Raw genomic sequence first — 72,089 nt, forward strand, 5'->3', positions numbered from 1 at the left:
AGGCACAGATTATTTGCAACACTATGAACATTTTTTTGTTTGAAGAATAATAATTTGGCTTTATTTTAAAATTTGAATTTGGGATGGGTTTGCATCAAAGTGAAGTTTATCAAAATTAATTGTGATGACATGGCACCATTAGCATGAGCTTACTATGGCATGACACTAGGGTTGTTACACACAGGAGGCTGGGAGAAAAGATTCTTGCAAGTTCTTATCGCATGTACGTATGACTATATACAAAATACATGTCTACATATGATTAATGAGTGGTAGTTACTATGTATCGCTCTAGGTTTGTGATAGTTACATATTGAATTTCATGTGAATATCCATCTCTACTCCATGTCTATACTTTATTGTTATTGTCCACGCTACAATCAACTACTCTACCTTCGAGAAACTTGTTACTATTGCTATTGCTACCGTTCTGTATCACAACTGCTGTCATATTATTGTGCTACTAATAAATCGTTGTCAGAAATGTTATCCCATATGTATGGTTAAATTGACAATTCAACTTTTAAGACTTATAAATATTCTTTGGCTTCCTTTATGTCGAATCAATAAATTTGAGTGAAATACTATCCTCGAAGACCGTTGCGATCCCCTCTATTGTAGGTCATCATGTGGTCTCATGGTCAGTACAACACACACGACGGAGTTTGTGGTGCTTTTTTCCCTTAGAATGTCAGATCTAGAACTGCGGATTATAGTCCCGTGCTTTGATCTGTCAAAGGCGGTGGTGGCGTGTCACAACCTGTTTTTCACCACAAGTGTTTTATGTTGCAAAAATCAGAGCTTGTTAAAACTTTTTCAAATAATGTTGTGAGTACAATGTGAACCCTTGTATGAGTGAATGCTTGCTTGTTTGATGACTTAAACCCATGAAAACTTATTATTTTGCTCTCTTCAAAAACCTTTTTTCCTTTATATCAAGACCACCTTCACCATGTTGGGATACACTACTAGCTCAGGAAGCCAAGTGGCACTTCCAACCAAAGTTGGTGGTCTGATACAAATATTATTTTCATTCATTAAAAACATTAATTGGTGATTTAAAATATTATTTTCCTATTTTATATCTATGTCTGTTTCTAAGGCCAGTAATGATATTCCCACAAGGAAAATTGCTTTCCTGCCTTAGAAATTTCTGAGAAATTCATGGAAGCTCAGAAGGACATATATTTTCCATATATTAGATTTTCAACCCTGTTTTATATTAATATTATTTGAGTAAAACCCTGAAAACCATTTCTGTCTGTTTTAGCTTTTTGAGATGTTTCCAAAGTAAATTATCTCAGTAAATTCCCATAAACTTACAGGAGCCCTCCCAAGCCATATTAGGTGCTCACCTAAAATCTCACCTTGATCCAAGGTGGGGAAGTGCACCTAATGAGCCCAAAACCCTCTTTGTCCAGAGTAGAATTGGAACAACTCTACATTGCAAAGTTTCTCCAATGGAGCTGAAACTTTGCAGAGGTGTTTGACACCCCAAATGAGGACTCCACACCAAAGATGGGATTTGTGAAACTCTGTTTGGCCACACTTCCTTTGTAAAGGACAGTACTGGTCATTTTGAGGCATTTTCAAGTTTACAAAGCCAAACTGGTTCAATGGAGCTCAAATTTGGTGAAACCCCATGTTTTTACCCCAAGACAAAACCTGTTAAGTTTCATTTCCAGTGGTGGAGTGGAAGCACCCCAAGTCACCGTCAAACACCTATTGACAGGAAGGTAAAACCCCTCCTAGCCACTGTTTTACCCAATGGCAAGGCCTCAAACTTGGTGGCTTAGAGCCCCAGAACACCCTGAGCACCCAGTCAATCAGCCCCTCCCCAACTCCAAGCACAAGTGACAAGAACTCCAATTTGAGCCGCAGGGCAGTACTGGCAACACCAGTGTTCCTTGCTCCCTTGACCAACTCGAGCTCCCACTAAACCACAACGGCTAGGCACACTCCCAGCAACACTCAGGACATGGAGGACACGTCCCAAGTGCCCCAGAGCACGCCAGCATGCCGTGGCATGCCAAAACTGCGCTCTGGGCGCGCTGCAGAGAGCCTCCCGCAAGGGGACGACGCCCCGGCCGGTCCCAACCTCCCCAGTGATGTCCAAACACTCCACCGACATCTATTCAGTGCAAAGCTACCCCCAGGGACCCTCTCCCCTCGCGCAAGAGCTCAGGGGACGCGTGCCCGTGCGCGCCCGACGCGGCCGAGCATGCACGGTCGCTGCGGCTCGACCCCACTCGCTTTCCCTCTGCGGCCGATGCACCAGGAAGTCCTAAACCACGTCCCGAACCCGTGGTTTCGCGGCCAGTACCTCACTGTGCTCGCACGCGCGCCACGGTGAGTCACCGGCGCGCCCGAGTCGGGTCACCGTCGCTGGCCTATAAATAGGTCCCCCCGGCACCCCAGCACCCTCCAAAGAGCTTCAGAACAACCAGTAGACACCCCCTAGCCACCCAATCGAGCTCGCAGAGCCCCGGTGCTCGAGATCGACCGAGGCCCCTCCGCCTCGGAGCTCCGGTCGATCTCCGGCTACACGTCGGCTCCTGCGCTGCCCGACCTCCCATTACACTCCCCTTGACACCAGGAACATTTCCCCCAACTTTCCCGAGTGAATCTGTGCCCCTAGCCACTAGTTCAACACCAACCCGAAACCCTTCCGCCACGGTCACCTCGTCACCGGCGACCCAGACCACCTCCGGTGACGTCCCGACCACGGGCAGGTAGGCGGAGGCACGAGGGACCCGTTCCCGCTCCTAGATTGGCCTGAGGACAACGACAGACTCGCCGGCGTCCGTCTCCACCTCTCTGGCTGGAGGTAGGAGAAGGACCCGACAGGTGGAGCCCACCTGTCGGTGTCCTGGGGCAGCCAGCGCGCACAGCCGCTGACGCTGACCCCAGGGGCCCGCAGGTCAGGTTTGAACCTGGCCCGCGCGTGCCTGGTGGCTAGGCCTGCTGGCTGGGCCGGCTGGATTTGTTCCCCTGGCCTTTTCCTTTTATTTTAATCCAGTAACTTCAATGATTTTTATAAAAATATTTAGCCAGTAGAAAAATGTGTACTATTTGATTCTGTAGTGTTTGACATTTATCAAAAACAGAAACTATTTTGGTATAATAAATTGATATTAAAAGCACTGATTTGCTTCTGTTTGCTTTTAAATAAATATGCTTAGCTAATAAAAACTATAGGAAACATTTTCCTAAATGATAAACTGAATTTATTCAAACTTTGCAACATTTTTAAAAGCACTTTGTGATCTGTTTTAGTGAGAGCTATTATTTATTTATTCCTTTCTCGACGGTAGAGTTATCGAGTGACGGAGGATCCGGAGCGGAAGACCTCAAAGACCCCGGATACCTAGCTGACCAAGGCAAGCAGCCTTTGACCATGAGTTGAGCATATGAAATGATGCATGCTAGAATAGCACGTACTTTTCCCGTTGCATGTGATCACAGTGCCGGTTCATCATTGATGTGATGGTACCGAAGGCTTCTTCTTCGAAGCACTTGCATGGTAGTTATGTTATTCACATGGCTCCTCGGAGCACAAACATGATGAGCTGACCCTACTATCTATGAGGATCATGCTACTGTCATGTTGATTAGTAAAGTTATAAGATCATTGCATTGAGCTTGACCCTACCCCGTGAGGGTCATGTTATTACCATGTTGACAAGTAAAGATAGAAGCATTTTATCATGAGCATGATGATGAGTTAAATGAAGAATTTATGAAAACCCCGTCGGGTGCCACTAATGCCCGAGGGTGATGATGAGTTGGTGATCACTTTTGGTGAAGTGATGCACCGGTGTTTTTGTGTGAGTATGGTTTCGGAAATGGGATTAGATTTATGATGTGTCGACCGTCCCAACCTTACCAGTACGACCACGATACCCCTTTATGGGACGGGGCTTTATTGATTACTCTGGTCGGTGCTAGCAAAGAGCCACATTACTAGTGGCGGGAGTGATCGGTGTCACTCTCGTGATGGGGTCGTGCCAGGTAGGACGACTATGCCATTATTATGAGTTCCAGGCACACCGTTGGTCCCCGCATGGTTGATATTGTCCAGAGTCGGTGCTCGTAAGACGTACAACATGTGGGCTGGGTACGAATCGAGTGGACCTCTTTGTCTAGTATCGTCAGGGGAAAGATGATGATCGGGTACTTACCTCGGGTATATGTGATATACCGCGAGTCGTGGATGACACGGAAGTTTCCCGTTTCTCGTGGGTCCAGCGTACTACCTCTGCAGAGTGTAAACTATTCGAATAGTCGTGTCCACGGTCAAGGACAGTTGGGTGGTGCTGCTTAAACTACGTCCAGTGTTTCCGCATAAACCAAAAGTGTGTGTGAGTGCTGTTAAAAAGGTGTTGTTATAATCATGATAGAATATGACCAAGTTCGGTGACTTGGCATATAGGGTAAACCCGGATGGTTTAGCCCTCATTAATACATTGAGGTTATGACAAGTGCGATGACTTGGCATATAGGGTGAACCCGGATGGTTCAACCCTTAGCAGATATGATGATATCTGTAACCTGTTATTCAAGAGTAATTCTTTAACCCGTTGCATAAACCTGATCATTCCACCAAATTGCATTCCACTAAAGATGCATGTTACTGTTATTTTTCACTATAAATGTTCATATCATGGGCTGTTTGCGAGTACATTCAAAGTACTCATTGGCTTGCCACTGGTTATATTATTGACCAGACATGGAAGGACCGGAGTTTGGCGATGAGTACGCCGTCACAGCCGAACCTGCGATCTAGGACGCTTCCAAGTCAGAATGCCTGTTGGTGTAGGCTTGATGGCATGGGCACCGCTTAGCCCTTACGAGTTTCCGCTACTCGATGTATCTGTTTAATTTGGCCTTAGGCCTCGCTCTTGAACCCGACCTTCTGGTCGTTTGATGTAATAATTTCGGTACTTGGATGTAAGACTCTATTATTCAGTATCTGTGTTCAGTGAACATTGATCCTTGGGGTCACTGGGCACGGCGAACTCGACTTGCTAGTCGGGGTCCCCACAGAACTGGTATCAGAGCCATCCTGACTATAGGACGCCTTAGATAGCATGGACGTTAGCCGAGAACGTTAGAACGCCAGCCTTGCACAAGACTTTGCACATACAACCTTCTGACTTCTCTCCTATGCCTTGTAGATGGCTGCCGTACCTGAGACGCTTCTGGAGACCGGCTTTCCACTCCTTCTGGTGGATTGTCTCGAGAAGTGCCACGTACGTCGCACGCCCATCTTCCTCTACCACGAGCATTGGGTCAACGCCGACACTAAGGAATATCACGTGGACGTGATAGTGAAGGCTAATGACTCCCCGTCTAGTTGGTTCTTCGAAGGACCACAGATGGGAGAGCTGATGTTGGCAGTGGAGACGGCTGCATGAGAGGCGCTCGTGCAACTCCGCAGCATCCTCCCTGAGATGGCTAATGAGCGTGTCACTCGTCACCTACCTTTCATTAAGGAAGGAATGGATGGGAGTTGGACACTCACCCCAGCCACGGAGGATGGGATGCCATTAAGGTTTCACACCTACTTCAGTCTCTCGTCGGACACCCTGACGCACTTCCTGGTTAAGGAATCAGTCAAGCTTCGCCAAGAGCTGCACCTAGTCAAGGACCTGCTCCACGCTGAGAAGATGCAGAACCGCAAGCTAAAGAAGGCAGGCGCACCTGAAGGGAGGACAGCTGTTTCCATTAGGGGTGGTGTGTTACCCATCCAGGCAGTCCCTCTTCGGAGTCGCCGCCTGACAGCGGAAGAGTACACTGAGATCTTCGCCGCCTCGCCTAAGAGACGCCGTGACGTGCGGATTCTTTCTTCCACTCCTATAAAGGAAGAAGATGTTGATGAAGATGAGGATCCTGTTGAGTCCGCCTTTGAGACCGAGCAGTCCGCCGCGTAGGATTTAGCGTAGGCAATTAGGAGTACCCCCGAGCATAGGGTATCCATGTATCCGTTTCTAATTTGCGTATGTCTGCGTGATGTAAGTCACATATTGCCTTAGGCAGCCTGTAAGTGACTACATCACCTAGTTTTTATGAATGCAATTTCCAGTTTGTCAAAAACTTTGGTTTTGAAAACTTGGTACATGCACGTATTGGACCCCCTCTTACTAGGAGCGAATCCTTGTATTCCCGAGCAAGGTGGCATTTTGACCTGTCTGTTTCTATGACAGGATGGTGAACGCAACCCGCAACAGCACCTTCGGCAACCCCGGCGCCGGCTCCTCAGGGACGCCGCAGGGAACCGAAGGAGAAGCTCACGCTGGAGGTCACCACGAGCAGCCTAGAGACCTTCCGCCACCACCTCCTCCTGAGAACTTGACAATGGCTCAGTTCCTTCAAGGTCTTCGGGAGGAGCGTCAAGCCAGCAATGCCGCTATTCAGCAGCTGACTCAAGTCCTGGTGGACAACCCGCCGCGGAATGGGAATGGCGGTGGTCGCTCTACTCTATCTGAGTTCATGCGGACTACGCCTCCCATATTCACGGAGTCGACTGAACCACTTGACGCCGATGACTGGATTCGCACCATTGAAGACCTCCTTGCGCTGGTCAAGTGCACCGACGATCATGGGAAGGTCCTTTATGCTTCTCACTGTCTCGGAGGCACCGCCAGAGCATGGTGGGATGGATTCCAGATCATGCGGATAGGGCAAGTCATCACTTGGGTGATGTTCAAGGAAGGATTTCGCGCGGCTCACATTCCACCTGGACTGATGACCATTAAGAAGCAGGAATTCCGAGCCTTGAGGCAGGGCAGTGGAACTGTTAAGGAGTGCCTGCAGAAGTTTAACCTCTTGTCGAGGTATGCGCCCGAAGATGTTAACACTGAGGCCGCTAAGGTGGAACGCTTCATGGAAGGGTTACAACAGTCCCTGCAATACCAGCTGGTGGTTTGCGACTGCCAGACTTTCAGCGAGCTGGTTAACAAGGCGCTTATGCTGGAAGACAAGCGTCGTGCGATGGACGACACCCGCAAGCGCAAACTGATAGGCAGTGGAGGGCCCAGTAACGCAAGACCAAGACCATGGCAGTCAGCACCTGCAAGACCCAACTTTCACCAGCAGCAGTACAAGTATCCGGTGTTCCGCCAGAATTATCAGCCTCAACAGCAAGCCAAGCCAGCAGTCAACCCGCCGAACAACGGTGGAGTCAAGACCAACCCTCCGGGGCAAGTCACCTGCTTTGGGTGTGGTCAGACTGGGCACTATTCCAGGCAGTGTCCCAACAAGAAGCCCGACGCACCGCATCCCAATGCACCCAACCCCGGTCAAGGTGCACCAGGAAGGAACCAGGCCCCCCCGCAACCAGCAGTTCAATGGCAGGGGTCGGATCAATCACATCACTCCAGAAGAGGCGCAGGAAGACCCGGACTACATTCTGGGTACGTTCCTCGTCAACTCAACTCCAGCAACAGTGTTGTTTGATTGTGGTGCCTCGCATTCTTTTGTTACTCAAGGGTTTACGGAGAAGTGTGGTTTAAGACCCACTCTACTCCGTGGGAAGATGGCAATTCAAACCCCGGGAGCAGTATTGCGGACCAACCTAGGGTGTACAAGGGTCGAGATAGTTATCAATGGGACGAGTTTCTTGGCAGACCTCATTGTGCTTAAATGAAAATGTGTAGAAGTAATCCTCGGCATGGATTGGTTGGCCAAGCACCAGAGTCTTTTGGACTGTGCCAACAGGGCCATTACCATGACAAGCAACCAAGGGGTCAAGGTCAAGTTTGTCTCTGAGCCAGTATCGGCTCAAGTGCCTCGAGTCAACAGTCTATCCGAGGTAGAGCTTGATCAAGTGCCTATAGTCTGTGAATACCCGGACGTCTTTCCTGACGAGCTACCCGGAATGCCTCCTGACCGAGACATCGAGTTCATCATTGAGCTCATGCCCGGATCAAGGCCTATATATAAAAAGCCTTACAGGATGGGTTCCGAAGAGTTGGCAGAGCTGAAGAAGCAGCTGGATGAGCAGCTCAGGAAAGGGTTCATCCGTCCGAGTGCATCACCTTGGGGATCACCTGTTCTATTTGTTTCAAAGAAGGATGGTACCATTCGACTCTGCGTCGACTACCGTTCTCTTAATGAAGTCACAATTAAGAACAAGTACCCGCTCCCCAAGATCGAAGACCTGTTTGACCAGTTAAACGAGGCCGAGGTATTTTCCAAGATCGATCTTCGACCGAGATACTACCAGTTGAAGATCCGACCTGAAGATATACCCAAGACTGCATTCGTGACCCGGTACGGTCTATATGAATGCACGGTCATGCCCTTCGGTTTGACAAATGCCCCAGCCTACTTCATGTACCTCATGAACAAGGTCTTCATGGAGTATTTGGACAAGTTTGTCGTCGTGTTCATCAATGACATATTAATCTTCTCCAAGTCTGAAGAGGAGCATGAGCAACACCTGAGGATAGTTCTGGGAAAGCTTCGAGAGCACCAACTTTATGCCAAATTCAGCAAGTGTCAGTTATGGCTGAACGAAGTTGGATTTCTGGGTCATACCCTGACGGCACGCGGTTTGTCCGTAGATCAGTCCAAGATTACTACAGTGACCAACTGGGAATCACCAAAGGACGTGAAGGATGACAGGAGTTTCCTCGGGCTCGCGGGATACTACCGCAAGTTTGTTGAAGGATTCTCCAGCATCGCTCAACCTATGACTCAGATCTTGAAGAAAGGCCGGAAGTTTGAGTGGACACTGGCGTGTGAAGCAAGCTTCCAGGAGTTGAAGAAGAGGCTAACTACCGCCCCGGTATTGGCTACCCAAGACATCAACAAGGAATTCGTGATATATTGTGATGCCTCTGGAACCGGGCTCGGTGGAGTCCTGATGCAAGATGGTAGGGTCGTGGCGTACTTGTCACGGCAACTACGACCGCATGAGGAGAACTACGCCACCCATGATCTCGAGCTAGCAGCTGTAGTGCATGCTCTCAATGTTGGGGAACGTCGCAAGGGAAACAAAAATTTTCCTACGCGCACGAAGACCTATCATGGTGATGTCCATCTACGAGAGGGGATGAGTGATCTACGTACCCTTGTAGATCGTACAGCAGAAGCGTTAGTGAACGCGGTTGATGTAGTGGAACGTCCTCACGTCCCTCGATCCGCCCCGCGAACAATCCCGCGATCAGTCCCACGATCTAGTACCGAACGGACGGCACCTCCGCGTTCAGCACACGTACAGCTCGACGATGATCTCGGCCTTCTTGATCCAGCAAGAGAGACGGAGAGGTAGAAGAGTTCTCCGGCAGCGTGACGGCGCTCCGGAGGTTGGTGATGATCTTGTCTCAGCAGGGCTCCGCCCGAGCTCCGCAGAAACGCGATCTAGAGGAAAAACTATGGAGGTATGTGGTCGGGCAGCCGTGAGAAAGTCGTCTCAAATCAGCCCTAAAACCTCCGTATATATAGGTGGGAGGGAGGGGAGGAGGCAGCCTCAAAACCTAAAGGTTTGGCCGAAATTGGAGGTGGAGGAGTCCTACTCCAATCCTACTTGGAGTAGGATTCCACCTTCCCACTTGGAAACTCTTTCCACCTTGTGTTTTTTCCTTCTCAAACCTTATGGGCCTTAGTGGGAACTTATTCCAGCCCACTAGGGGCTGGTTTATCTATTCCCATAGCCCATGAGACCCCTTGGGGCGTGACACCCCTCCCGATGGTCCCCGGCACCCCTCCCGGCACTCCCGGTACACTACCGATGAGCCCGAAACTTTTCCGGTAATGCACGAAAACCTTCCGGTAACCAAATGAGGTCATCCTATATATCAATCTTCGTTTCCGGACCATTCCGGAAACCCTCGTGACGTCCGTGATCTCATCCGGGACTCCGAACAACATTCGGTAACCAACCATATAACTCAAATACGCATAAAACAACGTCGAACCTTAAGTGTGCAGACCCTGCGGGTTCGAGAACTATGTAGACATGACCCGAGAGACTCCTCGGTCAATATCCAATAGCGGGACCTGGATGCCCATATTGGATCCTACATATTCTACGAAGATCTTATCGTTTGAACCTCAGTGCCAAGGATTCATATAATCCCGTATGTCATTCCCTTTGTCCTTCGGTATGTTACTTGCCCGAGATTCGATCGTCAGTATCCGCATACCTATTTCAATCTCGTTTACCGGCAAGTCTCTTTACTCGTTCCGTAATACAAGATCCCGCAACTTACGCTAAGTCACATTGCTTGCAAGGCTTGTGTGTGATGTTGTATTACCGAGTGGGCCCCGAGATACCTCTCCGTCACACGGAGTGACAAATCCCAGTCTTGATCCATACTAACTCAACTAACACCTTCGGAGATACCTGTAGAGCATCTTTATAGTCACCCAGTTACGTTGCGACGTTTGATACACACAAAGCATTCCTCCGGTGTTAGTGATTTATATGATCTCATGGTCATAGGAATAAATACTTGACACGCAGAAAACAGTAGCAACAAAATGACACGATCAACATGCTACGTCTATTAGTTTGGGTCTAGTCCATCACATGATTCTCCTAATGATGTGATCCCGTTATCAAGTGACAACACTTGCCTATGGCCAGGAAACCTTGACCATCTTTGATCAACGAGCTAGTCAACTAGAGGCTTACTAGGGACAGTGTTTTGTCTATGTATCCACACAAGTATTGTGTTTCCAATCAATACAATTATAGCATGGATAATAAACGATTATCATGAACTAAGAAATATAATAATAACTAATTTATTATTGCCTCTAGGGCATATTTCCAACAGTCTCCCACTTGCACTAGAGTCAATAATCTAGTTCACATCACCATGTGATTCCAACGAATCCAACACCCATATAGTTATGGGGTCTGATCATGTCTTGCTTGTGAGAGAGGTTTTAGTCAACGGTTCTGAAACTTTCAGATCCGTGTGTTCTTTACAAATTTTTATGTCATCTTATAGATGCTGCTACTACGTGCTATTCGGAAATGCTCCAAATATCTACTCTACTATACGAATCCGTTTCACTACTCATAGTTATTCGGATTAGTGTCAAAGCTTGCATCAACGTAACCCTTTACGACGAACTCTTTAACCACCTCCATAATCGAGAAAAATTCCTTAGTCCATTAGCTACTAAGGATAAATTTCGACCGCTGCTAGTGATTCAATCATGGATCACTCTCTGTACCTCTCAACATACTTTGAGTCAAGGCACACTTCAGGTGCGGTACACAGCATGGCATACTCTAGATTCTACGGCTAAGGCATAGAAGACGACCTTCGTCTATTCTCTTTATTCTGCCGTGGTCGGGTTTTGAGTCTTACTCAAATTCACACCTCACAACGCAACCAAGAACTCCTTCTTTGCTGGTCTATTTTGAACTCTTTCAAAAACTTGTCAAGGCATGCATCTTGTTGAAACTTCTATTAAGCGCTTTCGATCTATCTCCATAGATCTTTGATGCTCAACGTTCAAGTAGCGTAATCCAGGTACTCCTTTGAAAACTTCTTTCAAGCAACCTTGTATGCTTTACAGAAATTCTACATTACTTCTGATCCACAATATGTCAACCACATATACCTATCAGAAATTCTATAGTGCTCCCACTCACTTCTTTGGAAATACAAGTTTCTCATAAACCTTGTACAAACCCAAAATCTTTGATCATCTCATCAAAGTGTATATTCCAACTCCGAGATGCTTGCACCAGTCCATTGAAGGATCACTGGAGCTTGCATACTTGCTAGTATCTTTAGGATCGACAAAACCTTCTGGTTGTATCACATACAATGTTTGCTCAAGGAAACCGTCGAGAAAACAATGTTTTGACATCCTACATGCAATATTTCATAAATAATGCATCAACAACTAACATAATTCTAACAGACCTTTAGCATCGCTATGAGTGAGAAAGTTTCATCATAGTCAACTGTATGATCTTGTCGAAAACATCTTTGCGACAAGTCGAGCTTTTCTTAATAGTGACTTGTCACCATCATTGCCTGTCTTCCTTTCAAAGATCCATCTCTACTCAATAGTCTTATGACCATCAAGTAGTTCTTCCAAAGTCTACACTTTGTTTTCATACATGGATCCTCTCTCGGATTTCATGGCTTCCAGCCATTTGTCGGAATCCGAGCCCACCATCGCTTTCTCCATAATTCGTAGGTTCACTGTTGCTCAACAACATGACCTCCAAGACAGGGTTACCGTACCACTCTGCAGTAGTACGCGACCTTGTCGACCTACGAGGCTTGTAGTAACTTGATCCGATGCTTGATGATCACCATCATCAGCTTCCACTTGAATTGGTGTAGGCGCCACAAGAACAACTTCCTGCACCCTGCTACACACTGGTTGAAGTGATGGTTCAGTAACCTCATCAAGTTCTACTACCCTCCCACTCAATTCTTTCGAGAGAAACCTTTCCTCGAGAAAGGATCCGTTTCTAGAAACAAACACTTTGCTTTCGGATCTGAGATAGGAGATGTACCCAACTGTTTTGGATATCCTATGAAGATGCATTTATCCGCTTTGGGTTCGAGCTTATCAAACTGAAACCTTTTCACATAAGTGTCGAAGCCCCAAACTTTCAAGAAACGACAATTTAGATTTCTCTAAACCTCAGTCTATGCTGTGTCATCTCAACGGAAATACGCGGTGCCCTATTTAAAGTGAATGCGGTTGTCTCTAATGCATAACCCATAAACGATAGTGGTAATTCGATAAGAGACATCACAGTATGCACCATACTAAATAGTGCGTGGCTATGACGTTCAGACACATCATCACACTATGATGTTCCAGGTGGCATGAACTGCGAAACAATTTCCACATTGTCTTAAGTGCGTACCAAAAACTCGTAACTCAGATATTCATTTCTATGATCATATCGTAGACAGTTCATCCTCTTGTTACGATGAACTTCACTCTGAAACGGAATTGAACTTTTCAATATTTCAGACTTGTGATTCATTAAGTAAATACTCCTGTATCTACTCAAATCGTCAGTGAAGTAAGAACATAATGATATCCACTGCGTGCCTCAGCACCCATTGGACTTCATACATCAAAATGTATTACTTCCAACAAGTTACTATCTTACTTCATCTCAATGAAAACAAGGCCTTGCTCATGTGGTATGATTTGCATGTCACCAGTGATTCGAAATCAGGTGAGTACAAAGATCCATCAGCATGGAGCCTCTTCATGCAATTTATACTAACATGACTCAAGCGGCAGTGCCACAAGTAAGTGGTACTATCATCATCAACTCGTATCTTTTGGCACCAATATCATGAACATGTGTAACACTACGATCGAGATTCAATAAACCATTGAAGGTGATTATTCAAGAAAATAGAGTAACCATTATTCTCTTTAAATGAATAATCGTATTGCAATAAACACGATCCAATCATGTTCATGCTTAACGCAAGCACCAAATAACAATTATTTAGGTTTAACACCAATACCGATGGTAGAGGGAGCGTGCGGCGTTTGATCATATCAATCTTGGAAACACTTCCAACACGTATCGTCACCTCGCCTTTAGCTAGTCTCCGTTTATGCCGTAGCTTTCATTTCGCGTCACTAATCACTTAGCAACCGAACCGGTATCCAATACCCTCGTGCTACTAGGAGTACTAGTAAAGTACACATCAACATCATGTATATCAAATACACTTCTTTCGACTTTTGCCAGCCTTCTTATCTACCAAGTATCTTGAGTTGCTCCGCCTCAGTGATTGTTCCCCTCATTACAGAAGCACTTAGTCTCGGGTTTGGGTTTAATCTTGGGTCTCTTCATTAGTGCAGCAACTGTTTTGCCGTTTCACGAAGTATCCCTTCTAGCCCTTGCCTTTCTTGAAACTTAGTGGTTTTACAAACCATCAACCATTGATGCTCCTTCTTGATTTCTACTTTCGCAGTGTCAAACATCGCGAATCGCTCAAGGATCATTGCATGTATCCTTGATATGTTATAGTTCATCACGAAGCTCTCACAGCTTGGTGGCAGTGACTTTGGAGAACTATCACTATCTCATCTGGAAAATTAACTCCCACTTGATTCAAGCGATTGTCGTACTCAGACAATCTGAGCACATGCTCAACGATTGAGCCTTTTCTCCTGTGCTTTGTGGACAAAGAATCTTGTCGGGGGTCTCGTACCTCTTAACAAGGGCACAAGCATGAAATCACAATTTCATCTCTTTAGAACATCACTTATGTTCCATGACGTTTTACAACGTTTTCGGCGCCTTGCTTCTAAGCCATTAAGTATTTTTGTACTGAACTATCGTGTAGTCATCAGAAACGTGTATGTCGGATGTTCACAGCATCCACAGACGACGCTCGAGGTGCAGCACACCGAGTGGTGCATTAAGGACATAAGCCTTCTGTGCAGCAACGAGGACAATCCTCGGTTTTACAGACTCAGTCTGCAAAGTTTGCTACTATCAACTTTCAACTAAATTTTCTCTAGGAACATATAAAACAGTAGAGCTATAGCGCAAGCTACATCGTAATTCGCAAAGACCATTAGACTATGTTCATGACAATTAGTTCAATTAATCATATTACTTAAGAACTCCCACTCAAAAAGTACATCTCTCTAGTCATTTGAGTGGTGCATGATCCAAATCCACTATCTCAAGTCCGATCATCACGTGAGTCGAGAATAGTTTCAGTGGTAAGCATCTCTATGCTAATCATATCAACTATACGATTCATGCTCGACCTTTCGGTCTCATGTGTTCCGAGGCCATGTCTGCACATGCTAGGCTCATCAAGCATAACCCGAGTGTTCCGCGTGCGCAACTGTTTTGCACCCGTTGTATGTGAACGTTGAGTCTATCACACCCGATCATCACGTGGTGTCTCGAAACGATGAACTGTAGCAACGGTGCACAGTCGGGGAGAACACAATTTCGTCTTGAAATTTTAGTGAGAGATCACCTCATAATGCTACCGTCGTTCTAAGCAAAATAAGGTGCATAAAAGGATTAACATCACATGCAATTTATAAGTGACATGATATGGCCATCATCACGTGCTTCTTGATCTCCATCACCAAAGCACCGGCACGATCTTCTTGTCACCAGCGTCACACCATGATCTCCATCATCATGATCTCCATCAACGTGTCGCCATCGGGGTTGTCGTGCTACTCATGCTATTACTACTAAAGCTACGTCCTAGCAAAATAGTAAACGCATCTGCAAGCACAAACGTTAGTTATAAAGACAACCCTATGGCTCCTGCCGGTTGCCGTACCATCGACGTGCAAGTCGATATTATCTATTACAACATGATCATCTCATACATCCAATATATCACATCTCATCATTGGCCATATCACATCACAACCATACCCTGCAAAAACAAGTTAGACGTCCTCTAATTTTGTTGTTGCATGTTTTACGTGGTGACCATCGGTATCTAGTAGGATCGCATCTTACTTACGCAAACACCACAACGGAGATATATGAGTTGCTATTTAACCTCATCCAAGGACCTCCTCGGTCAAATCCGATTCAACTAAAGTTGGAGAAACCGACACTTGCCAGTCATCTTTGAGCAAAGGGGGTTACTCGTAACGATGAAACCAGTCTCTCGTAAGCGTACGAGTAATGTCGGTCCAAGCCGCTTCAATCCAACAATACCGCGGAATCAAGAAAAGACTAAGGAGGGCAGCAAAACGCACATCACCGCCCACAAAAACTTTTGTGTTCTACTCGAGAAGACATCTACGCATGAACCTAGCTCTGATACCACTGTTGGGGAACGTCGCAAGGGAAACAAAAATTTTCCTACGCGCACGAAGACCTATCATGGTGATGTCCATCTACGAGAGGGGATGAGTGATCTACGTACCCTTGTAGATCGTACAGCAGAAGCGTTAGTGAACGCGGTTGATGTAGTGGAACGTCCTCACGTCCCTCGATCCGCCCCGCGAACAATCCCGCGATCAGTCCCACGATCTAGTACCGAACGGACGGCACCTCCGCGTTCAGCACACGTACAGCTCGACGATGATCTCGGCCTTCTTGATCCAGCAAGAGAGACGGAGAGGTAGAAGAGTTCTCCGGCAGCGTGACGGCGCTCCGGAGGTTGGTGATGATCTTGTCTCAGCAGGGCTCCGCCCGAGCTCCGCAGAAACGCGATCTAGAGGAAAAACTATGGAGGTATGTGGTCGGGCAGCCGTGAGAAAGTCGTCTCAAATCAGCCCTAAAACCTCCGTATATATAGGTGGGAGGGAGGGGAGGAGGCAGCCTCAAAACCTAAAGGTTTGGCCGAAATTGGAGGTGGAGGAGTCCTACTCCAATCCTACTTGGAGTAGGATTCCACCTTCCCACTTGGAAACTCTTTCCACCTTGTGTTTTTTCCTTCTCAAACCTTATGGGCCTTAGTGGGAACTTATTCCAGCCCACTAGGGGCTGGTTTATCTCTTCCCATAGCCCATGAGACCCCTTGGGGCGTGACACCCCTCCCGATGGTCCCCGGCACCCCTCCCGGCACTCCCGGTACACTACCGATGAGCCCGAAACTTTTCCGGTAATGCACGAAAACCTTCCGGTAACCAAATGAGGTCATCCTATATATCAATCTTCGTTTCCGGACCATTCCGGAAACCCTCGTGACGTCCGTGATCTCATCCGGGACTCCGAACAACATTCGGTAACCAACCATATAACTCAAATACGCATAAAACAACGTCGAACCTTAAGTGTGCAGACCCTGCGGGTTCGAGAACTATGTAGACATGACCCGAGAGACTCCTCGGTCAATATCCAATAGCGGGACCTGGATGCCCATATTGGATCCTACATATTCTACGAAGATCTTATCGTTTGAACCTCAGTGCCAAGGATTCATATAATCACGTATGTCATTCCCTTTGTCCTTCGGTATGTTACTTGCCCGAGATTCGATCGTCAGTATCCGCATACCTATTTCAATCTCGTTTACCGGCAAGTCTCTTTACTCGTTCCGTAATACAAGATCCCGCAACTTACGCTAAGTCACATTGCTTGCAAGGCTTGTGTGTGATGTTGTATTACCGAGTGGGCCCCGAGATACCTCTCCGTCACACGGAGTGACAAATCCCAGTCTTGATCCATACTAACTCAACTAACACCTTCGGAGATACCTGTAGAGCATCTTTATAGTCACCCAGTTACGTTGCGACGTTTGATACACAGAAAGCATTCCTCCGGTGTTAGTGATTTATATGATCTCATGGTCATAGGAATAAATACTTGACACGCAGAAAACAGTAGCAACAAAATGACACGATCAACATGCTACGTCTATTAGTTTGGGTCTAGTCCATCACATGATTCTCCTAATGATGTGATCCCGTTATCAAGTGACAACACTTGCCTATGGCCAGGAAACCTTGACCATCTTTGATCAACGAGCTAGTCAACTAGAGGCTTACTAGGGACAGTGTTTTGTCTATGTATCCACACAAGTATTGTGTTTCCAATCAATACAATTATAGCATGGATAATAAACGATTATCATGAACTAAGAAATATAATAATAACTAATTTATTATTGCCTCTAGGGCATATTTCCAACACTCAAGACGTGGCGACATTACCTTCTAGGGAAGCGATGTGAGATATATATAGACCACAAAAGTCTGAAATATATCTTCACTCAGAGGGAGCTGAATATGAGGCAGCGGAGATGGCTTGAGTTAATCAAGGATTACGACCTCAGCATTTAGTATCATCCCGGCAAGGCGAACGTGCTAGCCGATGCCTTAAGCCGGAAGGCAGGCTCCTTGAACGTCACGCTCAAGGAAAGGTTACCCGTCTTGTATGAAGAGATGGAGGACTTCGGGCTTGAGATAGTCGAACCAGGGTACCTGGCCAACCTCGAGGTCAAACCTACTCTGGCAGACGATATCAAGGAAGCCCAAAAGGGGCACAAGAGTATCGAAGGCCTCAAGAGGAAGGTGCGAGAAGGCAAAGCCCCAGGATTCTCGATTGATGAGCAAGGAGTACCGTGGTACGGGAAGCGCTTGTGCGTACCTAACAAGGCCGAACTTAAGGACATGATCCTGCAAGAGGCTCATGACACACCGTACTCTATCCATCCAGGTGGTACCAAGATGTACCAAGACATCCGAGAACGATTCTGGTGGCATAGCATGAAGAGAAAAATTGGCTCCTATGTCGCTAAATGCGATGTATGCCAGCGAGTCAAGGCTGAACACCAGCGACCTGCTGGATTGCTGCAACCTCTTCAAGTGCCGGCATGGAAGTGGGATAAAATCGGCATGGACTTCATCACCGGGTTGCCCCGTCGAATAAGGGTCATAACTCCATTTGGGTCATAGTCAATCATTTGACCAAGGTGGCCCATTTCATCCCCGTTAACACCACCTACGATGGCAGCCAGCTGGCCAGTCTATACATTCATCGAGTGGTGAGTCTCCATGGAGTTCCCAAGGAGATCGTGTCCGACCGCGGCACGCAATTCACCTCAAGATTTTGGAAGAAGTTTCAAGAAGCTCTCGGAACCAAACTCTCCTTCAGTACGGCTTTCCACCCGCAGACGGGCGGACAGACCGAGAGGGTAAACCAGATACTTGAGGACATGCTCCACGCCTGTGTTTTGGCTCATGGTGCCAAGTGGGAAGATTGCCTGCCATTTGCTGAGTTTTCTTACAACAACAGCTACCAGTCCAGCCTTCAGATGGCCCCATTTGAAGCGTTATATGGGCGGAAGTGCCGCACCCCGCTCAATTGGTCCGAAACCGGTGAAGGACTAGTTTTCGGACCAGAAGCACTGCAGGAAGCAGGGGACAAGGTTCACCTTGTCCAAGAAAACTTGGAGGCAGCTAAGTCAAGGCAGAAGAGCTATGCGGACCCTCGCCGCAGAAACGTGGAGTTTGTTCCCGGAAACCAGGTGTAGTTGCGAGTCACGCCTCTCAAGGGGACCAAGCGTTTCCACGTCAAGGGGAAGCTAGCTCCAAGGTTCATTGGACCCTTCAAGGTCACGACAAGGCGCGGGGAAGTAGCTTATCAGTTGGAGCTACCTCCTGAGCTTTCGGGTGTGCACAACGTGTTCCACGTGTCACAGCTCCGAAAGTGTTTGCAAGTGCCGAACCGTCCCGATCTTTACAAGGACATTGATCATCAAGCTATTGACCTTCAACCAGATCTTACCTACCGCGAGAGACCGATCCACATTTTGGATGAAGCCGAGCGTTGCACCAGAAGCCGCACCATCAAGTTTTTCAAGGTTCAGTGGAGTAACCATACCGAAGCAGAAGCCACGTGGGAACGTGAAGACTATCTCCGATCAGAATTTCCCGAGCTATTTAACGCTTAGCTTAGGAATCTCGGGGACGAGATTCTTGTAAGAGGGATAAGTCTGTCACACCCTGTTTTTCACCACAAGTGTTTTATGTTGCAAAAATCAGAGCTTGTTAAAACTTGTTCAAATAATGTTGTGAGTACAATGTGAACCCTTGTATGAGTGAATGCTTGCTTGTTTGATGACTCAAACCCATGAAAACTTATTATTTTGCTCTCTTCAAAAACCTTTTTTCCTTTATATCAAGATCACCTTCACCATGTTGGGATACACTACTAGCTCAGGAAGCCAAGTGGCACTTCCAACCAAAGTTTGTGGTCTGATCCAAATATTATTTTCATTCATTAAAAACATTAATTGGTGATTTAAAATATCATTTTCCTATTTTATATCTATGTCTGTTTCTAAGGCCAGTAATGATATTCCCACAAGGAAAATTGCTTTCCTGCCTTAGAAAATTCTAAGTAAATTCATGGAAGCTCAGAAGGACATATATTTTCCATATATTAGATTTTCAACCATGTTTTATATTAATATTATTTGAGTAAAACCCTGAAAACCATTTTTGTCTGTTTTAGCTTTTTGAGATGTTTCCAAAGGAAATTATCTCAGTAAATTCCCATAAAATTACAGGAGCCCTCCCAAGACATATTAGGTGCTCACCTAAAATCTCACCTTGATCCAAGGTGGGGAAGTGCACCTAATGAGCCCAAAACCCTCTCTGTCCAGAGTAGAGTTGGAACAACTCTACATTGCAAAGTTTCTCCAATGAAGCTGAAACTTTGCAGAGGTGTTTGACACCCCAAATGAGGACTCCACACTAAAGATGGGATTTGTGAGACTCTGTTTGGACACACTTCCTTTGTAGAGGACATTACTGGTCATTTTGAGGCATTTTCAAGTTTACAAAGCCAAACTGGTTCAATGGAGCTCAAATTTGGTGAAACCCCATGTTTTTACCCCAAGACCAAACCTGTTAAGTTTCATTTCCAGTGGTGGAGTGGAAGCACCCCAAGTCACTGTCGAACACCTATTGACAGGAAGGTAAAACCCCTCCTAGCCACTGTTTTACCCAATGGCAAGGCCTCAAACTTGGTGGGTTAGAGCCCCAGAACACCCTGAGCACCCAGTCAATCAGCCCCTCCCCAACTCCAAGCACAAGTGACAAGAACTCCAATTTGAGCCGCAGGGCAGTACTGGCAACACCAGTGTTCCTTGCTCCCTTGACCAGCTCAAGCTCCCACTAAACCACAACGGCTAGGCACACTCCCAGCAACACTCAGGACATGGAGGACACGTCCCAAGTGCCCCAGAGCGCGCCAGCATGTCGTGGCATGCCAAAACTGCGCTCTGGGCGCGCTGCAGAGAGCCTCCCGCAAGGGGACGACGCCCCGGCCGGTCCCAACCTCCCCAGTTATGTCCAAGCACTCCCCCGACATCTATTCAGTGCAAAGCTACCCCCAGGGACCCTCTCCCCTCGCGCAAGAGCTCAGGCGACGCGTGCCCGTGCACGCCCGACGCGGCCGAGCATGCACGGTCGCTGCGGCTCGACCCCACTCGCTTTCCCTCTGCGGCCGATGCACCAGGAGGTCCTAAACCACGTCCCGAACCCGTGGTTTCGCGGCCAACACCTCATTGTGCTCGCACGCGCGCCACGGTGAGTCACCGGCGCGCCCGAGTCGGGTCACCATCGCTGGCCTATAAATAGGTCCCCGCGGCACCCCAGCACCCTCCAAGCAGCTTCAGCACAACCGGTAGACACCCCCTAGCCACCCAATCGAGCTCGCAGAGCCCCGGTGCTCGAGATCGACTGAGGCCCCTCCGCCTCGGAGCTCCGGTCGATCTCCGGCTACACGTCGACTCCTGCGCTGCCCGACCTCCCATTACACTCCCCTTGACACCACGAACATTTCCCCCAACTTTCCCGAGCGAATCCGTGCCCCTAGCCACTAGTTCAACACCAACCCGAAACCCTTCCGCCACAGTCACCTCGTCGCCGGCGACCCAGACCACCTCCGGTGACGTCCCGACCACGAGCAGGTAGGCGGAGGCACGAGGGACCCGTTCCCGCTCCTAGATTGGCCTGAGGACAACGACAGCCTCGTCGGCGTCCGTCTCCACCTCTCTGGCTGGAGGTAGGAGAAGGACCCGACAGGTGGAGCCCACCTGTCGGTGTCCTGGGGCAGCCAGCGCGCGCAGCCGCTGACGCTGACCCCAGGGGCCCGCAGGTCAGGTTTGAACCAGGCCCGCGCGCGCCTGGTGGCCAGGCCTGCTGGCTGGGCCGGCTGGATTTGTTCCCCTGGCCTTTTCCTTTTATTTTAATCCAATAACTTAAATGATTTTTATAAAAATATTTAGCCAGTAGAAAAATATGATTCTTCCACCAGTAATTTTCTAAAAATGTGTACTATTTGATTCTGTAGTGTTTGACATTTATCAAAAACAGAAACTATTTTGGTATAATAAAATGATATTAAAAGCACTGATTTGCTTCTGTTTGCTTTTAAATAAATATGCTTAGCTAATAAAAACTATAGCAAACATTTTCCTAAATGATAAACTGAATTTATTCAAACTTTGCAACATTTTTAAAAGCACTTTGTGATCTGTTTTAGTGAGAGCTATTATTTATTTATTCCTTTCTTGACGGTAGAGTTACCGAGTGACGGAGGATCCGGAGCGGAAGACCTCGAAGACCCCGGATACCTAGCTGACCAAGGCAAGCAGCCTTTGACCATGACTTGAGCATATGAAATGATGCATTCTAGAATAGCACGTACTTTTCCCGTTGCATGTGATCACAGTGCTGGTTCATCATTGATGTGATGGTACCGAAGGCTTCTTCTTCGAAGTACTTGCATGGTAGTTATGTTATTCACATGGCTCCTCGGAGCACAAACATGATGAGCTGACCCTACTATCTATGAGGATCATGCTACTGTCATGTTGATTAGTAAAGTTATAAAATCATTGCATTGAGCTTGACCCTACCCCGTGAGGGTCATGTTATTACCATATTGACAAGTAAAGATAGAAGCATTTTATCATGAGCATGATGATGAGTTAAATGAAGAATTTATGAAAACCCCGTCGGGTGCCACTAATGCCCGAGGGTGATGATGAGTTGGTGATCACTTTTGTGAAGTGATGCACCGGTGTTTTTGTGTGAGTATGGTTTCGGAAATGGGATTAGATTTATGATGTGTCGACCGTCCCAACCTTACCAGTACGACCACGATACCCCTTTATGGGACGGGGCTTTGTTGATTACTCTGGTCGGTGCTAGCAAAGAGCCACATTACTAGTGGGGGGAGTGATCAGTGTCACTCTCGTGATGGGGTCGTGCCAGGTAGGATGACTATGCCATTATTATGAGTTCCACGCACACCGTTGGTTCCCGCATGGTTGATACTGTCCAGAGTCGGTGCTCGTAAGACGTACAACATGTGGGCTGGGTACCAATCGAGTGGACCTCTTTGTCTAGTATCGTCAGGGGAAAGATGATGATCGGGTACTTACCTCGGGTATATGTGATATACCGCTAGTGGTGGATGACACAGAAGTTTCCCGTTTCTCGTGGGTCTAGCGTACTACCTCTGCAGAGTGTAAACTATTCGAATAGCCGTGTCCACGGTCAAGGACAGTTGGGTGATGCTGCTTAAACTACGTCCAGCGTTTCCGCATAAACCAAAAGTGTGTGTGAGTAGTGTTAAAAAGGTGTTGTTATAATCATGATAGAATATGACCAAGTTCGGTGACTTGGCATATAGGGTAAACCCGGATGGTTTAACCCTCATTAATACATTGAGGTTATGACAAGTCCGATGACTTGGCATATAGGGTGAACCCGGATGGTTCAACCCTTAGCAGATATGATGATATCTGTAACCTGTTCTTCAAGAGTAATTCTTTAATCTGTTGCATAAACCTGATCATTCCACCAAATTGCATTCCACTAAAGATGCATGTTACTGTTATTTTTCACTATAAATATTCATATCATGGGCTGTTTGCGAGTACATTCAAAGTACTCATTGGCTTGCCAGTGGTTATATTATTGACCAGACATGGAAGGACCGGAGTTTGGCGATGAGTACGTCGTCGGAGATGAACCTGCGATCTAGGACGCTTTCAAGTCAGAATGCTTGTCGGTGTAGGCTTGAAGGCATGGGCACCGCTTAGCCCTTACGAGTTTCCGCTACTCGATGTATCTGTTTAATTTGGCCTTAGGCCTCGCTCTTGAACCCAACCTTCTGGTCGTTTGACGTAATAATTTCGGTACTTGGATGTAAGACTCTATTATTCAGTATCTGTGTTCAGTGAACATTGATCCTTGGGGTCACTCGGCACGGCGAACTTGACTTGCTAGTCGGGGTCCCCACATGGCGACAAGTGCGAGGTTGAGTTTGGTTTGGTCAATGGTTATTCACTCAATCATCTTCCTCCGCAATACAACAACGGGCAAAGATCGACAATCTAACTTGCAAGGGGGGTGTCTTTGATCATAATGCTTCAACGATCTTACGTTCTTACTTAGTAGGGCAATGGTTCATGCAGTTTATAAAACCTTTGAGATTAATCTAGCTTATGTAGGTCTAGTCTTCTGTAATTTTTTCATTGGAGGCTCCAAAAAAAATAAAAAAGGCAAAAGATGAATCTAGAGGCAACCACGTGAAAGAACTTTGAGGCAACTTTCAGTCATATAATAAAACTTTGTTGTCTGTGTATATTTTGGTTTATTCGTTCGCATGTACTACCTCCGTCCATAAATACTTGTTCAAGAAATAGATACAATCGATGTCACTATAACTAAAATAAGCCTAGATACATCCGTTTTAGGACAAGTATTTTCGAACGAAGAGACTAATTTTTATGTGTTTTATGAATAAAATTGTTTTTCTAAGATATCGAATTGTGGGCAATTTCTAAGGTAAAACATCCTTAGTTTTTCTATAATTTTCTTAGTGAACACTGCTATCTTTATTACTCCCTCAGTTTCTAAATATATGTCTTTTAAGAGATTGCACTACAATCTACATACGGATGAATATAGAAAGATTTTAAAATATAGAGCACTCATTTTGCTTTGTATGTAGACCATAATAGAATATTAAAAAGACTTATACTCCATGTGTTCCTAAATATAAGTCTTTTCACAGGTTTCATCAGTGGACTATATACAAATATATATAGATATACTTTAAAGTATATATTTACTTATTTTATTTCGTATGTAATCCCTTAGTTAAATCTTTAAAAAACTTATATTTAAGAACGGATGAAGTATTTTGCAACAAAGCGAGTAGGTTATAGTACTATATGGACCCAACATCCAAAGCCATGTCCAAACCACCCTAGAGCTCGCATAAAACCGGATCTCCTACTTGCCGCATTCTGCGGCAGGGAGCCGCTCACACGTACAGGGAGGGTCGCCCGACTAGGCCGGTCTATTTTTTTTGCCTAAAATATATCAGATAATTTTCTTTTCTGTTTCTTTTTGTTCCTTTTATGCTTATTTCCTTTTTTTCCTTTTTCGTTTTTTCTTTCCCTTTTCCTTTTTATTTTCAAATTTGAAGCAAAAACATATTTTGAATTTGAAGATCAATTTTCCAAAATTCAGAATATTTTCAGAATTTATGAAAAAAGTCTGAAAATGATAAATTTTTAAAATTTGGAACATTTTTTAAAAGCAAGAACATTTTTTAAACGAACATAGTTTAAAAACTGGGAACTTTTGATATTTCAAACATTTTTTGAAAATACCAAACATTTTCTTAAAATACGGAACATTTTATTATAAAACCAATTTTTTTAAAAATCCCTTTTTTCAAGTTATGAATGTTTTTGAAAATGTCAACTATTTGAAATTTAGAACATTTTCTAGAAAAGCAAAAAACATTTTTCGAATTTTATGTACAATTTTTAAAAATCCAGAACATATTTTAAAAGTCCAGAATAGTTTTTGAATGTAAAAAATTATAATGTTTGAGAAATGACAATTCTTTGATATTTGGAACATTTTTTAAAAGCAAGAACATTTTTGAAAATTTAAGAACAATTTTCAAACCCAAACTTTATTAAAAAAATGTACAATATTTTTATATTTCAAATATTTTCTGTAAATACCAAACATTCTCTTGAAATACCAAACATTTTTTTAAAATAGCGAACATTTTTTAAAAATTCCTAACATTTTGTGAAGGTACGAATGTTTTTAAAAAGGGGAAAACTTGTGTTCAAGTGACCGATTTTTTCTGGTACGTCCGCCGAATGCTACGCTCGCCACACATCTTGAAATGACCCACACACATCACATCTCTCCTTAATCCTTATCTCTTTGGAACTCTCGTCACTAATGCGTTCTCTACCTACTCATATTCCTGCAACTGGCCACCTGTTTCAGAAAACAAAGCGTAGCACATCGTATGCTACAGACCGAACTAGAAGGTAACTCCATTGGTGGTGGCCTCTACGATCATGGCGAAGCGACCAGAATGGTCGGGTCCGAGCGGCGTACATCGATGCCGACCAGGTACTCGTAGGGAAGAGCCTTCAACATGTCTCGTCCACGCACGGTGCGTCCACCTAGTTGGAGCGAAGGAGCAACGAGGTGACCTGGTCGGAGGTCCAGTGCTCGTCGCCGACGGGGATGGGCGGCGCCTCTCCTCCCTCTGCGCCGTTCGACGGAGCTCTCAGTGAACGACAATTGTTATTTTCTCGCAACATCCTCCTTGTTGCAAGAAAATTTTCTGCAACATTAGTTATGTTTGAAAACTATTCTGTTGAAACAAAACTGCAACATTAGCTTTGTTGCAAAAAAAATGTACAATAATATCTAGGACCGATCGATAGATGTTTCCGCAACGCGATTTTTGTTGCCGAAAATATTATATAACAAACTTCGTTGTGAATAAATTTTTATAGATATTCCCCCAACACGATCTTTGTTTCTGAAACATAGACCTTGTTTTAGAAAAAACAACGATTCAGAAGGAGCGCAACAAAGGTCGTGTTGCAAAAACCCGAGCGCAATACATGCCTTGTTGCGAAAGTTGATGTACGCTCACTAAAAAAAGATCAGACGGTTGACGAGCTAACGATCCTACGACTATTAATACGATGGATGTTTTCTAAACATCACCATACAGAAGCCTAGCAGCCCCCTTTTCAAAAATGATAACTGTTTTAAATTTAGAACATTTTATAGAAGCAAATACATTTTTCTAAATTGAAGAACAATTTCAAACATGAACTTATTTGATAAAATAACCTTGGGAAAAAAGAAATAAAGAAACTGAAAATAAAAATCAAAAATGAAAAAAAGTAACAGAAACATAAAAATGAAAAATGAAAAAAAGTAAACAACGAGAAAAGGGGTTCCGGAAACCTCCTATAGGTTCCCAAAACCAATGGATAAGAGTAACGGGCTGGCCCAAATATTGTTTGGGGGGTTGCCGAGCATTGACTCCCTGCAGCACTATGCGGTGAGTAGCATATTTCCATAAAACCTACGACCTCTCGATTTAGTTTTCCAAACTAATCTGCACCCGGGCCTGAATTCAACTGGATGGGCTCTCTTCCCTAATTTCCTCGAACGAAAAAATCCCACCTAAACTATTATGTTTGCCTCAAAAAAAAAAAACCTAAACAATTTTGTTAATCACGTAACAAACAACACGCAGGTGTAGCATCTCTCGTACAACTATAGTATTTCTCCATTTCAAGAGCCTCACATGGTTAACTAGTCATTTCACATAGGGAATTCCCTATTTAATGCTATCGTGTCAAATTGCTCGACAAACACACATGGCCGAGTATAGCGAGCTAGACCAACTCAGACCCGGGAGCAGCTTCATTTCGTTCGAATTGTTTTGGCTCGACTTTACCTTATCTGGTTTTTATGATTTATTTCTTTTTTCTTTTGCTTTGGTTTGTCCTTTTTACGCTTTCGTTTTCTTTTCTTTTTGTGATTTATTCTTTCTTGACAAGATTTTGTTACATTTTTTTACTCTACTGACTTCCTTCAGGATTTTCTTAATTTCTTCAGATTTCTTTTGTCCTTTTTACCCTTTCTCTTTTCCGACCTTGTTTTTTTTATAAGGGGATTGAGATTTTGTTTTAAATTTTATGAACATTCTATAACTTTGTGAATTTTATAGGATTATCAATAAATTTCAAAACACACTGAGCATTTTAAACGAATGCAATGATTTATTTTCTATGTAGTTCAAATATGCTTTCACGGTGAATTTTTCTTAATCCGCTAGAACTTTTTAATATGGGGAACGCTACTAATCCATCGGTAGATATCTAATAAAACATACATCACCACGATAACCGTCAGAACTCTGCCTGCGCAGTCGCCAACAACCATCTATTCTAACTCCCGGCACACAGTTCGGTCGCCTTCTTCGATACATTAATTCCCGAAACAACAAACAAGTTGCGGAAACAACCGCTTTGTTTCGGCCCCGACAGAGCTGCAGATGGCTATAGACTTTTTTCTGTCACAAAGATTTAATACGGGGTGATCGATAGATTGAGCTGACAGTTTTTACAACAAGCATAATGTCGCGTTCGGATGTTTGCAACGGGGACCGTGTTGTGAAACTTTTGCAACATAGACATTATTACAGAAATTTTTCTGCAACAAAGCTAATGTTGCAGATTTTTTTAACTTTACGTTGGTTTTACGAAAAATGTTCTGCAACATAACTGATGTTGCAAAAAAAATTCTTGCAACAATGAAAATGTTGCAGAAAAAAACCCAAATCCGTCTTCCTAGCCAGACGAGCCCCGAAACACCCCTACTATTATCCAGTATTAGGAATGTTTGTCCTGAAACAACAGGTGAGTTGTAGAAAAATGTAAACGACTACGGCAGACGCGAGGACGCTGTCACCGTCTGATCAACACACAATCAAACGGCCACGGAACTGGCGGACGGCCGCGCGCGATCAGCCGGTAGAAGTTAATCTTTTCCCTTTTAATATGCAGTGAATATTCCTAAAAAAATGCAGAAATATCTATTTTGTAAACCAGCGTGTTATATTTTTTACAATTTTATATCTTACAATTTATTTTAAATATGTAAAAAAGATGCAAAATAATTTGTGGTTGCATGGTTAGAGGAACGTGGTATCCCCATCCCATTAGGGTTCAAGTCCTAGTATTTGCATTATTTATGAATTTATTTGAGAAATTTCAACGATACTTTTTCAGTTGAAGGAGACGTTTTCGTGAACGACGAGACGCCTATGTTGATTTTGCAAAATCTCAAGATGATATGTCGGCTCAGTCTTTCGAAGGTGCTCATAAGGTAAGGTATGCATGTGTGCATTTATAAAGGCAAGTGTATGCACGTATATATGTGCGTTTGTGTTTGTAATGTGTACTCTCCCGTTCCTAAATATAAGTCTTTTTAGATGTTTCACTAGGAGACTACATACGGATATATATAGACATAACTTTAGAGTATAGACATAACTTTAGAGTGTAGATTCATCCATTTTGCTTCGTATGTACTCATTTAATGAATTTTTTAAAAGACTTATATTTAGGAGCGGAGGGAGTATTAAAAAAACTATGTAAAAAAGATGCGACAGTTTTTTTTGACAGCTTGTTTATATATATCGGTTTAAAACAGGAAAGCCGAAGAACGAAAACGGCTGAAGGAGCGCCCCGCGAATCGGCAGAGTGGGCCGGCCCACTACACCCGTGGTGTCTCGCCTCACACCAACCCTAGCCGGCAGGACGCCGCTGAGCCCACCCACCACCCGAGTCGCTGCCCGCCGCCCTCCCAATCGACACCTCGCCGTCCACCACCGCTTTCGCCCTCCTCCGCCGCCAGTCCAAGCCAACGCCTCCTCCTCGACCACCTCATCCCCTCCATCTAGCCCTAGCGCCGCCAGCCAGCCAGCCATCCCGCCCGCCTGCCGCCTACCGTCAGCAGCTGCGAGGAGGAGACCATGAAGCTCGACGTGAACGCCCTCCGCTACCTCTCCAAGGACGACTTCCGCGTCCTCACCGCCTGCGAGATGGGCATGCGCAACGTAAGCCCTTAAGCCCTACTCCTCGGCCAGCCTTGACCCGGCGCCATGTGAGACTGTTCGCCCTGACGCTTTGCGTTTTGGTTTTGGATTCGCAGCACGAGATCGTGCCCGCGGAGCTCGTCGACCGCATCGCCGGATTGAAGTGAGTTGTGCCGCGTGCTCTTTCGTGAATTTTTCTGTATGTGGTCTGGGAAATATAGGCCTCTGCTAGGTGTATTTAGCTGCAAGTGTGGTGATGGTGATTAGCGTTCTTAGACGAGTTGATATGATGGCTCGTGGGCTGTCATTTAAGGTTAATCGTTCGGTCTGAACTTCACATAGTGTTTCGGTTAAGCTTTGCACCTTTTTGTAAGCTTTGATGCACAATATCAATAGTTGTGTATATATTGGTTAAAACGAAGTTGGAATTCACTGTTAGAACTTTTGGCTGCAGTATGTAATGTCCACTATGTGCTGAAAAAGCCGAGGTCCGAGACCACGGCTTAAAACAACTTGGGTTCTCTGTGTGCTAGGGCTCTGTAATATTTGGAAACCAGTTTCAAGTGTATTACAATTCTTTCTGTATTTAGGCATGGAGGCACATATAAAGTGCTGCGGAATTTGTTGAAGAACAAACTGGTGCACCATGATTGTAAAAAGTGTGAGTCATTGATGTCGAAACCTTCTTCGTTTTATGCTAGATGGATATCTGGATTATCATAGCTGCTTTTTTTTTTTTTTGGTTATAGATGATGGGTTTCGGCTCACATATCTTGGGTATGACTTCCTCGCCATAAAAACTTTGGTTAATCGTGGAGTCTTTGCTTCGGTTGGTCGCCAAATCGGTGTTGGAAAAGAGTCAGGTACATGGATGACGGATGTCCTGCTCATTTTATAATTTTATCCCCAGTTTATGGTTGTTATCCTGCTCATTTTAAAGTTGCACAAGACAGATATTGTGAAACATGTGAGTCACTGCTTGTTCTTGCATGTTCTGTTATATACGATCTGTGATGACATCAATTTGCAACTTGATTAAGAAAAAAAACAGCTATCTAAAGTTCTATACACCCAATCATGTAAACACAGCCCAACCAAACTGGATTGTTACAATCCATGGCAATGCCATATGGAACCCTAGATTGTACCTACCAAATATTAAGTGCTTTATGTGGAATGTTTCATTTTTCTTATAGATATATTTGAGGTTGCCACGGAGGATGGAACAGTGTTGGCCATGAAGCTTCATAGGTTGGGTAGGACATCTTTTAGGGCTGTCAAATCAAAGCGTGACTATTTAGCCCACCGGAGGAGCTTTAACTGGCTGTACTTATCACGGCTTGCGGCCCTCAAGGAATTTGCTTTTATGAAGGTTTTTGCACGGCTCTACTTTTCATTCATTTATAATCTATCTAACTGTTTAATTGTTTAACAATCTTATACTGTTTTCTCATTCCACTTGAAGGCTTTAGGAGATCATGGATTCCCTGTTCCCACAGCGGTGGATTGCAATCGGCACTGTGTGATTATGTCACTTGTGCCGGGATATCCACTGTAAGTTGGCATTCTTGTAAATGAATTTTAATTTTATTCACGAGTCTTTTTTTCCTTTACGCAGACACTGACATAGGTGTTGCATGCTGCTATGCAGTGTTCAGATAAGAGAATTGCAAAATCCAGATGATGTTTTTGACAAAATTCTTGGTCTTGTAATTCGTTTGGCGGAGCATGGGCTGATACATTGTGATTTTAACGAATTCAATATCATGGTATAGCTACTTTTGCCCTCTCTTGTCATTATTACACTCTAATAAATCAGCTTGCCTGTTCTTTGTTTCTCTTTTTCTCGTATTGCCTTTGCAATGTTTTGAGATTATGTAGTTTCCGCATCATGTTTATGAACCAAATATGTTTTTTTGGGTGCTGCTTCTTTGAAGTATGCCCTGATGTCAGTGGTTTTGGCTGTTTCAGAGAGAAATATAGTGATTTTCGATCATAACATTTATCAAGATTTGCCATGTGTACGGAAGAAAACACATGCCTTCAAACTGTCATTTCGAGTTGAACAGAATGGTGTTCTCAGTATTTAATTCTTCACCAAGCATAACTGAAGTTTTTTTGTTATGCGATTTGTCAGTATGTATCTTAGTATCTGGCCCTATATTTTATCTTTCATGCGTATTGATATTCTGCAGATTGACGATGATGAGACTGTTACGATGATCGACTTCCCACAGATGGTATCTGTTTCGCACCGGAATGCCCAGATGTATGTAGCATATTCTAATAGCTAACGCCTAATGGAGGACTGCTTTCTGTTCAGTATTCACGAGGTTTGTTTTTGCAGGTATTTTGATCGAGATATTGGGTGTATCTACAAGTTCTTTAACAAAAGGTTTCACCTTACCGAGTGTAATCTCAAAAATATCATCTTATCCATTACAACTGTTTTTATTAAGCTTTGTCTTCCTTTTGTGTTAGGTTCAATCTTACAGAGAAAGGTGGACAAGATGGTTCGGAAACTGATGATGATGACAGTGGCAGGCCGTCCTTTCTGTCCATTCAAAAGTCTTCTGGTGCCTTGGACAAAGAACTAGCTGCCAGTGGCTTCACCAAAAAAGAGCAAGTTGAGATAGAAAAGGTGGGTCGGATGTCAGTACAGAACTCATATTGATGAGTTTCTCATTTTGAAGATCTATAAGATTTTGCTATAAAGGCAGAAGTATGTTATTTGGTTAATGCTGGTAATGGGGGCGTGACCATACGAGGATCCTGTGACAACACACTTTTTGGAGACAATAACATTATTAGGTCACAAAATTAGGTTCAAGTTTTAGATAAAAATGGAATGTTCCTTCTCATGTGCTGTCGTATTATTTTTACATTGAATGTCGGATAATTAGATCCTGGTGAGTGCTGACTTTCTCTTCCTTTCACCTGATTATAGTTCATTGATGAGAATGCTGAAGAACACGAATCCGGCTCCGATGATGATGATTCAACGCCAGAACAGGAAAGTGATGATGGCGATGCTGTGTCTGCTGAAATCAGTTCCTTGAAAATAGTAGACCAGGTATTGATCTGTTTCTAAATACTTTTCTAACCTATAAATGTGTCGCCAAGCTTTGACTACTGCCAAGCTATCCAGCAGTTTCAGTTTTCTCAGCTTACTAGTTTTTGAAACATGTTTTGGTGGATATTGTTCAGGGCCCTGCAGGTGTGCCTGATCTTGTTGTGATGGATTCAGATAAACATGAAACTTTATCTAAAGAGGTTAGTAATATATTCATCTGACTGACTAGACAAACTTGTCCATGGATATTGCTTACGTTGGTGCTCCGCCTTGCAGCATGCAACAAGCACAAGCCCCAGTGGCGAGAACAAACCGACAGATCCAACCGCCGATGGCGTCGAGGACCCTAAGGGATCCGAATCAGGAGGCGAAGATGACGATGACTCGTCGGAGGATACTGAGGATGAAGATGATGCATTGCTGACAAAGCAGCTGAACAAGCAAAGGAAAAGGGCGATGGCAGCTGCCCTCGGGCGGAGAAGGCCCCTCAACTCGAGGAACGCTTACAAGGACAAGGGCAAGGGCACCATGAACTCCAAGATCCAGAGGCAAGCCTGCCAATGGTGAATGGGTTAGTCCGCTTCGTTTCTCGCTGGAAACCGTAAGACGGTTGTCATAGTCGGACAAGTGTACTTCCGTTGCCAGTCTTGGTTGTTGTGCTGGTTCTTCTCGAGGGTTTTACCTGTTGAGCTGTAGTAAAAAACAAATGTAATACTGGTATCTTATACTGCTATTATCAGCTGCCTATACATTTCTTGCTCTCTGGCAGTTTACTAAAGCAAACCAGGTCTTAAAAAATGTAATAGTATCATTCTCCTGAGGTAAAACTAGTTGCTGTTGTCGCTAGGTTGTGTCTCGACTGATTGATTCATGGCACTTCATCTCGGGGGCGCGCCACGGCACTGCATCAAGGCGGCGGCGCGTCGCAGCATCTCCAGCCGGGATGACGGGCCATGCCTGGTGGGTCCGGCCGCGGCTGCAGCAGCATCCTTGAATAACTCAGTCCTCATCCTTGCCTTCTGCGCCCACCCCAGCAGCCCCTGCTGGACGTGCTCGTCGAAGATCTCCTTCTTGTAGAAGGTCCCCATCTGCGTGACGATCGCGTACAGAGGCAGGGTGCTGTAGCTGCACAGCAGCTGGATGACGACCCTGCGAGCAAATGCAAAACAATTATCGTCTTTTGAGCCTGAACTTAAAAAAAAAAACATGGCCGCTTGCTTCTTCTTCTTCTTCATAATGCAAAGGGTGAAAAATCGATGGAGGCGATGCGACCGAACCCGATGACGAGCCTCGGCACGATGAAGGGGACGTGGTCCATGATGCACGAGTTGAATCCGTAGGTGGTCTTGCAATCCATGAGTAAATTAAGTTAGCAGTTCATTCAGATTCATGCTCTGCTGCTGCTCTTGTGCTTTTGCAGGAGGCACTCACCAGGATCCAGAAGAAGAGCGCGATCTCGAAGGCGTTCTGGAAGAGGATGAAGTGGATGAGGTAGAGGATCACCCTGGGTTTACCGCACCAGAAGTGCTCGTCCGACGGGTTCACCACCAGGTCGCCCTCGATCGCCGAGTGCTTCTCCACCACGTCCTGCGCCAGCTGATCTATCACGTGCTCAAGCTTCGTGCCCACGGCCAGCAGCAGCTGCAAGCAGCAGCAGCAGCATCAGGAAGAAGCTTACCTACAGAAATTCACACTTTAATCTGTGTGTGCTGGGGTTCAGGGACACTCACGATGAGAGGAACGAAGGAGATCCAGAAGTAGGTGTGCCAACCTGCAGGTCAATCAGCAAGTGGGTACATGATGCTGAAATAGTTGTGAACAGTTAAAGATGGCAACGTGATTGGAACTTACCATTGACGTTCAGCAGCATGAATATCACAACGAATATCCACAGGTACCACCTAAGTGGTAGCAATGGCGACAAATGATCAGGCTGCTGAGTTGCCCTCAACAACTGCTAGTAAATGAACAAAAATCAAGAATTTTCACCTTATGCCAACCACCTTCTTGAAATCACCCTCCAGAGCTCGCACCATGTATCTGTGGAAGCCAAATTTGGGGTTTCCTCGGCAATGCGTCTGCAGAGGAAAAAAAAATCTCCTGTTAATCTTCATAAATTAAGAGAGGATAGAGTGTCAGCATGCTGTTGAACTGTTATCCTTACCATGATGAAACCGAGTCGCATGGTTGCGTAGTCAGATTTAGTGACCGAAGCATAAAACTGCTTGACAAACGAATGCTGAAGGAATATTTTGATTAGTAGGTTTATATATCTCAGTATAAAGAGGATACATGGTGTTTTGACTGAAAACTGCATGATTATATGGGATGCATTTCTTACCATCCAGCTCAACAGTGTAGACTCCTTGCCAACACCATTAAAACGTTCCTTGATAAATTCAAATTGTTGAACCTGCGTCAACTTCTTAGGTCCTGCAGTTGCAGAGGGTTGCACAAGCCATAACTGGTATTGAGAAGGCAGCCTATTTTTCTTTAAATATCCATACATTTCTAGCACTAAGTTATTTCTAAGTAAAGGTATTGATTAGACCAAAATGCGGGGCAGCGACCGACCGTTTCCTGCATCGCTTTTATGAATTTCAGTCTCCCAGTGTTTCCATTGGCGAATCTGTGCAATAGAACAGTGTTGAAGTTAACTTGCAAACAAAGTCAATCACTAGTGCAGTTAAAAAACCATTAAACTAAAACCAATGTTATGAAGGTTTACCTTGGCTCCTCCTAAAACCATGGTCAGAACACTGAAAATCACATGGGTGATAGCCAGAACAAAAATGAAAATATGCAACTGATGTAACGCTTCGAGCGACAGCAAAGGAACTTTTCCCTGTAAACAGAAAAAACTGGAGTGAACACAAGGTTACCTAGGATCATTTACCCAGGATCAACCGACAGAAAAACCAAAACAGCTGTCTGAAATGTCTTATAAAAACGAACGGAGGGAGTAGCACAAAGATGAGATGGAAATACAATGACCATTGACTCTTTGTCTTTGTGCTCACCCACTTTTAAAATTCAGTGAGCAAGGTAACATCCGCAGTTGGCAACTGACTATATTTCTGTAGTGCTGCCATATGATTTTGGTACTTAGAACAACGTCCTTCTGTTTCAATATTTGAACTTGTGCTCTTCCACATTACTACCTTAAATGTTCAAACAACAAGCCTAAGTTGTGAACAATGCTTGATGGATACTATGTTACACATCAAGTTCCCAATCTATCACTGCATGTTACATGTTTCATGTAGTCCTTTAATTTAAATAACAAGCCTAATTTGTCAATAATGCTTGACGGATACTATGTTACACATCAATTTCCCAATTTACATGTTACATGTTTCATGTACATTTAAATTTAAACAGCAAGCCTAAATTGTCAGCAGTTTTCCTCTCTCAGGATGGATACTATCTTACACATCAATTTCCCAATTTGTTACATGTTCCATGTAGATGTAGTCATGCACTTTTCTTATTCTCCTATAATTTCCTTTAGTTGCAATGAGACGATAAAGAAAGACCACCCATGTGCACATACATATGCTATCCCAAATTAATGGCACTGAATTATACTGAAACTGTATGCATTACGAAACAAACGGTATTGCTTCAAACTAATGGCCCATCCACCTTGTTTCTGCAATGGTCGGACCGCGGCACACTCTTAGGAAGCAGCCGGCGACCGCCGAGAGCGGCAGCATGATGCCCCTCAGTCTTCTTGCAGGGCAGCAGGTAGTTGGTCCAGCTGGGAGGGATGCATGTCCTCTGGATCACATCTTGCGACACCGTCATCAGCAGAGAGATGAACCCCAGAAGCATCAGCTCTGCATCACACACACCCAAAGACAGTCTGAAACTGGAAATACAGCAGGCATCGTTTGTTGTCATGGATGAGGTACAAGTGGGATAAATGGAGCAGAGGGAAGATGAACATCTTAGCAGTTAGAATGCCACTGTACCTTCTTTCACCTTGAGGAGGGCCTCGAAGAGCGCCTTCTGGCGCTTCCTCTTGAGCGTCTGCATGCACCCCAAATTAAGCGCGTCAAGGCGAGGAGATATCATATCATCGGCGAAAACGACGTTGAGAAACACGGAGGAGGGCGATCGACGGGGATCGGGCGGGTCACCTTGCCGAGGTAATGGAGGCACCGCTCGGCGGCGAGGGAGATGGTGACGATGAGGGAGCAGACCACCGCGACGATCCACGTCGGCGTGTACTCCAGCGCATCCTCCGCCAACTCCCCGCCAGCGCCCTCCATAACCCCAGTCACCTCACCCGCCGCCGGCAGGCGATCGATCCGGCTCACCTACCGGCCATCTATCTGGCCGCGAAACGCACAGGAGGTCGACGTCGTTGGCGGGCGCGCCTCGCCGCAGGGTGGCGGTGGCCGGTGGAGCCGCTCGTTCGCGATCGGAAGTGCGGGCCTGGTCCGTTCCGACACCGGAGCGCGTCGATCGTGCTGTCCCGATCAAGAAAAGGGAGAAAAATCAAGTCCGATTCGGCCAGCGTCGGTCCGATGTTACTATCGTTTGGCCACTTCACTCGCTGCACAGCGCGCGCCCACGCGGCCGTGCCACTGTTTGGCGCCCGCGCCGTTCGCTCGCACGTACAGCGATCGCTCTTTTATTAGGCGTAGGGAGTATCATATAGACTCCCTCCGTTCCAAAATATAAATACTATCGTTTTTGAAATTTGGAATTTGATGAACATTTGTTTTCGATGTCAATTTTGTTTTCCAAAAAACAAATCACGAAAATAAAACAGAAAAATGAAAAAGAAAAAAAAATGAAGAAAAATCAGGTTACTACTAGATTTTACAAACTGGCGCCTGCAGTCGCGGCAGACGGAAAGGCCCAATCTGTTCTTCTTTTCCTATTCAAAGAAAATGTCAAAAATGTATAGGAAGGAGGAGTTCGAACCCTAAACTAATCGTTGCGAGCCCTAGGCTCTAACCAGCCGGCCAGTGGCGGAGCTTGAGCCGAAAACGTGGGGTGTCTATGGGCTTGAAGGGGGGGACCTTATTATTGGAAATACCGAACGTTTTTCTTTAAATGCCGAACTTTTTTAAAATACCAAACTTTTTTATAAAACCTGATTTTTTGAAGTTATATTTTTTTTTGGAAAAATGGCAACTATTTGAAATTTAAAACATTAAAAAGAAAGTTATTTTTCTAATTTGAAGCAAAAACAGTTTTCGAATACGGAGAACATTTATTGAAAATCAAGAACATTTTTGGAATTTATGGACAATGTTTGAAAAACAAAAATTTTATGAAATTTCGAACAATTTTGTAAAAGAAAGAACATTTTTCTAAATTTAGGAACAATTTGCCAACACAAACTTAGTTTAAAAAATGAACAAAATTTTGATATTTCGAACATTTTCTGAAAATACCAAACTTTTTTTCAAAATACCAAATTAAAATACGAAATGTAATCTGAAAATCCCGAACATTTTTTGAAGTTATGAATGTTTTTGAAAATGATAACTATTTGAAATTTAGAACATTGTTTTAGAAAGCTGAGTCATTTTCGAATTTTTGGTACATTTTTTCAAAATTCAGAACAATTGCTGAAAATCTCGAACATATTTTAAATTAATGAACAAAGTTCAGAAAACGACAATTGTTTGAAATTTGGAACATTTTTTAAATGCACGATTTTTTTTCGAAATTTAGGAACAAATTTAGGACATGAACTTCAATTAAAAATTAGACCAAATGTAGATATTTCCAACATTTTTTGAAGATACCAAATAATTTTCGAAAATACCAAACATTTTCCTAAAATACCAAACATTTTCATAAGAAACCTAACATTTTTTGAAAATCCCGAACAATTTTTTAAGTAGGAATATTTTTGAAAAACGACAACTATTTGAAATTCAGAACATTTTTTGAAAAAGGAAAAACTTTTTTGAATCTGAAAATCTCAAACATTTTTTGAAAATCCATTTTTTTGAGTTTATGAACAATGTTTGGAAAATGACATTTTTTTTGCAATTGGGAACATTTTTTAAAAGAAAGAACATTTTTTGAAATTTAAGAACAATTTTCAGACACGAACTTAATTTAAAATTTTATATTTTTTTTATTTCTAACAATTTTTAAAAATACCAAATATGTTTTGAAAATACAAAACATTTTCTTAAAAAAACATTTTTTGAATATCCTGAACATTTTTTGAAGTTATGAATGTTTTATAAACGAAAACTATTTGAAATTTAGAACCTTTTTTAAAAGCAAAAAGTTTTTTGAATTTGAAGAACAATTTCTGAAAATCCAAAATATTTTTTGAAAATCCAGAATAGTTTTTGAAAGAGAAATAGAAAAGAAACAAAGAAATAGGAAAGAAAAAAAGAAAAAAAAGGAAAAAACGGTTGAGGAGAAACTGCCTTTAGAAGCTTTAGAAGCTTCTTAAAACCAGGAAAACTGCCTCAAGTGGGCCGGCCCATGAGCGTCACTTGCATCCGCCCCTCTGTGCGAAGCATGGGCAATTCGCTGCACAGAGAGGCGAATAGGATTTTCCAGCTCAACTCACTTAGCGAGCACGCACGGGGGTCTTGGACCGGGTCATTTACCGAGAGGCCACAACCTTGTTTTGTTTCCTTTGTTTTTTTTACTTTTCTCTTTGTAGCGTCCGGTTGGAGAGAATGAGAAGCTAGCGCGGTATGTGACCTGCATGCGAAATTGGCAAGATTGTCGTGTGATTTGACCAACTCGGATGGGACAGAGTTCGACAATGTCAGGGGAGAAATCAAGAAATTAAAGTCCGAACTTTACTCCTTACGCTCTTTTCCACGCAGGAGGGTGTGATGCATGCGGAGATAAAGATAGTTGATCGCTTGTTGGAACTGTATCACTGCGAGGAAGTGTTTCGGAAGCAGCGTGCACGCATCGAGTGGTTGGCCCATGGTGATAAAAACACTTCCTTTTTTCGTATGAGAGCCAGGAGAAGGCGAAGGAAAAATCTGATAAAAGCGCAAAGCCGACCGGACAATAGCTTACAGAAGATACAACTGAGATGAAAAACTCGACGAACGCATTTTACTCAAACTTGTATACATCTAAGGGAGTTCACAGCATGGACAAAGTGATTGATACAGTTCATTGCAAGGTCAATGTAGAGATGAATGCATAGCTTAATGCACCCTCTACTCAAGAGGAGGTGAAAAAGGCCCTCTCTCAGATGTTTCCCATCAAGGCCCCCGGACCAGACGGGTTTCTGACACATTTTTTTCAACATCATTGGGAGGTATGTGGGGAGGAAGTCACCAAGTCAGTTCTACATTGTGGAAGGAACTGAATCGGCAGAAAGCATCAATGAGACTGTCCTTGTGTTGATTCCAAAGGTAAAAATTCCGACCCAACTAACAAAGTTCCGCCCTATCAGTCTGTGCAATGTGCTTTATAAAATTGCTTCAAAAGTAATCTCCAACCGAGTGAAAGAGATTGTGCCAAAAAATATATTTTCGGAACAATCAACGTTCATCCCAGGCTGGTTGATAATTGATAATATCATTGCAGGTTATGAATGTTTTCATTTTATGATGAGAAACACGGTAAAGAAACAACAACACTGTGCCCTGAAACTCAGACATGATGAAAGCTTATGGTAGGGTGGATTGGGCATATTTGTGAGCCATCATGTTGAAACTGGGCTTCATACAAAGATGGGTGGAAATTGTTATGAACACGGTGAGTTCACTTATTTTTTTTAATGTTCAATGGCACGAAACTCCAGCAATTTACAACTTCATGAGGAATCCGGTAGGGGGACCCAATTTCCCCATACTTGTTCTTGTTAGTAGCAGAGGGCCTTTTGTGCCTCCTAAAATCACAATTTGAGTCATAAAATCTTTTTGGTCTACTAGTATCTGCATCGGCACCGCGAGTGAACCACTTGTTATTTCAAGATGATAGCGTGCTGTTTTTCACGGCCAATGTTATGGGAGCAAATGAGGTGAACCAAGTTTTGGAGGCATACTGTGAAGCGTCGGGGCAACGCATCAATCATGGTAAATCATCCATCTTTTTTAGTAAGGGGGTTCCTGAAAATGAAAGAGCGGACATCAAAGGTGTGCTGCAAGTACCTAATGAAACACTTAATGAGAAGTACGTGGGCATGCCATCTGATGTTGGTTCTTAAAAAAATGGAGCGTTCAAATTTTTGAAAGACAAACTTTGGAGTAAAATCCAAGGATGGATTGGAAAAACTCTGTCTACAGCAGGAAATGAAGTTCTTGTCAAAGCGGTGGCACAAGCAATACCTCTCTTCTCCATGTCATGTTTTATGTTTCCAAGAGGCTTATGTGAGCATCTAAACATGTTGATCAGAAAGTTCTGATGGGGCAGTAGAGAAGGGCGTCGGAAATCTCACTCGGTCTGCTCAAAGGATATGACACAACCAAAAGCGATGGGTGGACTCGGGTTTAAAGATCTTGAGCTATTTAACCTGTCCATGCTAGCGAAGCAAGGATGGCGGATATTGCAACAACCTGACTCTCTGAGTGCACGCATCGTGAAGAGTGTCTACTTCCCTACAACTTCGATTTCGCATGCAAATGTTGGGAACCATCCAAGTCAAATATGAAGGGAAATAATGCAGGGATTGGAAGTGCTAAAGGAGGGGCCGACGAGGCGCATTGGCAACGACACCAACACAAATGTTTGGTTAGAAAATTGGATTCCTAGGGACGAGATGATGCATCCATACGGAAGCAAGGTGTTGAATCCGCCAGCGAGGGCTGCAGACTTTACTGATACAACTTCAAGTACATGGAATAGAAAAAATATCGAGGAGGTGTTCCTGCCCATTGGCAGCCCATCAATCCTATCTATCCTGATGTGCACCAGGAACATCAATGACTACTGAGCCTGGAACTTTGAGAGGAATGGCAAGTTCTCCGTCCGTTCGGCTTACAAGATGCTTGTAGCGACTCGCCAACGCAGAAAGGCCTGGCTGAATGGCACTTCAAGTCCTTCAAGCTCAAGCACTGATGCACACTCGTGGAAATCTCTATGGAACATAGAGATACCGGCTAAGGTCCATATGTTTTTGTGGCCGCTTTCGAAACTTTCCCTCTATACGGAGGACGTCAGAGCACACTGCAACATGACAACCTCCAATGCTTGTGAACTCTCTGGCGCTCGAGATTCATGGAGTCACTCACTTTTTGAGTGTTCGATGTCTAGGTGTATTTGGGCCCTAGATCGGGGAGACTTGGTGGATTGCATCATATCTAATACAGAAACAAATCCAAAGAAGTGGATCTTCACATGGATGGATGCATTATCACCATTGTTGGAAAAGGCAATGCCTAGGAGGCGCTTACGCACGCCTAGGCGCTAGGCGATGGCCAAACGCCTCGCTTAGGGCATAAGCGAAAGCCTAGGCAAGACATGCAATTAACTTTCTACCGAGAGAGAAATCATGCCATATTGCACTAATGTGTCAAACGAGCCATATTCCAATAGCAGTAGCTGGCAGTTAACTTATATGTATGCTTTTAATTAAGATAATACACATATAATAACCATAAATACATCCTAATAGTAGAAACTATATTACCGCCTAGGCACTAGGCACACGCCAACCGCCTCGCTTACGCCTACCGCCTTTTCCATCCTTGATTATCACATGCTAGCTTTATCCTTCTGGCGGTGACACTATGGGTTGTTTGGCATGCACGAAGGAAGGACATTCGTGAGGGATCTTTTCAGAGTCCGCATGCGACCAACGCCTTCATTGTTAGACTCATTGCACAACTAGAGTTGTTGAACCCGAGTGCTTGGGCTTCTACGCAAGTTGAGCAGCGGGTTGGTGTTGTTCAAGTAACCCGAAAAAGGTGCACCGCGCCACCAATGGGACATGCCAAAATCCAAGTGGATGGAGGTGTACTACGATCCAGGGGAGGCTCGACGACTGCTGTATGCCGAGACGAATTTGGGGACCATCCTGGTAGCTCTTTGTTGGTGGTTGCGGGTGTTCTAGATCCTTCCATGTTGGAGGTTTTTGTATGCACAGAAGTTGTGGCCCTCGAAGAAGATCTTCTACTACAAAATTTCACTGTCTCATCACACTCCAAGTAGGTAGTGGAAGATATTGCCAAGGGGAACCAAGGTCGGTACGGGTCTATCATCACGGAGATTTAACTTCGAGCATCAGTTTTTAATTGTAGTTTTATTTTTGAAAGCTGAAATGTTAACGGCGAAGCACATGATTTAGCTAGGTACTCTCGTTCTTTGTTCTCTTGGTCCGAGGTGCCACATTTGGTTGCTCACTCCCATGACCCAAATTGTATCCCACCCCATGTGGACTATGATTAATAAATCTTACCTTTCCCCTAAAAAAACTTTTCTCTTTGTGTTTTTTGCTTCCTTTTCCTACTTTCTTTATACTTCCAAATATTCTAAATATATATGACAGAAAACACACCCCATAAAACAATTCAAAAATATATATTAAACTAGCATTTGTAAAATGTTAAATGTGTATAGAAAAAATGTGTCTCATGTATACAAAAAATATAAAAACAAATATGTATGAAAAAAGGTGATCATGTATTTTCAAAGTAATAATTAAGCATTCAGAAAAATATTAGCCATATATTTTAAAAAATTAAATGTGTATCAAGAAATGTTGCTGATTTATTCCAAAAAGAATGAACATGTATTAAAACATTGAACATAAAAACATAATTTTAACAAAAATATTAAATATGTATCAAGGAAATGTTAATCATATATTCCAAAAGTGTTAACCATGTAAAAATATTTATAATATATAAAAATGTTCAATGTGAAAAAAACGAAGAGTTAGTAAACACAAATATTAAGCAAATAATAAATGTTTTAAAAACAATGTTACTGACATATACAAGAAATGTAGAATGTGTCCTAAAAATATTGATCATAGAAATTTAAAAGTATTGAAATGGTAATCATATATTTTGTAAATATTAATCATGTATTAATTTTTTTTCTCATATTGACCAAAATATACAATGTGTATGAAAAAACAGTTATCAAACATAAATTGTTAAAAAAGTTAATTCCATATTTAAAAAAAAGTTAAACATGTATAAAAATAGTCCTAGTTTGTACGTAAAATTTACAAGATGTGTATGAAAAAAATAGACATGTGTTAAAAAAATAAATGAAGAAGAGAAGTGAAAGCCGAAGAAAGAAAGAAAAGAAACACCTCGGAAATGAACAAAAAACATAAAACACCGGAGAACCTGTGAAAATCCATGAGGAAACGAAGAAAGAACAAGAGAATTTGAAACGAAAACAAAAAAACTAAAGAAAAAAAGAAAGAAAAAACTCAGTGAAAACCGAGTATAAACGAAGAAACCCGTTGAAAAACAAAATAAAGCAAAGAACCAAAGGGAACCATGAAGACACAAAGAAAACCAGAAAGAAACCATGAAAAATAAATAAAGAAAACTGATGAGAAACAAAGAAAAACAAACTAAAATGAGAAAGAAGAAACCTGGACCGACCAAGCGAGCGAACGAGGGGCGAGAGATCGATCGATCCGAGCGAGAGAGGAGAAGAAATGGGCCGACCCAACACCTACCCAAGAGAGAAACCCTTCAAGCGAGAGAAGCTACTGTCTCACTGTATGCGGGATAGCTCTGAGACGCATTTAGTCGACTTTGGTGCGACTTCGAACCTAACCAGGGAATAGGAGCCGAGTATTATCAGACTGATGGGTTTTCCGAGGCGATATCATCTCGAGAAGAACACGAGCCTACTTTTACATCTTGTTTCAGGCGTGTTTTTCTATTGGCACGAGCCCAAAAACTCAAGGTGCACATCTAGGCCTTGCTGCTGCAAGTGTGAACCACACCTGGCCTCCTTAAAGGACCGTAGACTTAGTCAAATTTCTATAACTTATGTGAAAAATGTGTGCCAGAACTCATAGTTTGGTTATTAGTGCTAACATTTGTCTAGGAGAGAAGTCCTAGTATTGCCAAACTTGTGGTCCTACTGTGCTAGCAACATAAGGTTCACCAAATAGTGATTAGAAGATTTAGAAAAATACATTGTTAAGTATATTTTAATGACCTAGCAAAAAATCAATTCGTGGAAACCACATGCAAAAAGGAAAACAAATATGTTGTCAATAGTCACTTCACACCTCTTCTATATATTTGTCGAGAAACCCACATGATCCATGCCTATTCATCATCAAGATGAACCTCTTGTATGGTATGGGCGGAACTATGTTGGGGCATAACCCGGCCGTGACCCGCCAACATAGCAATAAATACTGAAGATTTAGGGGGTCATAGTAGGAAAGTTTGTGAGGTTAGCTTTAACATGGCATGTTTGGCCCGCCCAACGAATTTCCAGTAGCTCAGTCACTCGGTATGTAGACATCGGAAATAATGAATAACAATATATCAAATGTATACCGAGTTACACGTGCTTGGACGCAATTGGTCATAGTACATGCGAGCTTTCTTTCCGAGGAAAACACTCATATGAGCCTGGAGTGCAAAGACAACCGATATCACCAAAATGCATGCATAGGTCAACAAAGAACAAATGACCGAAGTGGTGAGACTGTCCGCATGTCGTCGTTATCTTTGCTTTGGCCGCTGCCTCCTTCATCCATGTCGTCACGAGTGAGCAGACCTCACCTCTTCGGCCACAAAATGCTAACCAAGGCGATACTCAGACCTCTCCTCTCTCCCTCTTGTGCCATCTAGCCCATTATAGTTGTGTGCCTCTTGCCAATGTCGTGGTGGCTCACCAATGAAGCCCATGTCGTGCTCTCAGCGCAGTGCCACCGTGCTGAGCATTACAACCCCATCTAATTCCAGCGCATGTGCACATGCCTTCCCATCGTTGTAGCATGTTCCTGGCGCATTGCCGCCATGCCCGCGCTCATGCCATGGTTTAGTGCAAATTACATACCTAAGGTAAAGCATAGTTGAGCCGTGGACCCACCCTTGATTAACACAGTTTGGCAAGCCTTGACCTAGGCTCCATGTGTAAGTTGGGGAGAGGAGTTGAGAGATATTTTTATCCATTTTTTCCTAAGGGCTCACATGTAAGTGAAATATGCAGAGAGGGTAAAACCGTCCAAAAATGTCCCATATTAGATCAAACGCATTGGGCTAGGCGAAAAGTGACACAAAAAAGACATTTCCTTAAGGACACTTGACAAACACATGGGCATATCTGAGCAGTCTAAAAAATTAGGGCGAAATGTGAGTAGTGGGTTCGAATTAGAGGCGAAAATGTAAATGATCCTTACAAAAAATCAAAACTAAAAGAATGTTTATGGATTTATGAAAATTTCTTGGATGTTTAAAAATATTCATGATTTTAACAAAACGTTCACAAATATTTTAAAATATCCACAATTATAATATACTCGTGTATTTTTAAAAATGTACATGATTTTTAGATAATGTTTGCAAATTTTAAAAATTCATGCGATTTTCAAAAATATCCATATATTCCAAAAAAATATGTAAATTATTTATTAGAATATGTTAACGAAATATTAGAAAGGTGGAAAGAAAGAAAAAAAATGAAGGAAAAACAGGGAAGAGGGGTAGAAAAGAGCAACTTAAACCCATATACTATTGTTTTTGTGGGAAGACTATCATGACTAGCTTTATTAAACATAAACAGGAATTACATTGTCGAAAAGTCTAGAGATGAGACAAGCCTGAGGCTCATCACACCAACTACTACAAGCCTTATTACAAAAACTCTAATTAGCTAGCACATGCGCCGCTTGATTCAAAGAACGAACACAATGTTTAAAAATAACCTCCCCAATAAGTGATGAAGTATCCACACATTCCGCAAAGATTGCTGCATCCTTATTCCACATATGTTCGTTTGTCCCGTGCACTAATTTTTTTGTTTTAGAAAGAAGGGGCGCACATGGCCTGTGTCTAATGAGAGAGAGGAAGGGATGTAAACGGGCCGGGCCATCCCACGTTCACACCCCGTGCAAAGTTCGGCCGTAAGTAGCAGGCCTTGTGCAAGCCCTCTAGTGTAAGCCCTCTGTCAGTTGCCCACAGTGCTGCTCTGAACGCCCCGTGGACTCTTGTGTAGGAAATATAGGTTCGTTTTTCAGCGTTAATACTGATACGTCATACCGACCTATGCCATCCGAGCATCCTGGTCTTTAACAACTGGTCGGAATTTCACAAAAGAAAAACCCTGGTCGGGGGAGTACGGACCCCCTGCATCTGGTAGGAGGACCGAAAGGCCATGGTGATGGCTTGGCGGTCAGTTACAGGTGACCGAACGATCGAAACATGCGTGTTCCCCCTAAAAAAAAAAAAAGAAACATGCGCGTTCGATCCCGCCTTAAAAGAGCGGGCGGTGGCTGGAGCGTGGACCCGCCTAGAGGCACGCTTGCAGTACGGAACGAACTGGCCACAGTACTTGCATTGTAGCAGCTCACCGCCGGAATTGAATTCTTCGCTGGCCCAGCGCAGGAGTATCCCTGAAACTCTGCATCCGTTGGGATTGGATTCACTGCCAGGGCCAAACAGTAATGTGGTAGAGAACAACGCGTCGCTCGTGTCGTGTGCGTCCTTTGTCATGTGGCCGAACAGTCGCGCGACTGTAGGAACATTCGATCGGCAAGTACGGAAACCCGGAGAGATTAATTGCATGGCATACAATCATGAATGAGTCCACTCCAGACTCCAGTCCCCAGCTAGCACCGCTCGCAGCAAGAGCTGTTTAGACCCGTGAATCAACCACCGCAGTTAAGCCCGCCCGGTTCCACAGGGCCGCCACCGGCGCCGCACCGCTCGGCCGCCGATCGAATTGCTGTACTGCAGTATGGTGGACGGATCTTTTCCACACACCCGTCGGCCGGCACGCGCGCGCATGGTGACCCTTCAACGAACACGTACGCTGCCACGATGCATGCGCGTGCCGCGTGCGGTGTGTTGTCTGTCACCTGGCACGCACGCATCTCGTCTCGGGGACACCCCGGGCTTTTCCACCCTCTGTAGTACGTACGACCTTCGTCCCGTCCATCATCATGCACGTACAAGTACTCCTACTACTCACTACCAAATCGATCGATGGACGATCGACCCCCATGGTCCCGTGGCGGCCGCAATACAGTAGGCACTCCAACGAGAAAAAGAGCCATACGGAGTACGTCGCCGCTGCTCCAGCCGTTAGTTACAATAACGAACCTTTTCGCCAGATGAGAGTAGTAGGCCGTTTCAACGAGTTGATCATGCCGCTCATGCATGTCGATCATCCGGTGCAGGACACAGGGGGGGTATAGTAATCGCGCGAGCCGCGCGTGCGCGGAAAGCCGGCCTTTATCGCCTCGGAAAGCGCGCTTTCCGCCTAAACTTGCGCCTAGTTAGCCATCATCACCGGCGGCCGGTTTCGATCGCCCCGATCGTTCGATGCGCAAGCTGCTCGGGCGCCACGGATCCGTGGGCCAAAAAGCGACCGGTCGACGGGCTGGGCGATCGAATGGGGGCGATTCCGAAATGCGACGGGGGGGTTGAGGGTGAGGTGCGTGCATGGTGGCGCTCATCATGGCGCGGGCGATGGAGCTAGCTCGCCGATCCACGGGCGGTAGTACCTACGTACTCGAACGCTCTCGGGCCCGGCCGAGCTCACGCGCGCTTTTTCATCGGGCGCGCGCGTACGCACGCGTGTGCAAAGCCAGGGCGCGTACGCGCAGGCCTGCCGGTTTGTGTTTGTTTGCTCCAGCTAGCGCGCGCTCGGTCGTCCTCCTCCTCCTCCGGTTCCACAAAGGCGTTGCGTAGCTAAGCCCATGCCACATGGTCGACGCTTATTATTCATCCATGCGTTCGGGGGATCTCTCTCTCTCTCTCTCTCTCTGTCCAGCCGTACGTCGAGTCACATTCGATGACGTCATCCACCAAGGCTTTCACCGCGTAGGTACGAGAGTGAGCTAGCCCACATGGCATCTTACTAGACAAGGATTTGGATACGTATGGATTTTGTGTGGACAGGTAGATCGAGACGTGTACAGTACACACCGGGTTAAAATGATGGGAAAAAGCAAGTGCAGAAGTTGTTTTTATACTTTTTTTTTACGATTTTTTTAACCTATTCATCAAGTATCAAGAAAGTACAAAGAATATCAGAAGTAAAAAAACACATTCAGGTCCATAGACCACCTAGCGACGGCTATAACACTGGAACGAGCCAAAGACGCATCGCCGTCATCGCCCCCTCCGTCATTGGAACCGGACAAATCTTGTTGTAGCAGACAGTCGGGAAATCGTTGTGCTAAGGCCTATAGAACTAGCGCACCAGAACAGTAACCGCCACCAATGAATAGAAGAGTAGATCGTAAGTATCCAACCTGTAGACACACCAACACAAACAAACGAAGACCGGATCCACATGGATCCACCGAAGACAAACGTTGACTGTATCCCATGAGATCCGTCAGAAACAAACCTCCACACGCCCTTCGACGATGCTAGGAGCACCATCGAAATGGGAGCTAGGCGGGGTGGACCTTATTCCATTGATTGAGAGCCGCCTCCGCCTCGCATCTCTGAATTGGACACAAACCCTAACAGAATTTAAAAAAACATCAGAAAACGGAGCCCACTCGCTGGCAAGGACCGGGATCCACCACACCTCCATGGTCCTAAGACCACATGAGACGAGGTAGACCGGCGCCGGCACCGACGGGAGGTAGGAGAAACCCTAGCACAAGGTGTAGGGTACGGACGGCCAGCCACCGCCTTGCATGGTGTCTTGTATGCATAAGTGCAGAAATTCTTTAATTTTCAAAACTTAGTTTTTTCCAACATAAAGAACCTTGGTTTTTCTAATAGATGTGCGACATTGTTGGTGGAAGTGAATGTGAATCTGCCAATTTTATGCCAAGAAAATACACCGGGACATCACACAAATTGACATCTTTAAAACTAATCTTATAAAATGTTTTGAACTTTGTTTAAATAGAAAGTGGTCTAGTGAAACAAGTGTGTGTGCACCTATGTGCACCATTGCAATTTAAGATTTTACTCCCTGGTAATGCCCCTTACTCCGTTTAAATAACCTTGCCACATTACCCCCTCCCCCCGCCGTCGTGATATTGTGACAGGTTCTACCCTATCATGTTTTTTTGCTGGTAGTTGCGAGACGTGTACCTGTTGAATTGTTTGGATTGCTTATTACATATGTCATGTGGTTGTGAGACATGTACTTGCTAGGGGCATTATCAAATTATGTCAAATACCACATAATCAAATTGAACTATATATATTATGTTAATATTTTCCAACATATACTGCCTCACCACACTAGATCTCTGCCATGTAGAATAAACCCACAGCTAATATGTGTCTGAGTTATCGACCTATTCAGCTGCCACATCATCCTGACATGTGTCGGTCATGACATTTTGAGGAAAATAATACTTCCTCCATTCCAAAACAAAGTGCACTATTTTTTTAAGTCAACCATGCGCGAGTTTGAACAACTTTTTAGTATAAGTATCAATATTGACAATATCATAAACAGAGTTTTAGCATTTTATTTATTTATTATTATAGATGTTGAGATTTTATTATACAACTTTGATCATCACAGAGAAGTTTGACTTGCATGAAAATTGGCGCAGCTTATATTTTGGAATAGAGGGAGTAAGAATGAAAGCAATCAGCTACACTAAGGGCTAAAAATGTTGCAAGATTTTAGAAATAGGTGAATGTTGTCACAAGGTCAAAACTAGAGGGTATAAGTTGGAATTTACACTAAATTCATACCGCGCCTCCACATTGTGTTTGAACTGTTGTTGTATGACCTTGAGAGTGGTTTTATTTAAATCATTCATTTATTATTTTTTGCAAGATATAATCTATGTATTATAGGCACATTAATATTACTTTTTGTGTGTTAAGTTAGCAAAATAACCCTAATCGTTTGGTACCGCAAAATTAATTTGTTTTGAATTTTTTTAACATTAACATATAGCACATGCTAGTCCAATACTTAGTATATCTGCATATGGGCAGATGATGGATAATGTCAAGCCGGGGTGGTCCCCATAGTACATTTTTTTAAATAGTATCGTTCTCCAATCACACAATAGTATTGTCGTGGAATTGCAAAATAGTTATATTATTACCCTATCGCAAACTCTATATTGTCGCATATGTAGGCATGTAGAGAACTAGGTGAGGGGTCAAGGCCACCCTTGGTACAAGAATTGCAGTTATATGTAGTCGGTCATGCTTGTTCAAGGATTTTATTTTGATGTGGTGCTTTATGTGAACTGATTAAAAAATAATGGGCTCCCAAAATCTTAGTGATAGCGTAAGGGTGTGTTTGGTTGCTGTCATGGACTGGAATGTCACGGGTTGGACCTGTTACTAGGCATCGTTCCGGCGTTTGGTTTATCAACCGGAACATAACCCACTCATTCCACCTTAGGAAATATTCCATCCAGATTCGGAATGTGCTAATACCACCAAATCGACGGAATCACATGGAACGAGTCCTCTCCTCTCCCGCAACCCCATCGCTCGTCTCCTGTGGCATCACTCGACCTCCTCCTTCCTCCCACTCAGGTGCGCCGCCGGCCCTCTCCCTCCCACTCAAGTGCGTCGTCGGCCCTCTCCCTCCCACTCAGGCGTGTCGTTGGCCCTCTCCCTCCCTCTTTGTCGCGCCGCCAGCCCTCTCCCTCCCTCTCTGCCGCGTCGCCGGGTCTCTCCCTCTGGAACGGAATTTTTGTTATTCCATTTTTCATTCCATGCTTCCCAACCAAACACTGGAACGGAACCATCTTATTCCACTTTTTTGCTCGTACCAAACACAGGAACAGAACCGACCCGTTCCTCTAGAATGGAATCATTCCATTCCACGACAGTTGGTTCTTCAACCAAACACACCCTAAGAACATCCTCCCTAGTTGCGTCATCCACAATTGTTTTTAGATAAATGGTCGAGGCCCAACGTTAAATCAATGACACACTTACAGACTGAAAGCCCACAAAAGCAACACAAAACCGAAAAAGAACAGAGCAACATAACAACTCAAGATACAAGACACACAAGAAAACAGCTAAGCCGCCGACGCGAACATGCCGAAAAGGAGGGGAACCATGGAGGGTGATCCAACGCCGGAGGAAGACTGTTTGCTGTCAATACCTTGAGAACACACACGGCTGACACGCCCTCTGATTCCGCCTTCGAAAAGGGCACACCCTGCTCTCTCGCCCTGGCTTGTAGGGCGCTATGTCGTCGGAAGGCAGAGATGCTTCACCCGAGCACGTATGAATATGGCACATGCGGTGGCCTAAAGGGACGAAGACATGAACGAGTGCCTCACCTCGCAAAGCCACCACACACATGCACCACTCGCCATCGACACAAATTGCAGCATAAGACCCAGGACATCGGAGTCCCGAGCTGATGGGGCTCACCAGGCCGCGCCCGAAGAAGCCGCCGCGCGTCTTCAGATCTGGCGCATGGTCTCCCGACCACCGCCTCCTCGTCGCCTCCGCGACCCAGGATGCATCTCCAGCGGACCCCGCCTGGTGCTGGGACATGTTATCACTATACGACATTCGTTGATGCGTATGCGTGTGAGTGTCTCCGTTGTACACATGTCCACACATATATGGGTACACACTATACGACATCGATCGATGCATATGGACATGTTATCACACTAGTCTTTACTCTTGAGTACCCCATTTACCTATTCAATTCCGATACACATCTTTATTAATGACCCAAACTGAAAAGTAGTTCTCGTGACACATAACATAACAAGAAGCAGAGAATCTAGAAGTACCAAGAGCAGCACTATATATCTCAGAAAACAGCTTGCTCCTAGCTACGAGTATGATCTCGATTATCTCATGCACGGGCCAAGTAGCTAGCTAGACAGGAGGTATCTTAACTCCCCACACCAGTTTGGCCGTGCATTTCACCTCCCTTTCCATCCCCACACACATCTGAGAGGCCCAAACTGGGACAACACCGCCTTTGCCCTACGTACCATCCACCGGTGAGCGAGTGAGTCCATGACACGCTCTGACAAGCTCCTCCAATAATCCATGGCAAGAGAACACAGTGCTCCGACTGTAGATGCAGAGAGAGTGGGAGAAGAGAGAAAAGACAAATGCTGCGCTCACATGATTGCAGCAGGCCAGTATAATCCTCGCGTCCATCTCTGACACGGTCCTGTAGTACACCCCGACAGCACCCCCGGCCTGCAAGTTCTCTCTTTCCTAATCATTCCGATGAGGCAATCTCTGCCATGGTCATCGCCCAATCATGCAGCTGGCGGCATGGCATTATTATTTTATGTGTCCAAAGTCAGACAGTTAAAAAACGAGGCACTTTTGAGTGGACACATGCATGCAAGTACATGCGCCCATCCAGGTCCTGTATCATGTCAAATCGATCGATGAGGTTATTATATAGACTCATCAGGAATTACAAATTATCTATCCTGAATTCTCTTGATCATACCGGAGCACGTACTACCTGAGAAAGAAGGGATGATCTATATATGGACTGGCCAAGAACGCTATAATGGTCTAATTGTTCGTTTACTCAGAAGAATAATAACTGTGGGGAGAGAGAGAGAGAGAGAGAAAGAGGGAGGTGTACAAGGTGGAGTTGTACCGGTTGCACAGCTAGCCATGCACGGGTGCATGCACTGTTTGCCGCGCACGCGCTTCCCCCTTGATCCGTCACTTGAAGCCGGCGCCACCGTAATCCCTGCCCGCCACCGCGTCGGGGATCGGGTTCCAGTCCCAGATCTTGTCGGAGATGGCGGCCAGCGACATCGGCAGCGTTCCCAGCGGGGTGATTGGTTGCGACGGCGGCGTCGGCAGGGGAACGACGAAGTGGTTGTGGTGGCCGCCGGTCGACGCGGGGCTGTGGTAGGACGGCAGCTGGGCGGCGCCGTGGCCTACCAGCGTGCTCAGCTCGTCGATGGCCGCGGCGGAGGCGACGCCCATGGAGGCCGCGTTCACCAGGTTGAGCAGCGAGTACGTCGAGGCGAAGGTGTTTGTGCTCTTGGAGTACTGCTGGTACAGCAACGCCGCGGCTCCCTCCTGCTGATGACGGTCGGCTGCCGCGGCCGACTGTAGGAATCCTAATGAGCCACCGGAGGGCTTGACGGTCTCTGCTACCTGCTGCCGTGGAGCAGCCGCCGGCCTGTGCGCCTGGGCGTGATCCGTAGTGATGGGCGCCGGCGGCGACGTGCACTCGCCTGCCTGGAGAAGGTGGAGCTTGGAAGGAGTCGGCGGCGGCGTGGGCGTGGACGTCGACGATGACCCTTGTCTGTTGTCCTGCCGTGCCTCAGCGCCGCGGCGGGAGGGCATCGTCGACCGCGCCGAGGAGGGGTGGCCGCGGCCGTCGTCGATGCCGGTGCGCTTGTAGACGCGGCAGAGAGAGATTTCTGTCTGCAAATTCATGTACGTACACGTAACACGTGAGAATCGTTCGGCAAGGAAAATGTGGCATGCGAAGAATTTAGGATCTATATACTCCGTTCATCTTCTGCTGAAAATTTAGTTGTAAACTCGATTAAGACTACAATTGATTCCGGTCAAAAAGATTGAGGAATCTAGGATGGAGTTCTAGGTTCCTCATTTCTTCAAGATGCTAGCCATGGTACTATAAAATAGGGGGATATCCAATCGAGTGCGTACTGCGTAGGTTTTTCATGGCAAGAGCACCAGGTGCAAGATAAGGTGAAGAAGATTGAAGCCCTAGCAAATTAAGTTGTAGATCTGAAAAGGCATATGCACTAGAAGTACAACAAAAACAAGATTAGAATTAATCCCCAAAATTGGTACCTCACAGCAGCACAAACCCTAGTTCGAGTCTTCTATATACTGGCTAAATTACTTTGCAAATTAATTAACCAGCTCATCAGTTTCTTGTGCAAATCGATAGATCAGGAGGAGAAAATCTACGAGATAGCATGGAATTATGGATACTACCTTGTGGTATCGGTCGGTGTCGGCGGTGGGGAGGCGGTACTCGTTCATGATCCAGCTGCTGCGGACGCCCTTGGGCGCCTTGCCGGAGTAGAAGACGAGCGTCTTCTTGAGCCCGATGGGGCGGCTGCTCTCCGCCCGGATCATCCTGTCCGCCCCCGTCGCCTTCCAGTACCCCGACGCCGTCACCCGGTTGGGCCGGTCCCCGTTCCGGTACTTGCGGTCCCTCGGCACGTAGAAGAACCACTCCTTCTCCCCAATCGCTGCCAGCGCTGCAGTCGCCGGCCGGCCGGTCAGCCACACGCACGCACAAGAAATTCAGCAGAAAGATCTGAATTCTGAAAGAGGCAATTGAATAGAGTGATATTGTCGCCGACCTGGGAGCTCCCAGGGGTCGTAGCGGTAGAGGTCGAGGAAGGTGATGAGCTCGACATTGAAGCGCTTGCCCTCCACCTTGCGGCGGAGGTAGAACTCGATGAGCTCCTCCTCCGTCGGGTGGAACCGGAACCCCGGCATCACCAGGTCGTCCTCGTGCGCGTCACGGCCGCCGCCCTCCTTAACGCCACCCGCGCCAGCTCCCGCCGCCGCCACCGCAGCGGCGCCGCCCTCGTATCTGCTGCTCATGCCGCCTCCCCAATTCGCATAGGTTGCTGGCTAGCGAGCTAGGGCAGCTGGGTGTTAGCTAGCTAGCTAGCTAGGCGAGCACGGGAGCAAGTTAAGTGGCCAGCTAGCTGCTTCCTTCGTCTGGCGAAAAGGAGCTCGGGCCGGCCGGGGTGCGCGTACGCAAGTGGAGAATCGAGCGAGAAGGAAGGGATAAGATTAGTGTTTGGGCCAATATATATCGATCGATCGGAAAGCACAAGGGATTAGCCGATCGTGGGATACGTATTGCTTTACCGTGCGTGAGTATTCACTGGGCGGCTCGCTCTCTAACCACTAGTCTATTGGGCTGGCTATAGCATCCCTAGCTACGCGCGCACAGTGGAGTGGCAACGGCGATATGTGAGCGAGCCCTGACGCATCACACACGGGAGGTGGAAAGCGACGGAGGAGCCGAGTTAAATAGGGGGAAAAGGACGCCTCAGGAAGAGTACAGCTATGGGCGGTTGCCCGCTTGCAACCCTGTGATTGTGCCCCGGTGAGGTGAGGGGAGTGATGGATGGAGTGCGTCTGCATTCTTTTCATTGATTAATGCGGTGGCTTTGGTGAGTTTGTGTAGCCTCCTCCTTGGGCTCTCTTGGGTCCACAATGTAATATGGTAAATATTCTCAACTTGAGCCAGAATAATAAGTTATTACGCACCCATAATGCATTTTTTTCTCTCATGTTGCACCAATTTATTATCCTTAATTGCATCTTGAATGTGGTTATTACTCTGCTGCATAAGGCTGGTTGTAATGGGGATACTAGTGTATGAATATCATACTCCCTCCGTCACGGTTTAAAAGGCACAGTTAAACTTGCGTGCGTTTTCTAAATAGATAAGGTTTAAGGCGCGAAAGCAATTACTCTTATTAGTCATGCATGCGCCCTTCCAATTTGCTGATTAGGCATTAGTACTAATATTTTCTCAGTTGATTAGGCCCATTAGCATTTACACCTGCTACATCTCACAACCAATCGATGAGTGCCTTGGTCCCAGAGATTTTCAAGCGTGCCTTCTAAACCATGACGGAGGGAGTAGGATAGTTCATTTATTGCAATGGATGAACATAGTAACACAATATTTAATATGATACGGTATCATGATATGATGCTCGATCTTTTCTTTCTTCATTTAATTCTATGCCACCTCATCAAAATTTAGTAGTTGGCATGCTTGATACTACATATGATACTCCCATTACGACCAGCCTAAATAACATAACTACAGTGTGGCATTGACATTTTGCTACCATCTCCATAAGTCCAAATGAGAGAGTTCCACTAGCACAAACAACATTTGCTAGAGCTAACCAGGGACTATGACCCCGCTAATTTATCACTGAGCCAAGCTTGTCTGCCCATTCTTCATAACAAGTGTTGAAACCGCAAATCACACATTATGTTTGAGTGTTTGTATATCCCCCGCTTCTGGTAGTGTACGGGTGGCTCATATCCTCTCCCGCCCCCATCCTCATGGTTTCATGCCCCGCCATTGTTGACTTGGTTGTTGATGCATGTAAGTTTCACATCAATGGTTGCCCGTGAACCCATGTCTACTTTGCCCCGTAGTCTCTCTTTTGAAGCTTCATGCTATAACACTATGTTGTTCCGCCCTTATATAATAAAAAGTTCAAGTCGGGGACATTTGCACTTGCTAGTGATTATTCGAAAAGGGTTTTGACTTCCGAGTTAATGTTTAGCATTGTTACACCTGCATCTAGTACCCCTAGTGGGTTTTGATTGTTCATGACTCCTAATGTGTTTGTTGAGTATACATAGATGATTACTCATTGAAGACATGGCTTAGTCGATGTATATCAACACCTAAAAATCGCGATGAAACACTGAAGAATTCGGTCTGCCGCCTGAAGCACTAGAAGATATACTGAAGTTCTTGGTTCCGGTTCTTTCTTGTCATCATTTTAGTGTAGTCATGCGGCATCACACGATTGCGGGGAAAATCACTTACCGGAAACAACAAGGAAAAGTTAGTTCTACAACACAAAGGAGTGGAGCACACCAACCATAAGCACAATGACCATTGCTTCTCACGTCCTGCTACAAAATCCTCCTCGACAAAACCCAACCAATCACTTGGAATTTTTCTCTCGGTCATCTTTACCCAAACCACCTACCACAACTACACAACCTCGACGATTCATTTTGCACCTAGGTAATCACAAACGTCGTTCTTTAATGACCAAATCTGCAAGCCCTAGGCATGATGACATTGGTCTAGTTTTCTATAGGAAGTTTCCGTCCATCTTCAAACTTACATTTGAACTTTTATTAGCACACTTATTCGACCACCAACTCTAAACCACATGTCTAAGCCGACCGCTAATGTTCTTAGTCCACCCAAAGGATGGAGCCCCATCACCTGCCGTTTGCCACCCCATCTCACCACAAAATTCCCAAATCAACACTAGTGCAGTTAAGTCCTATGCAAACAATTGTAACCCCCTTTCGCTGACACAATTTTGAACCATCGCCTTGCTAAGGTGTGCGATAGTGGTGGTCCATCGCATAGAACCCATAATAAACATCTACGATAGGGATCGAGGATGCATATGTTTTGGCAAGTAAAATCGTATGCAAAGATATAGCCTATCACACACGTGACGTGAAAAGGACGCGTTTGTGAGAAAGCATCTCAAATGTTTGTTACATAAAAAATTTGTGCGGTGATAGATCTATTGCACGTGCTCCACCTTGATGTAATGTTTGCAATGTAGACAACATCGAAGACAATTTATTTACGTGGCTCCCATTCAGAACGATATCTATCACAAACAGTTAATCTATTGTGATGTGTGCGATACGAACATCACACACGTTGAGAACAACAAAATGTGACAATGCTCTTGTTATTGCCCAAATTTCCTCATAAGAAGTGTGTGCAAGGTGTTCCTAGCACACACACGCTCTTCAATAGTGCATCATATTTGATGAGTCGTCATCACACATGTTTAAGGGACGGAAACATGTGTTCTTTACGGGTAATTGATACGTCTCAAACGTATCTATAACTTTTGATGGTTTCACGCCGTTATCTTGTCATGTTTGGATGTTTTATGTACCTTTTATATTTTTTTGGGACTAACTTATTAATTCAGTGCCAAGTGTCAGTTCCTGTTTTTTCTGTGTTTTTGACTCTTTTCAGATCTGATTTTGGAACGGAGTCCAAACGGAATAAAATCCCCGAAATGATTTTTTCCCGAACGGAAGAAGATCAGGGGGCCTGTGGGCCAAGCCAGGAGGGCTCCAGGGAGGCCACAAGCCCCCACTCCGCCACCAGGGGGAGGCGGCGGTGGCAGGGCTTGTGGCCTCCCTGAGCGCCCCCTGACCTAGATCTTTGGCCTATATATTCCCTAAAATACAACAAAAAATCAGGGGATGCACGAAAATACTTTTCCGCCGCTGCAAGCTTCCGTTTCCGCGAGATCTCGTCTGGAGACCCTTCCCGGCGCCCTGCTGGAGGGAACTTTGGAGTTGGAGGGCTTCTTCATCATCATCATCGCCCCTCCAATGACTCGTGAGTAGTTCACTTCAGACCTACGGGTTCGTAGTTAGTAGCTAGATGGCTTCTTCTCTCTCTTGGATCTTCAATACAAAGTTCTCCATGATCTTCATGGAGATCTATCCAATGTAATCTTCTTTGGCGGTGTGTTTGTCCAGATCCTATGAATTGTGGATTTGTGATCAGATTATCTATGATATATATTTGAGTCTTTACTGATTTCTTATATGCATGATTTGATATCCTTGTAACTCTCTCCGAGTCTTGGGTTTTGTTTGGCCAACTAGATCTATGATTCTTGCAATGGGAGAAGTGCTTAGTTTTGGGTTCTACCATGTGGTGACATTTCCCAGTGACAGTAGGGGCAACAAGGCACACATTAAGTAGTTGCCATCAAGGGTAACAAGATGGGCTCTGTCGTTGATATGAGATTGTCCATCTACATCATGTCATCTTGCTTAAGGCGTTACTCTGTTCTTTTGGACTTAATACACTAGATGCATGCTGGATAGCGGTCGACGTGTGGAGTAATAGTAGTAGATGCAGAAAGTATGGGTCTACTTGTTTTGGACGTGATGCCTACAGATATAATCATTGCCATAGATATCGTCACGACTTTGCGCGGTTCTATCAATTTCTCGACAGTAATTTGTTCACCCACCGTCTACTTGCTTTCATGAGAGAAGTCCCTAGTAAACACTATGGCCCCCGGGTCTATTCACATCTATCGTTTACACCTCCGCTTTTACTTTGCTTTGTTACTTTGTTGCTTTCAGTTCTCACTTGGCGAACAATCTATATGGGATTGACAACCCCTTCATAGCGTTGGGAGCAGGTTCTTTGTGTTTGTGCAGGCTCTTGTGATACTCCCTCACTGGATCGATACCTTGGTTCTCAAACTGAGGGAAATACTTACCATCACTCCGCTACATCATCCTTTCTGCTTCGAGGGAACACCAACGCCATAGCAGAAGGATTCCTGGTGCCGTCGACACACCTATTTCTGGCGCCATTGGAAGGTCTTTTGTTGCAGTAGCACAACTGACATCAGAAGTATTTCTGGCGCCGTTGCCGGGGAGGAGAGATCAAGATCTATCCAAGTAGGTCTCATAAACTCATCTCCTGCATTTACTTTTTCTCCAGTTGCCTCTCGTTTTCCTCTCCCCCACTTCACATTTGTCGTTTTCATTTGCCTTTCTCCTTTGCCGTTTTCTTTTGCCTTTGCCATTTTCCTTTGCTGGTTCTCTTGCTTGCTTGTGTGCTTGTTTGTTTGTAGAAGTCATCATGGCTGAAAACACCAAACTTTGCGACTTCTCGAGCACTAATAATAATGATTTTATTAGTACTCCGATTGCTCCCGCCACTAGTGCGGAATCGTATGGAATCAACGCAGCTCTGCTGAATCTTGTTATGAAAGAGCAATTCTCTGGCCTTCCTAGTGAAGATGTCGCATCCCATGTCAATACCTTCATTGAGCTTTGTGCTATGCAAAAGAAAAGAGATGTGGATAATGACGTGATTAAGTTGAAACTTTTTTCCTTTCTCGTTGCGAGATCGCGCAAAAACTTGGTTTTCTTCTTTGCCTAAAAATAGTATCGATTCTTGGGATAAGTGCAAAGATGCTTACATATCCAAGTATTTTCTGCCGGCTAAGATCATCTCCTTACATAAAGATATCATGAATTTCAAGCAACTTGATCATGAACACATTGCACAATCTTGGGAGAGGATGAAGCTTATGATTGGAAATTGTCCCGCTCATGGCTTGAGTTTGTGGATGATTATACAAATCTGTTACGCTGGCTTGAATTTCGCTTCTCGTAATATCTTGGACGCCGCCTCAGGTGGAACGTTCATGGAAATCACGTTAGGAGACGCTACAAAACTCCTAGACAATATCATGACCAACTACTCTCAGTGGCACACTGAAAGGTCGTCTGCTAGCAAAAAAGTGCATGCTATAGAAGAAATTAACTCGCTTAGTGCTAAGATGGACGAGTTGATGAATTTGGTTGCTAGTAGAAACGCTACCGTAGATCCTAATGACATGCCACTATCTTCTTTGATTGAGAGTAGCAACGCTAGTTTGGACGTGAAGTTTGTTGGTAGGAACAATTTTGGCAACAACAATGCTTTTAGAGGAAACTATGTTCCTAGGCCTTTTCCTAGTAACTCATCTAACAATTATGGCAATTCCTACAACAACACTTATGGAAATCACAACAAATTACCCTCTGATTTAGAGAGTAATATCAAAGAGTTCATTAACTCTCAAAAGATTTTCAATGCGTCCATAGAGGAAAAAACTACTCAAAATAGACGATTTGGCTAAGAGCGTTGATAGGATGTCTTGTGATATTAATGCTTTGAAAGTTAGATGTGCTCCTCCCAAGGTCAACTTGGATGAAACTTTGAAAGCTATGCGTATCTCCATGAATGAGAGCAAAGAAAGAACCGCCCAAATTCACGCTAGACATGAATGGTTTAAAAGGGTGCGTTCTAGTTATGCAAATCACGAAGATCTTAAAGTGCTTGGTGTGTCTCCTTTTGAATCTTTGTTTTCGTGTGTCAAACTTATTTATGGAGGGGCTGGATATGAATCCACTTTGGTTGAAAAACGCCCCAATGATTCGGAGTCCACCTATCTTGATGATAAAGGTGTGGAGAGTGGAGTAGAAGGAGTCAAAATTTTGGGTAGTAATGAAACTCCCAATTTGGATTTCAAGTTATTCAATTATGATAATTTCTCCTTGTTTGAATGCATTTCTTTGATGCGATCCATTGCAAACTCTCCACACGCTTATAGCCAAAGCAAAGCCTTTACCGCGCATATCGTAGATGCTATGATGAAATCTCTTGAAGAGAAGCTCGAACTAGAAGTCTCTATACCTAGAAAACTTCATGATGAGTGGGAACCTACTATCAAAATCAAGATAAAAAACTATGAGTGCAATGCTTTGTGTGATTTGGGTGCTAGTGTTTCCGCGATTCCAAAGTCTTTATGTGATATTCTTGGTTTTCATGAGATTGAAGAGTGTTCTCTTAATTTGCATCTTGCGGATTCTACTGTCAAGAAACCCATGGGAAGGATCGATGATGTTATTATTGTTGCAAATAAGAGCTATGTACCCATCGATTTCATTGTACTTGACATAGATTGCAATCCTTCATGTCCCATTATTCTTGGTAGACCTTTCCTAAGGACTATTGGTCCTATCATCGATATGAAGGAAGGGAATATTAGATTTCAATTTCCTTTAAAGAAGGTCATGGAGCACTTTCCTAGAAAGAAAATAAGATTGCCTTATGAATCTATGATGAGGGCTACTTATGGTTTGAGCACCAAAGATGACTATACGCGATTCCATCACTTTTTGCCTAGCTAAGGGCGTTAAACAAAAGCGCTTGTTGGGAGGTAACCCAACGAATCTATCCTTTTTCTTTCTGTTTGTGTTTTCTACACTTTCATAATTTTGTTATGATTGTGTTTTTTGTGTTTATTTTTGCGTTTGTGCCAAGCAAAACCGTTATGATTAGTCTTGGGGATGATCGTTTGGTCATGCTGGAAAAGACACAAACTTTCTGCTCACGAAAAGATTTTTTTTTTCTGTAAGAGATTTTGAGTTGATTCTTTTTGCTGCTGATTGCTACGCAAATTCTTCAGACTGTCGTAATTTTTCAAAATTTTTGAAGTACCAGAGGTATACGAAATATACAGATTGCTACAGACTCGTCTGCTGTTAATAGATTCTGTTTTTGTTGTGTTGGTTGCTTATTTTGATGAAACTATGGATAGTATCGGGGGGTATTAGCCATGGAAGATTGAAAATACAGTAACCCAACATCAGCATAAGTAGAATTTAAGTTTGCTACAGTACCTAAGAAAGTGGTGGTTTGCTTTCTCGTACTAATGTTATCACGAGTTTCTGTTTAAGTTTCGTGTTGTGAAGTTTTCAAGTTTTCGGTGAAGTTCTTATGGACAAAGAGATAAAGAGTGGCAAGAGCTCAAGATTGGGGATGCCCAAGGCACCCCAAGAGATTCAAGGATGCTGTAAAAGCCTAAGCTTGGGGATGCCCCGGGAAGGCATCCCCTCTCTCGTCTTCAATCCATCGGTAACGTCACTTGGGGCTATATTTTTATTCACCACATGTTATGTGTTTTTGCTTGGAGCGTCCTGTATCGTAGGAGTCTTTTATTTTTTTTGTGTCACAATCATCCTTGCTGCACACCTAGAGAGAGAGACATGCACACACCGTGATTTTGTCGAGCTTCACTTATATCTTTTGGTAGACAATTCAGCTCACATGTGCTTCACTTATATCTTTTGAGCTAGATACTTTTGCTCTATGTGCTTCACTTATATCTTTTAGAGCACATCGGTGCGTGGCTTGGTAGTTGATCTATGCTTTGAAATTAGTCTCAAAAGGGGTAGTTATCCAAAGGGATACGAAAACTTCCGCCTTCATGTGCATTGAATAGTTAGAGAAGTTTGATTCATCTCAATTAGTTTTGAGTTGTGGTTTTGGTAATATTGAAGTTATGCTAGTAAGGTGTTATGGATCTAGAAATACTTGTGTTGAAGTTAGTGATTCCCGTAGCATGCACGTATGGTGAACCGCTATGTGATGAAATCTGAGCATGATTAGTCTATTGATTGTCATCCTTTGCGTGGTCGTCGGGATCGCGCGATGGTTTATACCTACCAACCCTTCCCCTAGGAGTATGCGTTGAATGCTTTGTTTCGATTACTAATAAAACTTTTGCAACAAGTATATGAGTTATTTATGACTAATGTTGAGTCCATGGTTTAGATGCACTTTCACCTTCCACCATCACTATTTTCTTAGTGTCGTGCAACTTTCGCCGGTGCACAAAACCCACCATTATCCTCCCTCAAAACAGCCACCATACCTACCTATTTAGGATTTTTCAAAGTCATTCCGAGATATATTGCCATGCAACTACCACCATGACATGTGCCACCACGTCTACATTGCCATTGCATGATCGTAAGATAGTTAGCATGATGTTTCCATTAATGTCTATGCCATGCTAGATCATTGCCACGGTACACTACCGAAGGGATTCCATATAGAGTCATTGTTGCTCTAAGTTTTGAGTTGAAAGTGTGATGATCATCATTAATGGAGCATTGTCCCATGTGAGGAAATAAAAGAGGACAAAGAAGCCCACCAAAAAAAAGAGGCCAAAGAGCCCACCAAAATATATATATATATATATATATATATATAAAATATGAGAGAAAAAGAGAGAAGGGACAATGCTACCACTTTTTCCACACTTGTGCATATTAAGCACCATGATCTTCATGATTGAGAGTCTCTCATTTTTTCACCACCATATAGCTAGTGGGAAATTTTCATTATATAACTTGGCTTGTATATTCCAATGATAGGCTTCCTCAAAATTGCCTTAGGTCTTCGTGAGCAAGCAAGTTGGATGCACACCCATTAGTTTTCTTTGAGAGCTTTCACATACTCGTAGCTCTAGTGCATTATTTGTATGGCAATCCCTACTCAATCACATTGATATCCATTGATGATCATCTCCATAGCTCATTGATATGCCTAGTTAATGTGACTATCTTCTCCTTGTTTGTCTTGCAACCTCCACCACACTCTACACCACTTATAGTGCTAAAACCATGGCTCACGCTCATGTATTGCGTGAGAGTTGAAAAGGTTTGAGAAACTAAAGGTGTGAAACAATTACTTGGCCAATACCGGGGTTGTGCATGATTTAAATTTGTTGTGCAATGATGATAGAGCATAGCCAGACTATATTCTTTTGTAGGGATAACTTTCTTTTGGCCTTGTTATTTTGAAAGTTCATGATTACCTTGCTAGTTTGCTTGAATTATTATTGTTTCCACGTCAATAGCAAACTATTGTTTTGAATCTAATGGATCTGAACATTCACGTCACATAAGAGGAGTTACAAAGGACATCTATGCTAGGTAGCATGAAAGCATCAAAAATTCATTCTTTATCACTTCCCTACTCGAGGACGAGGAGGAGTTAAGCTTGGGGATGCTTGATACGTCTCAAACGTATCTATAATTTTTTATGGTTTCACGTTGTTACCTTGTCATCTTTGGATGTTTTATGTACCTTTTATATTTTTTTGAGACTAACTTATTAATTCAGTGTCAAGTGCCAGTTCCTGTTTTTTCTGTGTTTTTGGCTGTTTTCAAATCTGATTTCGAAACAGGGTCCAAACGGAATAAAATCCCCGAAATGATTTTTTCCCGGACGGAAGAAGATCAGGGGGCCTGTGGGCCAAGCCAGGAGGGCTCTAGGGAGCCCACAAGCCCCCACTCCGCCACCAGGGGGAGGCGGCGGTGGCAGGGCTTGTGGCCTCCCTGAGCGCCCCCTGACCTAGATTTTTGGCCTATATATTCCCTAAAATACAGCAAAAAATCAGGGGATCCCCGAAAATACTTTTCCGCCGCCGCAAGCTTCCGTTTCCGCGAGATCTCATCTGGAGACCCTTCCCGGCGCCCTGCCGGAGGGGACTTTGGAGTTGGAGGGCTTCTTCATCATCATCATCGCCCCTCCAATGACTCGTGAGTAGTTCACTTCAGACCTACGGGTCCGTAGTTAGTAGCTAGATGGCTTCTTCTCTCTCTTGGATCTTCAATACAAAGTTCTCCATGATCTTCATGGAGATCTATCCGATGTAATCTTCTTTGGCGGTGTGTTTGTCGAGATCCGATGAATTGTGGATTTGTGATCATATTATATATGATATATATTTGAGTCTTTGCTGATTTCTTATATGAATGATTTGATATCCTTGTAAGTCTCTCCGAGTCTTGGGTTTTGTTTGGCCAACTAGATCTATAATTCTTGCAACGGGAGAAGTGCTTGGTTTTGGGTTGTACCATGTGGTAACCTTTCCCAGTGACAGTAGGGGCAGCAAGGCACACATTAAGTAGTTGCCATCAAGGGTAATAAGATGGGCTCTATCGTTGATATGAGATTGTCCATCTACATCATGTCATCTTGTTTAAGGCGTTACTCTGTTCTTTTGGACTTAATACACTAGATGCATGCTGGATAGCGGTCGACGTGTGGAGTAATAGTAGTAGATGGAGAAAGTGTCGGTCTACTTGTTTTGGACGTGATGCCTATAGATATAATCATTGCCATAGATATCGTCACGACTTTGTGCGGTTCTATCAATTGCTCGACAATAATTTGTTCACCCACCGTCTACTTGCTTTCATGAGAGAAGCCACTAGTAAACACTACGGCCCCCGGGTCTATTCACATCTATCGTTTACACCTCCGCTTTTACTTTGCTTTGTTACTTTGTTGCTTTCAGTTCTCACTTGGCGAACAATCTATAAGGGATTGGCAACCCCTTCATAGCGTTGGGAGCAGGTTCTTTGCGTTTCTGCAGGCTCTTGTGATACTCCCTCACTGGATCGATACCTTGGTTCTCAAACTGAGGGAAATACTTTCCATCATTGCGCTACATCATCCTTTCCGCTTCGAGGGAACACCAATGCCGTAGTAGAAGGATTCCTGGTGCCGTCGACACACCTATTTTTGGCGCCATTGGAAGGTCTTTTGTTGCAGTAGCACAGCTGACATCAGTAATAGCACACATTCTTCATCGCAACCTGTGTGCTATAGATATTCATCACACACTATTTTATTCTAATAACAGTGTGTATCTTAATGACCTATCACACAACTACTTTTTCTCAAATAATTTATTCCCCACAATTTATAATTCTCCAGAATTGTAATGGGAATTTTTCAAGATTTGAAATATAAATTGTGGCATTCACATATTTCATATCCATCATGCAATCCTATTTACAATTTTTAAATAACCGAATACATAAACTAAAATTAAAATACAATATGTTCAAGATTTACATAGTGAAGTCTTAACAATGATGAACCACTATAGTATTAGAGGCAACAAAGAGAAAAACCAAAATCATTTGGGTTGTTGGAGAAGGTGAAGCAAGAGAATGCCTATAATGTGTCCTCCTCCATGTCGAAGGTGCGCACCATGGTGATGTGGGTGATATAATTTAATTTTATGCCTCCACATCCATCATGTAGTTTGCGAGGTAATCTTGAATGCACTGCTTTGAAAACCATTGAAAGTGTGAATATTCAGATATTTATGTCTAATAACTCATTGCGGCTAGGAATAATAATGCAACATATTTCTTACCATCCTAAAGTTTACTATTGTATTGGATAAAGCGTAAACAGAGAGTTTAATTCTCATCTATTTATTCAAACAATCTTTCTTGGTTTTCTCACTTCATGCCACTTCATGAATGCCTCATTGCCACATATGCTAAAAGGGTCACTTTTCTGTGCATCTAGCATATGTGCGTACAAGCAACAATTAAATGTTATAAGCTAAATTGTAATTGCACAATGATGTAATATAAGACGTGGGTGCAACTAATCTCGATGGTAAACAAACTCATCACCCATTATGGCCCAGCATATGTAGACCGAAAGACATGTTAACTATAATAGGCTTAACATCTACCAAACATAGCCATGGTAAAGAAATACATCTCCCATTGACAGCTTCGTTGCGAAGTTTTAACAGGACAGTAGGGCAATATAGTAAACAATGGATACGTGGGTTTACTATAATAGGCTTACCAACAACCAAACATAACAACTGTATTTTTTTATGAAATTGAATTGGACAGTTCATACTTGAACATCACATTGGATAATTGAACATCACATTATGCATGAGATAAATAAACAAGGCACCTATGTTAACTATGAATTAATAACCAAAATACAACCATTGAAACTGGCATTGATGAAATTGAACTGGACAGTTCATACTTAAACATCACATTATGCATAACTGAATGAAAGATGATATAGTTAAACATTGCAAGGCATATGGTACTAGAAAAGAATGGCCCGGTAGTCTAGAGAAAAGTACGGAAAATAGGTATGACATGTCATCTGAGATGATCATGGGATCTTAATCCACCCCCAATGGAAGAGCCACATGCTAAGGCATCATGGGTGCTATCCCTATTGTCACAGGTGGGCTCCTTTGTTGGGAAAATCGCATGGGAAACAAAAAATTCTACGCTCACGAAGATCAATCTATGGAGACTAACATCTACGAGAGGGGGAGTTCATCTACCTACCCTTGTAGATCTCTAAGTGGAAGCGTATATAACGCGGTTGATGTAGTCGAACGTCTTCGTGATCCAATCACGATCCGTCACGCGATCTCATCACGATGCGTCCCGTGATCCCATCACGATCCATCTTGATCTTGTGCCGAACGGACGACACCTCCGCGTTCAGCACACGTATAGCTCGATGACGATCTCCACTTTCTTGATCCGGCAATAGGGGGGTGGAGAGGTAGATGAGTTCTTCGTCAGCATGAAGACATGCCGGCGGTGTTGGTGGAGCTGTTCTCGCACGGCTTCTCCAAGCAATACCGGAACCGATCTAGAGGAGAAAACTGATCTATGGGAGAGACAGGGTTGCGCCGTGGTCTTGGGTGGTTGCAACCCTCTCTCCCCATCTATATAAATATGGGGAAGGGGAGAGGGGCTGCGCCCTAGGGTTTCCACCCTAGGGGGGCATGTGGAGATGGGGCGGCTACCCTAGGGATGGCTTGGCCCCCCAAGTTAGGGTGGCACCACCTCCTAGGGTTGGCCCTCCACTAGCCCAGCCATATGGGGCTCAGGTGGGTAGGTGCGCCCAGCCCACCAGGGGCTGGTGCGCATCCCTCATAGCCCATGTGTGGCCTCTCCGGGGCTGGTGGCCCCTTCCGGTGGACCCCGAGAATCCTTCCGGCGCTCCCGGCACGCTACTAGTGACGCCCGAACTTTTGTTGGTGACCAACATGGAACTGACCATATATCAATATTTACCTTCGGGCCATTCCGGAGCTCCTCATGACGTGCAGGATCTCATCTGTGGCTCCGAACAACCTTCGGTCACCAATATACATAACTCAACTATACTGAAACGTCACTGAACCTTAAGTGTGCACACCCTACGGGTTCGAGAACTATGTAGACATGACCTTAGACACTCTCGGGTCAATAACCAATAGTGGGACCTGGATGCCCATATTGGTTCCTACATATTCTATGAAGATCTTTATCGGTTGAACCACAACGTCAACGATTCAATCAATCTCGTATATTGTTCCTTTTGTCCATCGGTATGTACTTGCCCGAGATTCGATCGTCGGTATCTCCATACCGAGTTCAATATCATTACTAGCAAGTCTCTTTACTCGTTCCGTAATACAAGATCCGGTGACTAACTCCTTAGTCACATTGCTTGCAAGCTCGTTGTGATGTTGTATTACCGACTGGGCCCTAGAGATACCTCTTTGTCATACGGAGTGACAAATCCCAGTCTCGATTCACGCCAACCCAACAAACACCTTCGAAGATATCTGTAGAGCACCTTTATAGTCACCCAGTTACATTGTGATGTTTGATACACATAAGGTATTCCTCCGGTACCCGTGATTTGCTTGATCTCATGCTCATAGGAACAGATACATTCACATGCAGAAAACAGTAGCAATAAACTGACACGATCACATGCTATGTTCATAGTTTGGGTCTTGTCCATCACATCATTCTCCTAATGATGTGATCCCGTTATCAAATGACAACTCATTTCTATGGCCAGGAAACCTTGACCATCTTTGATGAACGAGCTAGTCCTTAGAGGATCACTAGGGACAGTGTGTTGTCTATGTATCCACACATGTATTTGAGTGTCCAATCAATACAATTATACCAAGGATAATAAATGATTATCATAAACAAGGAAATATAATAATAACTAATTTATTATTGCCTCTAGGGCATATTTTCAACAGTCTCCCACTTGCACTAGAGTCAATAATCTAGTTCACATCACTATGTGATTCACACCCATTGAGTTCTCGGGTTTATCATGTTTTGATTGTGAGGGGGGTTTTAGTCAACGAGTCTGAACCTTTCACATATGTGTGTGCTTTACAAATCTCTATGTCATACTGTAGATGCTGCTACCACGCTCCATTTGAAATTATTCCAAGGGACTGCTCCATTATACGAATCCAATATACTACTCAGAGTCATCCGGATTGGTGTCAAAGCTTGCATCGACGTAACCTTTTACAGCGAACTCTTTGATCATCTCAATTATCGAGAAAAATTTCCTTAGTCCTCAAGTTACTAAGGTTAATTATGTCCGTTGTCGAGTGATCCATTCCTTGATCACTCTTGTACCCCTTGACAGACTCATGTAAAGGCAAACATCAGGTGCCGTACACAACATGGCATACTATAGAGCCTACGACTAATGGCATAGGGGACGACCATCGTCCTTTCTCTTTCTTCTGCCGTGGTCAATCTTTGAGTCTTACTCAAATTCACACCTTACAACACAGTCAAGAACTCTTTCTTTGACCTATCTCTTTAAACTTCTTCAAAAACTTGTCAAGGTATGCTATTCATTGAAAGTTTTATCAAGCGTATTGATCTATCTCTACAGATCTTGATGCTTAACGTTCAAGTAGCTTAATCCAGCTTTTCCTTTGAAAAACTCATTTCAAACAACCCTATATGCTTTACAGAAATCCTACATCATTTCCGATCAACAATATGTCAATGACATACACTTATGAGAAATTCTATAGTGCTCCCACTCACTTTCTTGGAAATACAAGTTACTCATAAACTTTGTATAAACCAAAAAGCTTTGATAATCACATCAAAGTGTATATTCCAACTCTGAGATGTTTGCTCCAGTTCATAGAAGAATCGCTGGAGCTTGCATACTGGTTAGCATCCTTAGGAATGACAAAACCTTCTGGTTGTATCACATACAACCTTTTCTCAAGAAAACTGTCGAGGAAACAATGTTTTGGCATCCATCTGCAAGATTTCATAATCGAAAAATGCAGCAACTTCTAACGTAATTCCAACATACTTTAGCATCTCTACGGGTGAGAAAGTCTCATCGTAGTCAACTCCTTGAACTTGTCGGAAACCTCTTTGTGACAACTCTAGCTTTCGAAATGGTGACATTTACCGTCCTCGTTTATCTTCCTTTTCAAGATCCATTTGTACTTAGCAGCCTCACGACCATCAAGTAGTTCTTTCAAAGTCCACACTTTGTTTTCATACATGGATCCTATCTCGGATTTCATGGCTTGTGGCCATTTGTCGTAATCCGGGCCCACCAACGCTTCTCCATAGCTTGTAGGTTCATTGTTGTCCAGCAACATGACCTGCAAGACGGGATTACCATACCACTCTGGAGTAGTACGTCTCCTTGTCGACCTACGAGGTCTGGTAGTAATTTGATCTGAAGCTTCATGATCACCATCACCAGCTTCCTCTTCAATTTGTGTAGGCGCCACAGGAACAAATTCATGCGCCCTGCTACACTATGTTTGAAGTGACGGTTCAACAACCTCACCAAGTTCCACCATCCTCCCACTCAATTCTTTTGAGAGAAGCTCTTTCTCGAGAAAGGATCCGTTTTTGTCAATGAACACTTTGCTTTTGGATCTGAGATAGGAGGTATACCCTATTGATTCCTTTGGGTATCCTATATATGAAGATGCAATTATCCTCTTTGGGTACAAGCTTATCAGGCTAAAGCCTTTTGACATAAGCATCATGATACGTCTCCATCGTATCTACTTTTCCAAACTCTTTTGCCCTTGTTTTGGACTCTAATTTGCATGATTTGAATGGAACTAACCCGGACTGACGCTGTTTTCAGCACAATTGCCATGGTGTTGTTTTTGTGCAGAAATGAAAGTTCTCGGAACGTCCTGAAAATTTACGGAGATTTTTTCTGGAATAAAAGAAAAATACCTGTGCAAAGTTCCACGTGAGGGGGCGTGCCAGTGGGCCACAAGCCCCTGGGCTGCGGCCACCCCCTATGGCCGCGCCATGAGGGCTTGTGGGGCCCACGTAGCACCACCGCCCGCAATCTCAGTCCTATATCTTCCGTTTCGCCTAGAAAAAAAATCAGAGAGAAGGTTTCATCGCGTTTTGCGATAAGGAGGCGCCGCCGCATCCTGTTCTTCATCTGGAGGGCAGAAATAGAGTCCGTTTCGGGCTCCGGAGAGGGGAAATCGTCGCCATCATCATCATCAACCTTTCTCCATCGACAATTCCATGATGCTCTTCATCGTTCGTGAGTAATCTCATCGTAGGCTTGCTGGACGGTAATGATTTGGATGAGATCTATCATGTAATCGAGTTAGTTCTTGACGGGGATTGATCCCTAGTATCCACTATGTTCTAGATTGATGTTTCTACTACTTGGCTATGCTTAATGCTTGTCACTAGGGCCCGAGTGCCATTATTTCAGATCTGAACCTATTATGTTGTCGCCAATATATGTGTGTTTTAGATCCTATCTTGCAAGTTGTAGTCACCTACTATGTGTTATGACCCGGCAACCCCGGAGTGACAATAGCCGGAA

At 44.2% G+C, this 72,089-nt stretch overlaps 3 protein-coding genes across 3 annotated transcripts; 1 reads left to right on the forward strand and 2 right to left on the reverse strand.

Moving 5' to 3' along the window:
* The first annotated feature begins 29,095 nt into the window (after positions 1-29,095).
* On the forward strand, positions 29,096-33,271 carry LOC123445094 (serine/threonine-protein kinase rio2). Its single transcript, XM_045122024.1, has 13 exons — positions 29,096-29,392; positions 29,488-29,534; positions 29,962-30,032; positions 30,121-30,234; positions 30,568-30,743; positions 30,837-30,925; positions 31,023-31,140; positions 31,567-31,640; positions 31,719-31,766; positions 31,853-32,012; positions 32,319-32,444; positions 32,579-32,644; positions 32,721-33,271. The coding sequence occupies exons 1-13, from the start codon at positions 29,309-29,311 to the stop codon at positions 33,009-33,011; spliced, it is 1,464 nt and encodes a 487-aa protein (XP_044977959.1). The 5' UTR covers positions 29,096-29,308; the 3' UTR covers positions 33,012-33,271.
* LOC123445095 (MLO-like protein 1) lies at positions 33,141-36,880 on the reverse strand. Its single transcript, XM_045122025.1, has 13 exons — positions 36,587-36,880; positions 36,419-36,476; positions 36,090-36,283; positions 35,173-35,289; positions 35,019-35,073; positions 34,786-34,877; positions 34,609-34,683; positions 34,434-34,522; positions 34,296-34,345; positions 34,175-34,215; positions 33,876-34,085; positions 33,722-33,789; positions 33,141-33,593 (listed from the first exon to the last, which is right to left on the reverse strand). The coding sequence occupies exons 1-13, from the start codon at positions 36,716-36,718 to the stop codon at positions 33,323-33,325; spliced, it is 1,452 nt and encodes a 483-aa protein (XP_044977960.1). The 5' UTR covers positions 36,719-36,880; the 3' UTR covers positions 33,141-33,322.
* A 15,979-nt stretch (positions 36,881-52,859) lies between these two features.
* LOC123440627 (NAC domain-containing protein 22-like) lies at positions 52,860-55,393 on the reverse strand. The gene is made up of 3 exons (XM_045117190.1): positions 54,802-55,393; positions 54,428-54,696; positions 52,860-53,884 (listed from the first exon to the last, which is right to left on the reverse strand). The coding sequence occupies exons 1-3, from the start codon at positions 55,046-55,048 to the stop codon at positions 53,168-53,170; spliced, it is 1,233 nt and encodes a 410-aa protein (XP_044973125.1). The 5' UTR covers positions 55,049-55,393; the 3' UTR covers positions 52,860-53,167.
* Between the last annotated feature and the right edge of the window lie 16,696 nt (positions 55,394-72,089).

The sequence above is a fragment of the Hordeum vulgare genome, chromosome 3H (assembly GCF_904849725.1).
Source record: "Hordeum vulgare subsp. vulgare chromosome 3H, MorexV3_pseudomolecules_assembly, whole genome shotgun sequence".
NCBI classification, from domain to species: Eukaryota; Viridiplantae; Streptophyta; class Magnoliopsida; order Poales; family Poaceae; genus Hordeum; species Hordeum vulgare.

Bases quoted from the DNA above. Each gene is read 5' to 3' on its own strand.
- LOC123445095 (XM_045122025.1), bottom strand. From the start codon at position 36,718: ATGGAGGGCGCTGGCGGGGAGTTGGCGGAGGATGCGCTGGAGTACACG. The intron at 34,878-35,018 runs GTCGGTCGCTGC...CTGCAACTGCAG, and splicing joins TAAAAGCGATGCAGGAAACG to GACCTAAGAAGTTGACGCAG. The intron at 34,684-34,785 runs GTAAGAAATGCA...ATATTCCTTCAG, and splicing joins CTACACTGTTGAGCTGGATG to CATTCGTTTGTCAAGCAGTT.
- LOC123440627 (XM_045117190.1), bottom strand. From the start codon at position 55,048: ATGAGCAGCAGATACGAGGGCGGCGCCGCTGCGGTGGCGGCGGCGGGA. The intron at 54,697-54,801 runs GTCGGCGACAAT...CGGCGACTGCAG, and splicing joins CGACCCCTGGGAGCTCCCAG to CGCTGGCAGCGATTGGGGAG. The intron at 53,885-54,427 runs GTAGTATCCATA...ATGAATTTGCAG, and splicing joins ACACCGACCGATACCACAAG to ACAGAAATCTCTCTCTGCCG.
- LOC123445094 (XM_045122024.1), top strand. From the start codon at position 29,309: ATGAAGCTCGACGTGAACGCCCTCCGCTACCTCTCCAAGGACGACTTC. The intron at 29,393-29,487 runs GTAAGCCCTTAA...TTGGATTCGCAG, and splicing joins GCGAGATGGGCATGCGCAAC to CACGAGATCGTGCCCGCGGA. The intron at 30,926-31,022 runs GTAAGTTGGCAT...GCTGCTATGCAG, and splicing joins CTTGTGCCGGGATATCCACT to TGTTCAGATAAGAGAATTGC.